This window comes from Pteronotus mesoamericanus, unplaced genomic scaffold, assembly GCF_021234165.1.
Source record: "Pteronotus mesoamericanus isolate MK-2021 breed Mesoamerican mustached bat unplaced genomic scaffold, CSHL_Meso_final scaffold_21, whole genome shotgun sequence".
NCBI classification, from domain to species: domain Eukaryota; kingdom Metazoa; phylum Chordata; class Mammalia; order Chiroptera; family Mormoopidae; genus Pteronotus; species Pteronotus mesoamericanus.
In genome coordinates this window covers 1,472,236-1,543,958 of record NW_026555310.1, presented here as the reverse complement: position 1 = coordinate 1,543,958, position 71,723 = coordinate 1,472,236, and positions in this window count along the sequence as shown.

The window sequence follows — 71,723 nt, the reverse complement described above, 5'->3', positions numbered from 1 at the left end:
TTCATGCCCTGGTGGAGCGGTCCATGGAGTCATCTCAGCCACCACTCCAAACCCCACTTGCCCTTCCCTGGAGCCACCCCACTGTCCCTGAGTCTCCCCAAAGCCAGAAGGCAGGCCAGAAGCCCATCCAGAGGCTCCCCCAGCTCTGGCAAGTATATTTTAATTTACTATTTGATGGCAAATAAAGAGACCTTAGGAAAAAAAGGGAAGGAGCAACTGCGCCTGGCGTCCTCCCCACCACCCCGCCTCTGGACATTGGTTTTCTAGATGAAACAGTGCACTGTTGTTCTTGGACAACCATTCCCCACCATCTCAGTTCGAAGGGTTGAGTTTCACCCTCCGGTCACCCCCATTAATCACCCCAGCAGCTAAACATCACCCAGCCCCCTCTGGCCCTTTCTCTTCTTCTTGCCCTTAGTATTCATGGCGGGGCATTCCTCACTGCTGCGTGCCTTACAAAGACCCCTCCTCCGAAACAAGATCCCTCCCCCTCTCCAGCTATTCAGTCCACAGTGGGCACTACTCACCATTCCCAGCCTTCTGGCTGCCACCCCTCAATCCTGGTCCCCAGCTCCCATGCCTACCACAGCCACTAACCCATCGCTGCACCCTGCCCTCTGTCAGGTACTTCGTCTCATTCCCGAGCTGCCTCTCCAGTGTCTCCTACCCAGCACCTCTCTTCCCTGTATGCCCCATCCACGAGTAGCCCCTTTCTACACTCCTTGATTCTCTTTCCCTTCCCCTCCCCAAGACAAACCCTAGTCCCTTCAAATACTGGCTTTGAAGCCCTTTCCTTCCAGCCTTGAGAAACGGAGAGGCAGGGTAGCACAATGGTTAAGAGCATGAATTTTGGGTTCAAAATCCCAGATCTGCCACTTACTAATTGTACAACCTTAGGCAAATTACTTAACCTCTCTGAGTCATCGATAAAATGGACATGCCCACTGACCTTACAGAGTTGTTGTGTAGATGAGATTAAATTTTATTTGCATAGATCCAAGCATTCAGCAGGGGCTTGATAAATGGTAGTTATTAATATCAGAAGCTTCTTGTGAGGAGTGAAAAGTACACTCTTCTGATTCCAATAAAAGGGAAGACATTGCCTCCTCCAGCACCTGAAAAGGAGGGATATTTGCTCTGGCCGATGTGGCTCAGTTGGTTGGAGCATCATCTGATACACCAGGTTGTGGGTTCAGTCCCCAGTTGGAGCACATATGGGAGGCAACCAATAGATATTTCTTTCTCTCTTGCTCTCTCTTTCCCCATTCCTCTCTTTCTAAAATCAATAAACATATTTTTTTTAAAGCTTTAAAAAATTGCACCGTCCTGTGGATGAGCAGGGCCCCTTTATCAGGCAGCCATATCTTTCTGTTAACCCTAGAGGTTCTCATCTTTTGCTGCACATTAGATCCCCCTGGGCAGGTTTAAAAAATATTGATATCTGGCTCCAGCTCCTAATTTGGTTGGTCCAAAGTAGTGCCCAGGCATCTGCATTTTTAAAAACTTCTCAGGTGATGCTAATATGCAGCAAGGCGCTGAGATATGGATCCTAGGAGGTGACGTAAGAGGTGAGAGGAGGGCTACCACTTCGCCCTTGTCCTGCGTTTAAGCAAAGAGCGGGGAGGGCAGGAGACCCAGTTGAGGGATTCTTCTCCATATGGGGCACCCCCTCAGCAGTTGCATTGCCTTGGTGGGAAGGGTGTCACTTAGAATATGCTCCTCTTGAGATCCCAGAATTTCTGAGATTCATCCTTTCATCTCCTACAATTTTTAGGTTTTAGAAAGGGGCCACCCCAAGAAGAAACAGGGGAATGGACAAATTGACTTCTCAGAGACCCCTCTCTCATCAGAAAAGCAGATGGCCCCCAGACCACCAGTGACAGAGGGAGAGGCAGCTAGTGGGAAAATTTGTAGTTACATAGTAAATGGAGTTTATACCTGGTTGTTACAATAATAGGCCAAGCAATTAGGATACAAGTTTCCAGAATCTTTTCCTATATTTCCAAAAAGATAAATCACCCCCAGGAACAGAATCTGCATATTGTAATTAACTGATAAATATTTCATGCCTGGTTCAAACTTTCTCCTCTTCTATTTAATGGCCACAAACTTGAGCACAGAGGAAACAGAGGAGTGAAGAAGGGGGGAGAAGCTCCACATTGGCTTTGGGGGAAGGAGAAATTGCCATAGTTGCTTTTTTATTTACTCTCCTTCTGTTCCTTTAAGGAAACATTTCTCACCTGGAAAAACCCAGATCCCAGGTGGAAGATGGTGTGACTTGGGCTTCTTGGCCTCAGCCCTGACCTCCCCCTGGATCGGCCAGTGTCTGGTGACTCTGGAAGTGTCGGGAGCAGCAGGCTTTGGAGGCCAGGGGCCCAGTGTTTGAATATAAGCTCTGTTCTGCCATTTATTAACTGGTTGGCTTTAGGCAATTTACACTTCATTTATCTGAAACTCAGTTTCTTTATCTGTAAAACAGGCAAGGCAATCTTTTCCTTGTATGATTGCCTGTGCCCAGTAGACTCTCCAAAACACAACTATGATTATCAGAAGCCACAATTTCTAATTAATAGTCACCCATTGCATTGCATGCACCCCTTCCCTTGCTCAACTCTACCCCAATATTTAGGGCACTTAACTGAATGCTTACTGTGAGTAGGGTGAATGCCTTATCTCATTTAATTAATACAACAACCCTAAGAAGGGATCATATTATCTCTATTATCTATGTTATGCCAATGAAGGACCTGTGTCACTTTAACATGTTGCCCAGGGTCACACAGCGAAGTGGTTAAAAGCGCAGGCTCTGTAGTTTGACTGTAATTTCAAAGATGGGTCCTGCCATTTAATCAATAGCTGTAAGGTGTGACATAAGCTACGGCCTCCTTAAACTCAACCTCCTTAAGTCTCAGTTTTTTCATCTGTCATTTGGGAATATAATGGTCCCTACCTGGAAGGTAATTGTGAGAATTAAGTGAGAAATGCATGGGCAGTGCCTAGCTCAGTACTGGCACACAGGTGGTCCCCAATAAATATTAGTTGTTATCATTATCATCACCATAATCATTACCGTTATACCAGCAGCAGCAATCAGGGCCCTGGTGTCTCCTGCTCTTTGGTGTTGTTTGGAGGTTGTTTGTGAGGGTTCTCGCACAAAGCTGCTCTCATTAACCACACACACACACACACACACACACACACACACTTTAGTACCCAGGACTTGGGAAAAAGGACACTAAACAGATTATGACTCCATTTCGGGAATTAAATCAAAACTCAAGACTAACTCAATTTGGCTTCTGATGAGAGGGAAAGGTTAAAAGGGATTGAGGATGCGCCTGGGTGTGCTCTCAGAATTGTAATTGGCTCTGGATCCTTGCCCCCAGTCCCTCAGCAAGGCCCAGGCCCAAGGGGAATCCCCTGAGGTGGGGGAGTGGAAAACCCTTAGAACTCTGTGTCACCTGGAAGTGGGTGAGGGGTTAGAAAGTCCTCCGGGAACATTTCCCTAGGAGGGATTCTCTCCTCACAGCTGTTAGTCAGCCTAGCTCTGAATTGAAGGGGATCCCAAGGCTGGGTGGGGAATGGGGCTTAGTCTGCAGGGGTGGCGGGTAGGGGGGTGGGTGTTCTCACTGGACTGAAGAAAGATCCTGCTTGAGACAGTCACCTCCTTGAAGAAATACCTGCACTGATGTGCTTTTCTTTAATGACATCTAAACAATACTGATATTGACACCTCTTATGTTCAGATTCATCTATTAGACAGCACAAACATATGACGTGTGTATAAACATATATTCTATGTGTGAATATCCACTCAGCTCATTCAGCTTCATACATTAGCCTAGATTATTCTGAGTACTGTGAACTAAAAGTAAAAATCGATTCCTACTTAAGGGAGAGTGGCATTTTTCCTCAGTATTTTCTCCTTTACAGCTCACACTCTCCATCCATGCTTAGAAAGACTATTATTTCCCATTGTACAGAGGGCGAAACTGAGCCCAGTAGCTTGCTTAGAATCACAGACGCAGTGTAAGATCCTAGGACGATTCCTAAACAGAAACTATTGTCTTGCGGGGGAGAGGGCAGGGAAAGTCCCCACCTCTGCCCTAACGTTAGGCTTCCGGCCTTCCCAAAGCTGAGTAGGTTGGGGACAGGGCCTGAGAAGGAGGCGCTGTGGAGGGAGGGACTCCCAGGCTTGCCAAACAGCGGGGCCTCTGGCGAAAGCGTCGCCAGCGCGTCCTCATTCTGCGATTACTGTCAGGGGACCATCCATCAGCGCCGCCCAGGACGCTCGGCCCAGACTGCCCGCCGCCCGCCCTGGTCTCTCCAGATCGCATTAGCGTGGGGCGAGGGCGCACTGCGGCACCGGCTGCGGGGAGAGGGGCGGGTCGGCCACGCTGGGGGTGGCATGGTAGAAGGAGGGAACTCGGGGCACCGCGATGGGGCCGCGACAGGAGCCAGACAGAGTCTGCCTTAGGATTTCTCCGCGTCTTCCAGTCCCCCAGTTCTGCCATCTGAAGTCGATGAAGGGGGCGCTAGACCGGGGAGGCAGCGCGGAGCGGGGGTTGCGGTGGACAGACACAGAAGGCTGCAGGGAGCCAGGGTAGTGCCTGGAGGAGTCACCAGGAACAGAAAAGAAGACCCCCTTTTCCCGTAAAAAGGAAAACAGGAGGAAGTTGGCAGGGGGAGTCGGGGGAGACTGCAATGGGAAGGGCAGAGAATGTGGGTGAAGCGCGACATAAGGATTTAAAGGTGCAGAATTGGAGAGGAACAGTGAGAGAACAGGAAACCTGGGGTAAAAAAAGAAAAAAGGCTTAGAGATAAACTAGTGCAACCCGCTTCTTTTACAGATGGAGAAACTGAGGCCCAGGGAGGGATCTCTTATACAAAGACCCACTCCAGCTGCTGGAGGAGTCAGCTCTTGGCCCCACGACTCATTTATTCATTCAGCTCATAGGTGTTGAGCATCTGTTCTGTGCTGGGCACCGGGCTGCCAACATGAGGCAGGCTCAGTTCCTGCCTTCCAGAAGCTACAGTCTTTCCTTTGCGATGTGGAAGGCTGAGTATCCAGAAAAGTTTCTTCATCCCAGCCATTCAGCCACCCCCCCCACCCCACCCTCTACTGTTCTGCTTGTATCCTCATGGCTTGTCGGAGGTTCCAAGAAAGAACCCCCCTTCTTCACTCTCCACAGAACTCCCCAGAAGCTGAGTCAGGTGCTTGAGATTTAGCCAACTTGTTCTGCTCCCAGAGAAAGGAAGCTACACCTGAAAGCTAGGGCCTTATTCCCTTCTCAGTTTGTCCTCTGGGGCTAGGCAAACCCCACACATTGCAGAGAGATCAAAGCAAATTTTGGTAAGCAGGACTGAAGCTGGACTCAAAGAAGTACTTCCACGCGCCATAGTCAGGAACCATTTTTTGTTGGGGCTCTAAAGCAACTGTCCTTCTCTAGGGTGGAGGTGGCACCATATTTCAGGGAAAGAATTGTCCTCTTTGGTCAGATTCTCTAGTCTGTCCTGTGTAAAGCATTGTGTTGCAGTTTGGGGGTTCCCAAGAACCTGGTTCCTATCTATGGGTTTTGTGCTCTAGACATGAATGAACTAATATCTCCACAGTTTCTTCCCCAGTCCCTGCCAGTCCTGCAGCATCATGAAATCCCTGGACCCTTTGCAACCCCCAGATCATCTCATCCTCCCCCCTGGCTTTGGAAGAACTGTGTCTAAGTGGTCCCATCTAACTCTCCATAAATTCTCTCATTAAACCCATCCCCTGACCATTGAGAAATACCTCCTTATGTCTAAACTGGATCCCATCTTCCCCGCGGTCCATCATCATCACTTGGACTTGACTTGGGATCTTGTCATGACCAGGGCTGAAGCAGCACATCTTTCCCACAAACACCCCTCCCTCCCAGTGATACTCACCCAGTCCTCAGTGACCAGGCAGGGAGTGGGGACAACGTCCTTCCAAGAGCTCCGGAAGCTTCTTTTACCTCACCTGAAGCAAGTTCCTGTGTGTTCTGAGGTTGTGGTAGTTGTTTTAAAGAAGGGGTCATCTTACCTCCACAGCCCAGTTTATATTTAAAGGGAGGCAAGTGTGAGAGACTTTCCTATCCCAGATTCTTAGCCTCTGTGCCACCCCTGGGGCTTAGGAAAGGAGAGACATGAGCAGAGCAGGCGTGCGGGTACTCAGGGGTGGGGCCCTCAGAGTGCAAGAGAGTTGGACACTCCGGATCCAGACGGCAGGCCCACAGGTGAATTTCAGTGTGAATTCCTTCTTGCAGGAAGAGCAATGCCCTTGGGATCCAGTCAGTGGAAAAGCCTGAGAAAGAGGCTATTTCTGCAGCTCCTGACACTTTATCCAGTAGAGGATGTCACTCTGACTCCAAGAGCAGTACTGGAAACTGAGAGGTTGGGAGTAAACTAAAGCAATTCTTCCAAGGGCCAGCTAGATTTTCATGCCCAGCCCAGAAAAGCAGTCAAGGAAGGTGGCCTTGGCAATAACTCTGTCTCCGTACTAACTACATACATTAGCTTGTGTGATCCTCAATTCCGGATTCAGCGCCTGCCGCAGAATACATGCTTGTTGTACAAATGGATGAATGAAGAGCCATGTGAGGAAGAACATGATCCTCGATTATAGATGAAGAAACAGAGACACAGGAAGGTTAAATGACTTGCTCAAGGCCACATGTCTCATCAGGGGCAGGGCCTCGTTGCAATGGAGAGCCACTTTGATGGTCAAGGATGGTGGAGAGGAAGAAGGCAGGAAGGGAGGGAAAAACCTGACACCACATTGGGGGACCGAGAAAAGCTCCATAGAGAGATAACTCCCTGAGAAAGATGACGTTTAAGTCATGCACATTCAAAAATATCTATTTGAAGGTTGATTGTAGCATTTACACAGTCCTGCAAACAATATGGAGAGGTCAAGGGGGAAGTCAGGCCACTGAAGACCAGGAGAAAGAGCCAACATTAAGTGTCTGGAAAACTAATCCCCAGAAATTTGTTAGCCCCTAAAAGCTGTGTGACATCAGCCTAGCCACACCCCTCTCTGAACCTGTAGAGAATGGAGATACCAGATGAAAGGAGGAGGGTGGCTGTAGGCCAGGAGGGCCAGGTCATTGTCCTCAGGGTAGCAATTGTAGGCATCAAAATCCAACCTCCCTAGAGCTATTCTTTGCTGTAATCATTAGTGTTGTTTCTGTCTGATTTTAATTATTTTATTTTTTTCAAAAAGGAAATACATGTATGTGATTGAACATTCAAAGGTACCAAAAGTTGTACAGTGACAAGTAAGTCTCTTTTCTATCTTCAGGACTACCAGGCCACCTGGGTCCTCTTTCCATTATAACCGATGGAACCACTGTCTTATATAAACCTCCAAAGATATTACACTTTTCTACTTCTCCTGGCTTATACCCTGATGTCACCACAAAGTTGAGTTGAACACAGAGATTTCAGGGAGAGGTGGTAAAGGAATGCATCAAACACTCTCAGTTTCCCCATTCATGCTGGTAAGATAGCTGTGCACTTCAGTTGCTCAGGAACCTTGCAGGTGAGAGGGAGGCCAGGGCTGGGGGCCCAGCAGTGGCAGAAACCTTCTCCAGGGCTCTAGTCCCCACACTGCCATCCCAGGGTCTTGCAGACCCACAGGGCCCTCAGTGTCAGCCCGACCATGGTGTTACCATTGGGTCCTGCTCATGTTCTCCAGACTACAAGGCTCCACACCGTCCCTCTACCACCTGTTGCATTGTTGGGAAGTTTTTCTTGATATCTAATTCCAATTCTTTCTATTTTACGATAGCCCATGGCCTTTCATTCTGCCCTCAGTGGAGGTGGAACATCCTCTTTGAAATGATGGCCTGTTTCTCTCCTGTTACTTACATACACAATCTTCCTTCAGACCCATAATACCACTTTGATCTTCTTTTCTAGACTTAGAGGACACATGCCTGCCTTGCTGTTTCTCTGCCACCCTCCCCCTGACCTTGACGGCCTCTGACTTCCCAGTCCACCCTTCATTTCCAATCACTTCATTCTTTCCTGGCACATCCCTTTCATATCATTATCTCAAAGTACAGTTTGGTCATGGAGTTGAAGAAATCTCAACCTAAAGTGAAGTTTTGTACCAGACTCAAGGGGTAAATTCAGGCTAGTCTCTCTTCCAAATGAGTCTCCCCTTTTGGGTGATGTCCTAGCCCCACTCTTGCACTTGTGCCCATAGTGAGATAAGGCACAACTTAACCCCAGGCCTGGGATGGCCTCCCCCTGCCCTCCCCTCCAAGTTCTCCCCGGCTGACCTCACTGATCCTTTGCATTTGCTCACTAAACAATTATTACAGAGCACTATTGCAGGTTGTCGGGATACATCAGTGAACAAAACACAGAAAGGTCCCTGTCTACATGGAGTTTACATATTGGCAGAAAGAGACAGTAATAAACAATACATGTATGAAATAAGTAAATCGTACTGTATATTAAGGATGGCAGGAAAATATAGATCAGGGAAAGAAGGGTTAGGATGGAGGAGAAATCTGCAATTTTAAATATAGTAGCCAAGAAGATCTCATTGACAATATAGTACTTGAACCAAAACTTAGGGGTGAAGGAGTAAATAAGCCCCAAGGATATCTTGGGAAAGAGAATTCCAAGCAGTGGGAACAGCTGGTGCAAAGGCCCTGGGGCAGGCACATGCCTGGCAAGTTTGTGGGTCCTAGAGACTAGTGTGGCTGGAGTAGAGTTAGCAAGGAAAAGAATGGGATTTGTAGCATCAAAAAGCTAATGAGAAAGATGCTGTAGGGCCTTGTAAGCTGTCTTAATGACTTTGATCTTTATTCCAAGTGAAACAAGGAGGAAAGACATTATTGGACTTAATATTTAACTAGTCCTTCTGTCTTCTGTGTTGAGAATAGATTGCAAGGAGGCAAGGGAAGATGTGGGAAAAACTTGTCGAAAGGTTATTGTACTAATCCAAGTGAAAGGTGAGTGGCTTGAACCAGTGTGGCAGCAGTGGACATGGAGAGAAAGGCCCAGATTCTGGATTTGGTGACAGCTTTCTCTTTCTTGGTTTCCACCCTTTTGCTCTCTTCACTCTCTGTCTTCTTTTCTAGGTTGTGTGTTTTCTCTTTTCTTGAAGATTGAGAGCTCTCGGAGGGTGGGACTTAAGTCCTGTCCCCAGGATCTGCCCCAGCATCCAGGGCACGGCATGTGCAAAGGGCAAAAAGCCCCAGTGCTGCCTACGAACAGACTGACAAACAGGGCAGCCTAGCAGCCCTCCCCAGTCCCGGGCTGTCTGAGCAGAGGGGAAGAGACTGCTGTCTCTAAAGACACTGTGATGGACAGTTATTGAAGACGCTCAGCTGGGGGCTCCACTCCAGTCTTAATCTGAGCCGCCCTCAAGGAAATCATAACCAGCTCTTAAAAACATGTTAAGACCAAAGCTGGTGAGTGTGTTTGAGCAGAGATTCAGACAGCTACTTAACACCAGGGGCCTCTGGGCCTTAGATTCCTCTACTCCTCACCCTGCCCTCTCCCCCCATCTGGCTGGTGTTTATCGGCCAAGACGTTGTTTAAATCACACTCGTTTCCTATAAACATTTCACTTGAAATGCCACCCGCTGCTCCAGAAATTCATCTATTACCAGCTCAGGGGTGTACTTGAGAGCCTCGGGTGATGGCTCCCCATCTCTCTCTCCTGTCCCCCGTCATCCCCCCTCCCCTGACCCATATTCTCAGGTTTCAGGCCTTAAGAACAACTTCCCCTCAGTGGAACAGGACACTTACTGCCAGGATTATTTATAATAGTAGAGATGGCAACAGGCTATGGAGAACAGCCCAACCATGGACACTTTCTCTTGTAAAGCTCAATAAAAGGACTTGGAACACTGCTCACCACCAGATGTGTTGGCCTCTTCTGTGTTGCCTGCTGGCTTCGGGGAACATGGTGGGGGTGAGGGAGCAGGGGTCTGGACCAGGTCAAAGCTGTCCTCAGTCTAAGGTGCTTATAAACTAGACCCCAGATAAAGTGACCCCCTCACTGTATCTCTATTCCCTGCCTCTCAGCCTCTCATTTCTGGCCAGGCACTTCCCTGCCTCAGGCAAGCTCTCATCTTAGAAATGAGCTGCTGTTGGTACTTGCTCTCTAGCAGGGAGCCAGCTGCCTCCCCAGGAGAGCTGGCATCATTCTCCCACCACAGTGGCGGGCCCAGAACTCAAGCTGAGGAAGGTGTCTGATCTGGATTGGAATTGGGGATGCAGGAGATTCGGGGGGAAGCAGTTCTTCCAAGGAGAGGTTTGAACGGACTCAAGCAAGAGCAGAAGCAGAGAGATGGATGAAGTCACTTTCTGAGGACTGAAAGATTTCTGAGCATCCTCCTCCTCCCCAGCAATAGCCATTCACTAGTTGTCCTAATCTGAAGGTTCTGCTATGTTTGGGGCTAGGGGGTAGCAGCCCATTTAATGGCTCCTCTTCTGATCTCCTTTATTTGGCTAGAGTCACATGCAAAGGCATCATCAGACCTTCCCAAAGGCCTGATCCAACCCCTCCCTAGACACTGGAGACCCTGCATCTCCTTTCTCCCACACCTGTGCCCACATGCCATACTGGGAGAGCTCCTAGGTGAGTTCCAGAGAAAGGTCAGGTGAGAAACTTCTGGAATGTAGGGAGGTATCAGGGTCAAAGCCAAGGTGGGGCAGGCAGGAGGGCAGCCCTGGTCTTTGGGGGTTATGTAATGCCCCCTATACAAGCCAAATGAAGAAAAAAAGTTCTAAGGGGAACATATGACTCCATAAAATAAAGGGACATAATTGGGAGCGATATCTAATTTATCTATTGAATGCCTCCTACGTACTCTTTTATCACTTAGATGGACAGAATATAATTGGTGTGCTGAACGCCATCAATCTCAGGGCCTGGGCTTCCTGTGCTGGCTACACCTATTACTGTCAGATTATGACACTGTAATACCAAGATCAATGACATTTTAAATGTGCTCCAGTTATGGGCAATTGCTGACAATAAAAACAGTGACAAATTGATGAAACTTGGGCAGCGATGATCTGGTGTCAAAAATAAACCATAAATAATCTGCTTTCCAAACTGGAAGAGGTATCTGAGACACCAGCCTAGGGGGGAAAGGCCCAGGGAGAGGAGAATTCATCCTGCCCACAGCATCTTGGTCAGTCAGGAGGCCCCACCTGCTTTGGAAAACTCATTCCAGGATGGACTGCAAGGACCCAACAGGGAGATAGAGAGGCAGCCTTGGATTAAGACCTGAAGTTTCTTCAGAGAGAAACCCCATCACTGAAGCTTTGGGAAGAGGCTGTGTGTGGCTGCGAAGGCAGAGGGGTGGTCTTTCAGGGTCCTGCCCACACTGAGGAATGATGGCTGACTGATTGAGGCACAGAGTTGGACTGAGCCAAAGTTAAACCTGGGAGAGACCTTGAGAATCTGTCTTGTTGGAGGGTCTGGCTTTGTCCTCCAAACTGGCTGACAGAGAGACCTGGATCCTTCCCACCCTGCCTCAAACTCCCTAGGCATCCTTTCTTTAGGGCACCCCTCTGTCCCTTTCCAGGAAGTGTTTGCTGTGTCTTCCTCTGGGAAGGACTTAACACAGAAGCATCCTGGGTGCTGGGATGCACCAGTGGGGGTGGGGATGGGTTGGAGGAGTGTTCATTCTGGGATCATGGAGAAGAGATGCAGAAGAGAACATTATAGAAAAAAAGAAGGACATGAGCTATGGCCCCTTCTCTGTTTTTAACTTATGTTAGAGGTTCCTCAACAAAAAGGAACCCAAGGTATTCAACCAGCAGAGAAATTAGGGGGTTCATTAAGGTAGACCCTTCCCCAGTTCCTTATTTTTAAGAGATTGCCATACTTTGTAGTTTTGTTCTCACACATTTCCTTCATTTTAGTAATTACAATTTCTTAATATGGGCACTACCAATGATGCTATTACAAGGTTAACTACTATTGGGAAGCATTTATTTAGCAACTACTACATACCAAACTCTGTTCCAGGTGTTTTAAACATATTATTTTTAATCCCTATGGGAGCCCAGTGAAGTGGGTATTATTTTACACATTTCAGAAGGGAGGAAACAGAAGCTAAGAGAGTTGGTGGCTTACCTAATATGACACAACCAGATAGCAGCAGAGCAAGAAAGGAACCTAAGATGTTTTACTCTAGGCCTATCTTGTTTTCCACTGTCCCTTCCATAAACCTTATTTATCCATTTTATAGATGAGGACCCAGAGACTAAGGGGCTCCCTCAAGAATATACAGCTAGTCAGGGATAGACCTGTACCTAAGCCTAGCTCTTCTGACTCTTCCTGTATTGTATTGTATTATATTATATTATATTATATTATATTATATTATATTATATTATAATATTATATTATATTGATACTCTTTCTAGATGTACCACAAGAGTCTCTTTCCTCAGAAGGCTGCTATTCACTCAGCCGGGTGCTCCAGCCCTGGGCCCTGAGAGGTGGCAGGGGCCTCCAGTCTGCTTGGAATATATTTAAATCCTCACTCTGCCACTAGGCAACTGTGTGACCTTAGATAAGCCACTTCACCTCTCTGAGTTTCAGGTGGTTGTAAGAATTTAAAGAACATAATGCATATAAAATGTTTGGGACCAGAGCTTGGAACATGGAAAGTGTTCACTAACAACTTCCAGTCAAGATGGAAGCATAGGAAAACAAGGCTCACCTCCTCACACAACCACAACAAAAATTACGACTAAACTACAAAACAACTACCACCAAGAATCGTCAGAAAATCAAGCTGTACGGAAGTCCAACAACCAAGGAATTAAAGAAGTCACATTCATCCAGTCAGATAAGAGGGGTGGAGACATGGAGAGGTCCGGAGACACAGAATGGGTAGTTCCACACCCACACATGGTGGATAAAAATCAGGAGGGATACCTCAGAAGCAAGATATCCCAGTTCCACACCAGACCACCCAGCCCAGGGTTCCAGTGCCAGAAAGATAGGTCCACATAACTTCTGACTGTAAAAACCAGTGGAGATTGGGGCTGCAGAAAAAACTGCAGGATTCTCAGGCTCCTCCTATTAAAGGGCCCACATTAGATGTAGGACTTATGCAGACTCACTCCCTCTGGGCTCTGGGACAGCAGCTGGAAGGGCACCATTGGTATATAGGAAGGAACTGAAGTGGGTGGCATAAGGCTAAGTGCTGGGGTCCAGCTTCTTCCCAGACAAAACTCCAGAGACCAGACAGCAGTATTGTCTCCTTCCTCAGCCCTCCCATACACAGAACGACAGAGCAGCAACACAGTATCAGAGACTTCATCACCCTGGTTCATTACCTGCCCTAGCGATTACCTAAGGCTCTGCCCCATCCAACTCACTGGTGGGTTTTTCTACAATAGCTACGCTACTGAGACAGGGAGTCAAAGCAGCTCTACTTAACACATAGAAAAAAACACAGGGAGGCTGCCAAAATTAGGAGACAAAATTAGGAGACAAAAATTAGGAGATATGGCCCAAATGAAAGAACAAAACAAAACTCCAGAAAAATAACTACACAAAATGAAGGTAAGCAATCTATCAGATGGAAAGTTCAAAACACCAGTTATTAGGATGCTCAAGGAACTCATTGTGTACTTAAACAGCATAAAAAAGAACCAGCCAGAAACAAAAGTTACATTAAATGAAATAAAGAAAAATTTACAGGGAACCAACAGTGGAGTAGATGAAACCAAGAATCAAGTCAATTATTTGGAATATAAGGAAAAAACAAAACACATTCAATCAGAATAACAAGAAGAAAAAAGAATCCAAAAAAATAAGGATAGGCTAAGGAGCCTCTAGGACAACTTCAAACGTACCAACATTCAAATTGTAGGAGTGCCGGAAGGAGAAGAGAAATAGCAAGAACTTGAAAACCTGTTTGGAAAAATAATGAAAGAAAACTTTCTGAATTTGGTGAAGGAAATAGATATACAAGTCCAGGAAGCACAGAGAGTCCCAAATGAGATGGACACAAAGAAGACACATCAAGACACATTATAATTAAAATGCTAAAGATTAAAGATAAAAAGAGAATCTTTTTTTAAAAAGATTTTATTTGTTTATTTTTAGAGAGAGGGAAAGGGAGGGAGAAGGAGAGAAACATTAATATGTGGTTGCTTCTTCCGCGCGCCGCATTGGGGACTTGGCCCACAACCCAGGCATGTGCCCTGAATGGGAATCAACCAGGTGATACTTTGGTTCACAGGCCAACGCCCAATCCACTGAGCCACACCAGCCAGGGCTAAAAAGAGAATCTTAAAAGCAGCAAGAGAAAAGCAAATAGTTACCTAAAAAGGCATTCCCATAAGACTGTCAGATGATTTCTCAAAAGAAACTTTGCAGGCTAGAAGGGACTGGCAAGTATTCAAAGTGATGAAAAGCAAGAACCTACAACCTAGATTAGTCTATCCAGCAAAGCTATCATTTCGAATGGAAGGGCAGATAAAGCGCTAAAGGGCAGACAAGGTAAAGCTAAAGAAGTTCGTCATCACCAAGCCCTTATTACATGTAATGTTAAAGGGACTCATTTAAGGAAAATGCAGGTCAAAACTATGAACATTAAAATGGCAAATTCACAACTACCAACAATTGAATCTAAAAAGCAAACTAAACAACCAAGGAGAATAGAAACAGAATCATAGATATGCAGATCATTTGGAGGGTTATCAGATGGGAGGGGGAAGGAGAAGATGAGGGGAAATGTGCAAGGATTAAAAAGTACAAATTGGTAGGTACAGAATAGACAAGGCGGTGTTAAAAACAGTATAGGAAATGGAATAGTCAAAGAACTTACATGAGTGACCCATGGACATGAACTAAGTGGGGGATTGCCAGAGGGAATAGGGGGTCCTGGGTGGAGGGGGAAAGGGGGAAAATTGGGACAACTGTAATAGTATAATCAATAAAATGTATTTTAAAAAAAGAAAGTGTTCACTAAATGGTTGTCATTAGAGATATAACCTGGGACAGTCGCAAGGAAGTTTGACAAGTTAAAAAATCAGCCCTGGCTGGTGTGGCTCAGTGGATTGAGTACCAGCCTGCAAACCAAAAGGTCGCCAGTTTGATTCCCAGTCAGGGCGCATGCCTGTGTTTTAGGCCAAGTCCCCAGTTTGGGGGTGTGCAGGAGGCAGCTGATCCATGTGTGTCTCTCACCCATCGATGTTTCTCTCCCTCTCTTTTCTCCCTCCCTTCTCCTCTCTCTAAAAATAAATAAATAAAATATTAAAAATATATGAAACAGGAAAGGAACTTACTTGTGGTGGGGGGACAACCCATTGAAACACTTCTCATCTGGGGTACAGGTGCCCAAGGACCACAGTACAGTGGCCACGTGGTGGAAATATCACAGGATACGTAAGAAGCCTCTCTGAAGACCACAGAGGTTTTCTGATGGCAAATAGTTTAAAACATCATTTTCATATGAAAACACACAAAACATAATATGTAATAAAATGCCAAGTTTGCATAATTTTCAAACTAAAACCTAAGGCCTCAAAAGAATTTGGTCCTTATGAGGGCCCTCCAAACTGATCCCTCAGGACACTGAGGTCCAAATCACTCTTCTCCCTTTAATAGGAAAGGGACTTTGGCAGAATAGGTTCAGAATACTTTTGTTGGAGACAGAGCCTGGGCTAAGAGCCAGGATTTCTGACTTTGTCACTCTTTATAAGAGCAAAACAAACAACAAGACTGTTTCCACCTTCCCACTGTTTAACCTTCAAGTGTAGCATTAAGAACATGAAGTATTTGATTTAAGTTTATGACAACTTATTTCTGATTCCTCCCTGTATAATAATTACTAGCCAAACCACTAATCATCTATAGGGTGAACAGTCATACTTTATAGATGGCTGCAAAGCATAACACTTAAAATTGGTTGGATTCTCCAGGAAAGACCCAAAGGCTGACTGTCACTTAGATATTTGAAGTTTTCTGTGGATAGAATTTGCCTATCTGGGTCTTGTTAACCCTTTTCTCTCTTTAGGCCCCACTCTAGTCCTCCGCGGGTGCCCTCTGTTGGCCCAACCTCGGAGCTGCCCAGGCTTCTGCCCAGGGCTCAAGGCTTCTGTGTTCTCACAGGGCCCTGGAGTGGCCCTTGACTCATTAGAACACACACCTGACTAGATTTCCATGACTAATTCAGCAGCGGCCACCACCATAGCCCTCTACACCTACACTCCTAATTCCTGGCTTTTCTAAAGTTTTACTTTCTTCTTAATAGTACAAGTAATATATATTGGTTGTAGAGAAAGTTAACTGTCCAGACAGATGAAAAGGAGGAGAAAAAAAGACCCAGTAGTTTTTCCACTGAGGCAGAATCTTGGTCAGCTGGATAAGTCATGTGACTTGGGACACCATTTTGTGTCTCCACCTGTTTAAGGTGGAAATCTATGTAGTGTGACTGCTCAGCATTGGGGTTCAGGAAAGTGGAATTCTGCAGGATGTATTGCTCTGATAAAAATCAGAAGCCTGCTCAAGTTCAAGGTGGGAGGGGACTGGGCCCAGACTGATTTGAGGATCATTAGGTTGGTCCTTGGTGACTCTACAGGTTGGATCCAGAGGACAGGGGACCTTTCCAATAGATCTCACCATCCCTTCAAATAGAAGACTCTTGGAAAACTGAGATGATCAGAACTTGGACAGCCCTTCCAAGATTTTCCCCTATACCTACTTTATTAATTCACAATATATAAAATTCCCAGAATAAAGAACAAGTCTAAATTGCAAGTACTCCTAGAAAAGAGAGTTAAATTACTTAGGTCCATCAGAGCTCCATCTCTGAGAGAAGGAAATGCCTTACTCTGCCAGATCAAACAAAACTAAAGTGACCCTCTGGTCCCCCCAAGAGAGGTGCACTAGGGGAGGTAAAAGCATTCCTGTCCCAGAAGCCAGGGACAATGTAGGAAATGCCACTTAACCATTCCCAGGGCCCCAAGGACTCTGAGGCCAAGCTATCAAAGGTTCAAGTAAGGGGTTGGAAAGAGGGACAAAGACAGATGAGGATGGAACTGGGAGCTGTCAGACTCAGTTCAGAAAATCAGTGATGGGGGCCAGAGGGAGGGTGGGGCAGGAAGGCTTCCAGGGGAGGGGAGTGTGTCAGAGAAGGAGAAGAACAAGACAAACACGGGACTGTTTAAAGGTGAATTGGCAGCAGAGGGTGAGTGATGGTTGGGCCTGGAGCAGGAGGTGACAGGGTGAGGAAGGGAGGGGGTGGCAATGGATTTGAGGGAGCCTTCTGCAGAGGGCAGCCTTTCGAGGTGATGGCCAGAACTCTGGGTCTTAAGAGCAGGAATGCAGGTTATATTTCACATCTTTCCCTGAATAGAGAGATTAGATTTGGTCAAGAATAAGTCCCTAGAAAGCAATTGTGAGCACCCCGCCCGTCCATCTTGTTGATGAATATGGAATGGGAGCAAAGTTGGGAGTGTGGGCGTCTGACAAGGTCTTTATGATTCCAGAATCACTTATTATACCTTCTTCCTCCTCCTCTGCTTTGGCTAATGGGCTGCGGGTACCTGCCCACAAAGGACAATAAGACGCTGTTGCGGGGACTGCAGAAACTGGGCCCAGCCCTCTGGCCTTCTGAGAAAACTGGTTTTTTAATTTGGTTTGTTTTCCAACTAACCTTTGCGTCCAGAAGGACTGAGCCTTTCTCCCCTTCAATCTCTGGATCCTTTCAAATCCTTCATAGCCTTCAGTCCTGAGAAGTGGAAGTCTGGTCTGCTCACTAATACTGACACCTCCTGTGCAACACAGCCTCACTTCCTCTCACGCAGAAAGACAGCTTCCGGATTCATCTTTCCCTGTAATAAGGCTTCTCTTCCTGGGACCTTTATCTTGGAGACAGTCACGTTGGGCTGGGAATCTGGGAGTCATCCTGGATTCCTCAGCCCCTGTCAACCCCTCTCGGTCAACAAATACTCATTGAGCATCTTCCATAAGCCAGGCCCTGTTCATGGTGCTGAAGAACAGCATGTATAGAGCAAATCCCTGCCCTCATGAGCTTGCCATCAGTGACCTATGGGGTGGATTTGACCTTCTAAACATCTATTACCCTCTTTCCCACTGTCACCGTCCTTGATCCTTCCCTGTCACCTGGAATCCCCTGCTTGGTATCCAAGTGATCTTACAAACCCAGACCTACCCTTGTCGGTGCTTTGTCAAAAATCTCAAACGAAGACTTTTTTAAAATGCAGAGTGAAGAAAATCAAGTTGTAAATTCTATTTTAATGGTCAGACAACTTTTTAAAAAGTACTGAAGCAATATTATGTGTTATTCATGGACATATATGTGGTAAAAATAGAAAAATATGGACTAGAAGAACCACCCCAAATTCATGATGTTGATGCTTCTGGGAGGGAGGAGAATGGTACTAGGGATGGGGAAAGGGTGGCTTCAGTTTTATCTGTAATGACCTGTTCACTTGAAAAAAAAGAAAAAGAAAGACAGAGCAGAGTTGACAAAATGTTAATAGGAGGTAAATAAAGCTTTAAATCTGGATAGTGAGCACAGAAGTGTGACATTATTTTGTTTTCTGTATTATAGAAAAACTTGTCAAAATTTAAACCATAAAACCCTCAGGGGTCCCTCACTGTTCTCACCTGCTCAGCCCAATTGATGTATTAAACCTTTATGAGCTTGTGCCAACATCCTTTCTAGTTCCCCAAAGATGCCAGCGGTGCACTTGTCTCTAGGCCTTACCCTGACCGGATGCCTTTCCCTTTTTACTCCTTCACTCCTCCTCAACGACTGGTGTAGGGAGCTGGTTAAGTTTGGGAAGAGAGAAATGTTCTGGGGAGGACAGTTCTTTCTTGTCCTGGTTTGTATTCAGCTGAAGTTAGAGAGGCATAGCACCTGTTTCTTTTTATTTAAAATCTGGTTTGTTTCAAAACTGGTATCAGTGAGGGGGAGGTGGAAAGAGCGAGGCCCTCCGCAGAACCGTTCTCCCCACTCCCACCCAACCTTGTCAAATAGCCTAGCCCTGAGGCAGAGGCTTCCCAGCAGAATAAGGAAAACTGATAACTACATTCCCTGGTCTGGCTCTGTTAGGACGATCATTGGCTTTCCCCACTGCTGTTAGAAGAGGCGTTTTGGGCAGGCAGGTGCCATCCTGTGCCCAGAGGGAGGAACCCTGGCCCAGACCTGATTTGACCACAGTGCCTGGTGGGATGCTAAACAGGCACACAAATCCTGGACACCCTCCCACACCACTCTGCCCCTGACTTTTCTGCATCCTTTGCCTCTTCCACATCATCCTTGCTTCCTCTTTCACAAACTAGGGTAGGCGTCCCTCATATGTATGACCCCCCAGGGCAACTATCATCTCCCCTTCACAGCACACATCACCCTGAATTCTAGCTATCTGGTATGTAACTTTCTTCTGCACCAGACAGTGCTCTTCGAGAGGGCAGGGATCAAGTCTGTCTCATTTGCAGTTGCGTCGTTAGCTCCTGTGACTCCCTGGCTCATAGTAAGTGCTCAATACATTTTTTGAATGAGTGTATTATCTCCCCCACTAGACTGTGAGCACCTTGCTGATAAGAAATATGCCATGATCATCTCTGGATTCTCAGTGCTTTGTATAGAGTGCGTGGCACATAGTAGGTGCTCAATGAATGCTTGTTGCTTTGAGTGACTGGACCTCGGATTCTCCCCTTGCAATCTAGGTAGAAGATGAGAACCTTTGCTTCTCTCTTCCTCCTCCCCAGACTGTTAGGGCTGCTGAATGAAGCTGTGGGGCTCTTCCTGCCTTTGAAGACTATACATTCAAATCTTTTAATGGTACCAAAGAAAGTGGTGGCTGAGTCCAGGTATCCCTCCCATAGCCTAACCCAAGTATGGGACGACTCCTTTGGAGATGGGCTGTTTCAGGGCCCCTTTTCATTCCCTTTGATCTCCAACATTATAGAAGATCTCATTTACCCTGAATTCTTCCTTCTACCACACAAGTCTTGTCTCATCTTACTCTGTTCTCAGAGAAGATGTGTTTTAGCCAAGTGTATGTGTTCCTCAACCCAAAATAAAATAGAGAAAATCTGTCCTATTTCAGGACCAGTGTTTCCCCATCTGGAACTTACTTTTCAAGTTTATATTCTACTTCTAGATCCAGTCTCTTCCAGGAAGTCTTCCTTGATTAAATAAGGATGCTTTAATTTTCATCCCCTTCTCCCAATACTCTATATCCCAGCAGCACTTGCCCTTTGTACTTGTTCCCTGTACTGTTCATCTGAGTTCTGCCTTCCTAACCATACGGCATAAGTATGTGCTATTTTAAGCAGGCTTGATAAATGACTATTTATATCTTCCTATCAAATTGACAAGAAAAAAACACACACACCAAAAAGAAAGTAGAGGAGGGTTTCTTTTTTTCCCTTTATTGCTTTAACACAGAATTTGTTGTCTTGGTGCTTGCAAGCTCCTTAGCACCATGAGAAGAGAATTTGATTTTTGTGAAACATTTGAGGACACATAAAGTATGTATAAATACCCAGGAATAAAGACCATGCCTTTTATTTGTATGTTATTTCTCTAATTCCTTCACTCTATAGGATTTGCTTAAAGTCCTTGGTTTAAACCCTGAGTATTAATTGGTTGACTAAGCTTTGGCTTGTGGTTCACTGAGATCCCTGGATTCGTTTAAGCCAAAGAGTTATGCCAGTCATGTGGATGTAGGTAGGAGAAGAACATTTAGGTGTCACCCATGAGAGGAGGTGGTTCTCCTGGGCCTCGGTCTCCAATCTGTGTGTCTTGTGGGGGGCAGGGGGAGCAAGGGTTGGATGAGGAGAGTAGAGACAGGCCTATATACAAAGCCTGCAGTTGCGGGAAGGGTTGGGGGAGTGGGGAAAGGGGAAGAAAGGAATCTGGGCCAAGGCCAGAGGTGGCCCCCAGGGGAGTTCTCAAAGCAGGCAGCCGGCCGTCACTCCATCCTTCCCGCCTGACGGATGGGTCTGTTGCTCAGGCACAAGCTGTCAGGCCAGGCCGCTTCCAAGTCAGAACAGTGGCGCTTCTGTGCGCGCTGCCCTGTGCGCCTGGAGAATGGGGCCCGCCCCGAGGCCGAGGGAATGATGGAGAAAGCAGACGTCTCGGAGAAGGAGCCATGATGGGCGGGGAGTCGCAGGAAGCGTGTCTGCCTCCCCAAAACAAGGGCCAGAGAATGCTGGCAGAGGGGGGTTGTTGGAGAACCCTCAGGTGTGTGTGGGTGGGGGTGGGGAATGGACTGGGATCAGCGTTTGGGAGTGTTTGGGGGTTGCTTCTGGCGGGAAGAAGCTGAAGGGGGGTTGGTGTAAAGAGCCCAGTCCGTTGGCCAAAAGCCTCCTTCCATTTGATAACAAGAGCCATGTGTCTTCAGTTACACGATGTTTGTTTCCTGGTCAGACACTCAGAAACCTGCCAGCCTCCCATCCCCCCACACCCGTCCGCGTCTCCGCCATCTCTGCTGGCATCTTCCGCAACCTCACTAGGCCCTCGGCGCTCCCAGTTCCACAGGCTGGGCGGGCGGGATCCCTGTGGCTCACGCTCGGGATCGGGGATCCACGAGGCTCCGCGTTCCGCCTCTGGCCGAGCTCCGACCCCGCCCGGCAGCCGCCTCCCCCTCAGCGTTAATTAAAACTTGCGAGATGAAGAGGCTGGCGCGGGCGGCTCCGTTTTATTTGCAGCATCTTTCATGCTGCTGACGATCGTAAAGGGCTTTAATATTGAAATATGGGCCATTTTCCCAGCTCCAGCCCTCGCCGCACGCTCCCCACACCCCCACACCCAGCCACACCGCGCTTGATGAAAGAGCCCCTGCAAAACCATTAAGAAGAGATAATTGAAAACTCCGGGGTAATATTTAAGGCCGCGCGCCGACGCCGGGCGGAGGGCTCGACTGCGCCCGCCGTGCCCAGCGCTGCCGTGCGCTCCTGTTCCCTGCGCTCGAGGGCCGCAGAGGCCCGTCGCCTTCTCCGGGCCTTCTCGCTGTACAAGCCTCGCGCCCAGCTCTCAGACGGCCTGCTCTGAGCTTCCTTGGCTCTGCGGAAGACGTGCCTCGAGAGATTCCTAGTTCCGTAACGAGTGACAAGTCACAAAGGGGCCAGTGTGCACAGGGAACGCAACACCTTGCCCCACTGGTATGGCTTGGACTTGGTGCTCCTGAGCACTGCGTTCCCTGTGCCTGCAATGTCTCTCCAGCCCTTGTCTGCACCCCCCACCCCGAACTGCCGTTCCTCCATCAAAACCAGCCCAGCTCCTTCCAAATTAATGGTGCAGTGTGGAATGGGTGGGGGCACCTGGCGATGAGGGCACAAGGGTTTACTACGCTGTTCTATTTGTGTATGTTTTCAATCTTTCACAAAACATTTTTCAGAAAGCAGCTCAAGTATTTTCCTTTTACACCTTCCTCTGCCATAAAAATGGACTACCTGTTGTCATGCACATTACTGTCCCTTACCACATTGTGTTGTCATTTCTGTTTAAAGGCTGTCCCCCTATTAGGCTATGACATTTTGAGGACAAGGATCAGGTCTAATATTCCTCTTTAGCCCTTTCTCCTGGCTCAGTGCCAGGCACATAACATGTGCTCAGTAAATGTCATTGAATTGACTACTGTCTGAGTCCCTAGTGGCCTCCAGGGCTTGTTAGGATGCTAGCATGTCGGGTGCAGAGAGGGGGTGGAGCAGAGCCCAGAAGAGGGGCAGACTGTGTGAGGCTGAGGGCTGGGGGGAGGCTGTTGTCCTTTCCCACAGTGACTGGCTATACGAAGTTCTCAGAATGGGGCTAACAGGTGGAGGAAGGGCTGAAGACCCTATTCTGCACTGTGGTACAGGAATCCTTAGATCTCTTTTTACCTGGATCTTTTGATGGGGGTGGGGGCAGGGATGGTTTCTCTCCTCCACTTGGCTTACTCTCCTAATCAGGTCAGACTTGAGTTCTGCTGTGAGTGCGTGTGGAGAGCACCCATATGTGTGTTGGGTGAGGAGAGAGGACAGAAGAGGAGGGGAGGAGGTATTTGAAGGCCTAGTTGTGCAAAAGGCATGAGTGACTCAGGCATTTCCATCAATACCCAGTTGGCCCCTACCCCTCTGCAGGGCCTTTCCTGATCACCCCTCTTACCTCAGACTTCTCCACACAGTACCCAGCGCCCTGCTGGGGGTCATACTCACAGGAAGGCATCACTGAGGGGGTGCTTTTCTGACTCAGTTCCCACCCCCATGTTGTCCCTAAGGCCACAGTTAAAGGGACACCCTCTGTATGGCCAGGATGAGGCCCATGACCTTCCGGCTCTCCATTTCCAACTCAAGGGTTCCTTGTTAGAGTCATAAAGCATCTGAGCTGGAAGGGGTCAATAAAACATTGGATCTTGCCCCCTCTTAACATCTATGGGGGAAACTGAGGTCCAGAAAGGGTATATATGTGAGACCATTGGCGACAGAGCCAGTGCTCTGTCCCAGCAAGTGAGTGGCAGAGTTGGAATTTGAATCCTAATCTCTTGACTTAATACACACAATTAGTATTTGAAATGTCTTTTGCAAACTTTATCTCATTTAATTCTCTCAAACCTATGGGATTTATTATACAATTCCATCTACAGATGAGGAAACGAGGCTCAGAGAGATCAGTGACTTGTCCATTCACACACTGGTAAATAACAGATTCGGGATTTGAACCCCAGCTTGACTGCCTCCAATTTCAGTGCTCACTTCTCCAATGTTCACTGCCCCAACCCCAACACCCAGACACACAGCCAAGCAGGGCCAGTCTCCCAGATACTCACCCTTCATCCCTGGGGCATCTGTAGCCAGAGGTCTTTCTCTCCTCAGCCCACTTCCCCCTCCCCAGGGCAGTGCTTTTGCCCCAAGTGCAGGCGGTGGGGTCCCCCACTATGGTCCATGAATTAAAGCGACACAGAGCTTGGTCTTTACGCACAGCGTAGCTCCTGTCTGTGGCCACCAAGGCCTTGTCCATAAATCCCCAGGTCTCAGCTCATAACCATTAGCAAGCGATTGGGCTCATCAGGACGCATTTATGAGACTTAGGTCAGATAAATGGATTGCCAGAGGTCAGGAACAAGGGATCTGTTCACCTCGCCTTGCTTCGGAGGTGTCCCCAACCATCCAGAGGCTGGCAGATTCCATGTGACTTGCAGCTGAAAGTAGAAGTAGGGGTGTTATCACAGGGGGGCAAAGATGTATCCCCAAGTAATCACTCTCATGGAAGGAAAACAGCCTGGAGAGGTAAAGCCATGATCGTAAGGGCTAGAGATACGTGCGCGTGCGCACATGCACACCCAGCACGTAAACAAATGCATGCACGCACACTCTGACACCCCATCTCTGATTCAAATCCAAACTCTTCAGCAACTACTCCCCGCAACCCTGCCCACCTCATGATGTCCTCATACTGTCCCACCTTTGAGGTGTTACCTAGATTGTGCTTCTCAAATATCACTGTACATACAAATGACCGGGGAGCTTGTTAAAATGAAGATTTCAATCCAGGGTCTAGAGTGTACCCTGAGATTGTTTTCCTAACCAGCTCCCAGCTGAGGCTGAAACTGCTTCTCCAAAGATTTTAAACAATGGGCCTGCCATATAGAATGAATAGGAGTTTTCAGAATGTGGAGGACTGGGTATGGGCAGTGTGGAAAAGCACCCCCCAACCCTGAAGATTCTGCTATGCACACCCAGGTGACGAAGCACCTTCTAGAAAGCTGTTTCCTCACTCTTTACAGGCCTCCGTCTTGCCCTTCAAACTTCAGCACAAATGCCACGTCCTCCAGGAAAACTTCTCTAAACACCCAATCTAATGGCTCCCCATACCATCTACCTGTGATTATCTTAGCTCTCTTCATAGCAGATATCACAACTTCCATTTATATATTTGTTTACTTACTTCTTTTGTCTGCCTCAGCCCCTGAAATATAGGGTCTCTGAGCTCATGGATCATGTCTCCCCTGTTCATTCATGAATTCTCAGCACCCAGGGCCTAGCATGCAATAGATACTCAGTAAATATTGCTGATGAATGAATGAATGAAGCACTTCCATACTAAGAAGTGTTGGGGAAAAGAGTATTTAAATCAGGAGCTGAGGCTGTAGGCAATTAGAGAAAGCTTCTTGGAGGTAGGAAAATGGGAGAAAAAGAATATTGCATGGAGACTGAGGAGAGATGATGCAAGGAAAGTGGGGAGGAAGCACATCCGGGTAACAGATTGTCCCCATTGGTCCCAGCTGACATGGAAAGACCTTGAAGGAGAGATCCTAAGTGGAGGGACTGGTGCCGCAAGAGTTTTAAAAACTATAGCAGGCCATGGAAAAGCACATGATCCTTCCCTGACCTCCTGGGCAAGTACCTTCATTTATTTATTCTTTTTTATACCTGACAAGTCCTTACTGAGCCTCTATTATGTGCCAGGCACTGTGCTGGGTACTGCATATGCAATGATGAACACTGCAGATCTGGCTCCTGCCCTCATGGAGTTTATAGTCCACCAGGAGAAACTGACATTAAACAAATTAAATCGTTACAGTTGAACTAAGTCTACAAAGGAGAAGTGGGTGATGAGGATGATGATGGATGGTGAAGAAGCTTCCCTAGGGAATGACAATCACCCAGAGTCCTGAGGAGTGGGGCTTTTCTTTGCCAGCCCCGTGACTGCCTCAGCGTGTTCATTCTGGATTTTTCTGCATTCCTCAGCCCTGTCCCTTTAAGAGGTGCAACTCTTCCCTGAGCAAAGGAGGTTCCGGGCACACAGCCCAGCCTGCCAAGGTTGTAGGCTATAAATCAACACTGGCACTCCCTTGGCAATGGGCTGTCCTCTGAGCTGCCCAGATGGCGGGCAGGCCTGGGGCTCCAGGGGCAGCCAGGCACACAGGCAGGGGGAGGTGGGCAAGAGAGCTGGGCCCAGGGTCCTAATGACAGCTGCCCACCTCTGTCTAAGAGCCTTGAGCCAGAGAAAATGCCAAGGCCCTTCTATGCCTGTCACAAGGACCGTCTGACTCCAGAGTCACAGGCTGGCATAGGCCTTTGGGATCACTGCCCTCCCCCCTGCCAGTGACCCAGGCCTCATATACATGCTCTGAGACCCAATGCCATGGGTTTCCCTTTTCAATGAACTCTCAGGGGGGTCACAGTCTGCTCTAGCACCCAACCTGGAAGTTCTGCCTGTGGTCTAACCCTCTTCCCTCTTGTTGTAGCCAAGGTGTGGTTTTTTTACACTCTCTGAAGGACAGCACCTTCCCATTTGGTGGGGACTTTGGGGCTGTGATTGTGTGCCCCTTTGCCTTCACTTTAAGCCTTCCTGAAAGACAGGATAAGGAGGTTTCTCAAGGTCATCTGGAGAGGGTGGAACTCCATCCTCTTGGGGGTTGTCCCTCAGCCACCCTCACAGGTGCTATAACAGAGGGAACATATGTCGCTCCCACCCCAGAGGACAGTAACAACATCTCAGCAGCCACAGCCCCACAGAGTTGGGCTCAGCAGGCCTGGACAAAACTGGAAAGGGAGCCTCTCTTCTGGGCCTGGGCCTGGGTCTGGGTGGGAGAAAAGTCGGGAGACCTCTCTCACAAAAGAATAGCCAGACTTAATTGCTCTCCCTCACCTGCCCCCTCAAATAGTCAACAATGTTTCTAAAACAGTGGAAAATTCCTGGGTTATAGAACAATAGAGATTTCCTGGGATGTTCTTGTCCTTGAAGTCTCCTGTGAAAAATCAGAGGTCACAGGGGCTTAGAGATATTCTTACACATTCATTGTTCCGATGAGGAATCTAAGACCCACAGAAGGAAACCCAGGTATTTTAGCATTCAGGTTATTTCCACTATACCATATCTGCCTCCTGAATAGAAAATCCCTGAGCTACTACTAGGCAGAATGTGTTATGTCCCAACTATAATAGAGTAGATGGAGGTCAGATAACAAGTAGAACTTTCTCAAAATAGTGGATTACAGAAAAGGATGAGAAACAAAGTAAAGAAATTGAGTTCTCCAAAACAGTGGGGTGGGGGCAGGGAGGGATGGAATCAGGAATCAGGTTGGAATATTGTAAAAAATATGGAGAATGGCTGAGAAGGGGGCTGGCATGGACACCCAGACCGGAGCAGCTGGGGCGTGGGCCTTCTGGGGTGCTTCGTTGAGGACCTCCAGCCTTTACCTCTTCCAGGCTTCTGGGTATCTGCAATAGTTTAAATTCAGGCCTTACCTCAGCTGATTCTCTTGGCTTGTGCTCTGCTCTCCTGGGATGGCTTATGTGGCTGCCAGAGTCATTTGCCGTCTCTAATTTGTGTTTAAATTAAAGTTCCCACAAACAGGGGCTTAATGTGCTATTACCAAAAGCTCTCAAGCCCCCTGCAGCTCCGGGCAGTCGAGGGGCTGGGAGAAAGAGGACATCTTGCAGGCACCAAGGCAGAGCCCACTGGACGTAGGGACCAGGTGTGGACCATCCAACTGGGAGTCTCTAGTGCTTGTACTCTCTCCCTAAATGGTGGTGCCTGGGGGCAAGACAGGGTAAGTCCTGCTCACAAAGGACTTGGAAATCAACAGACTTAACAAGGTACTGCCAGGTGGTTGTTCATCCTTTTTTCAGGACTTTGGGAAGAAGGCAGGGGAGGGGCGCAATAAGAAAAGAGTAGGGGGTAGAAATAAGAAGACAACAGGTAGTGTCCCCAGCATACCGGCAGTGTCCCTAAGGACCTTCTAACTATAAACTCATTGAACTGTCTCCATACCCCTATGAGGAAGGTGTTGTTACTTATTTCAGCCCCATTTTTATAGATGGGGAAACTGAGGCCCAGAGAGGTCAAGTAACGTGCCCAAGATCACACATCTATCAAGAGGTGGATCCAGGATTCACAGCCATACAGTCTGGCTCCAGATTCCCAGTGCTATGCTGCCACTTAAGCCAAGATTTTTCTGTCACCCTCTCAATCCCTTGATCTCAAAGTAGGGCTTCTCCTAGATTGCCTGAGTGGCTGAGACAGATGAAGCTCCTGTCCAGCTCCGTCCTTCCCTTTCTGAGCCACAATCCTCTCACGTGTAAAATGAGGAAAAGGTACTTGGAAGAACTAAGGGGCTAGGAAGGCGGCCGTCGGAGTGGCCAGCACAGGGTAGGCCCTCAGCGGTAGTCAGTTTCCCTCCCTTTGGCCCAATCACAATTCTTTCTGTGGCACTTGCCCCCACTACCTCTTGGTTCTGTTTTCCAGGGAGCTGGAGCCAGTGGTTCCTCATCTGTCAATGAAAACCCTCAGTAGAGAGTTGTCGATCATTCACTGGCGCAAACCCTCTCTTTTCCTTTGGGAGCCCCTGGAGCTGGAGAAGAGGGGTCATAAAGCTACCCATGAGCCCTAACTCCTCTGTATCCCCCTCCTCTGCACTCAGGTGAGCCAGTCAGGGTTCCAACAGGAAACACATGTCACATTCAAAAGGGCTTCACTGATGAGAGTTCAATGACATGACAGGCTTTCAAGCCACGGATGGAATTAAGGGAAACATTAAGGGCTAATGGGGCTCTGAGAGGCCCGAAAGGGGCAAGAGATGAAACAGTGCCACCAAAGCCTGCCTGAAGAGCTGGGGTCAGGGGAGAGGGACCACCAGCAAAGCTTTGGTCATTGGGAAACCACCACCCCTGCCAGGGGTGGAGGTAGGCAAGGAGGGGGCTAGACAACAAATAAACTGGGTCCTCTCTCCCTTCCCTGCCAGGACCTCTGCTGGCCAAAGCCAGCTGGATATAAGATGTGAGGAGCTCCGGCAATGCGAGCTGCACGGGGCAGTCTCAGGGCTTAGGAAACATAAGAGAACGGGAAATACCCCTGGTCCCGGAGCCTTATCTCCACTGCTTCATGCCACGTTTGTTGCTGCCTGCAGCCAAGCAGTGACTACTAAGAAAGAAGGAGATTTGAGACTTCTTCTTTGACAAAAATGGGCCAGCTCACAAGGAAGGTGGGATCCAGGCAGAAAGAAGCTTGAGGGAAGGGGGCTGCTCCTGAAATGTGTGACGTGCACCCAAGCATGTGGAAAGGCTAAAGGAAGGACAGCGCTGGGGTTAGCGATGCCAAATGGCGGTGCTAAATGACTCTTCCACTGAATGTTGCTCCTACCTCCCCTCTTTAGACTGAGCCCTGTGGGCCAGGAATGTTATCTTGCCCATCCTTGACACCTAGCTCAGTGTGACTCAGGTGCAATCAGAATTTACTGAATAAATAAGTGGATAATAAGTAAAGGAATGAGCAAATGTAGTCAAGCTCAGGTGCACACCCCTGGGCCCACATCAGGGAGCACTGCTGAATGAATAACATAAAACTCTCCTACAGAAGTTTTATTTCAATCATCCACCACCTCAGATTTTCCACACAGCCATTCAGTCACTGGACAGACACATGAGCCTTCATATGTCTCCAAACTGGCCAGAGGCTGAGCTTTGATAGCACCCGTGCAAATGTGCAGTGACTTCATTGGGCTCCTCCTGATGAGGGAAGAGGGGAAACCGCGAGTTCCTTCATTTCCCACAGCAGACATCCTACGAGCTCTTTCTCCAAGAGAAATCTTGATCCACAGCAAACTATCTGTGGTATTCCCGGCTGGAGCCCTTGGCAAGAGATGGGAGACGGGAATGACAGTGCCAAGGAGGCAGCTGAAGGATCATCACCCTGGGAGCCACAGCTCTGGCTTGCCTGTTCCAGTGGACCACAAAGACTGAAGGAGGCGGGGGAAGGGGAGGGGGTCACCAGAAGAACAAACTGGAGTTCCCAAATGTAGTCGCTGCGCCAAGCCCACCTGGTGCAGTGATTGTGCACAGACTCTGGGGCCAGGAGACTGGCTTCATAGTCCCTGCTCTGTCACTTGCCAGCTGTATGACCTTGGACAAGACACTTCATTACTATGCCTCAGTTTCATCATCTTTTTAAAAATGTGGATAATACTAATACCAATTTCATGTGGTGGTGAAGAAAAGCAGATGAGTTAACAGTTGTGAAATATTTAGCCGAGGACATGGTCCATGGTAAGCCCTTCATAAATTCCATTAGATAAAATTGAGCAGGACACTTGGGTTCTAGCCCCACAAACTTTCTTTTTCTGTAATAATCCCAGCTTTGGATACCTCTTGTTCCTGTGAGAGGTGAACTAATGCATGTGAAAATTATAATGTGTTTAAAGTGTGTTATTTGTCATCAAGATCATGTAAGAGGCCTGATTTAGCAGGGGGTGGGGGATGCTAACGGGCTGTCAATTGTCAGCTTCTGATTATCTGCCTTGTTGAGGTCCCCTTCTTGTCAACATCATCACTCTTTGGCTTGTTCAATCAAGTCTTTGGTTGACAACATTCAGGCCTCTCATGGTCTCTCCCACACAGCAAGGACTGGAAGGAGAAGGATTTTGAAAGCAAAACTAGTCCTTCCCTTCCTCCCCAGAAAGCAGGTGTGAGGGAAGAGCTGGCACTTCCCCCTCAGCCCTCTTTGCCTTTGGGCAGAAGGAAAGGGACCTAGCAGAGACAGGACAGGGAAGGGTGGCCAGCTCCCTTTGCGCCGGGGCCTCAGAAGGAAATGTATTCATCATGCAGAGCTGGGATTGAAAACAAATCTACACCCCAGAGTCCAGTACCAACGTGCTGCCACTTACTGCTGCCTGTGTGATTTCAAATAGTTATTAATTCCTTTAGGTCTCAGCTTTTCTCATCCTCAAAATGGGGATAAGTATACCTAATTCAAAGGGTGAAAACCAACCCTGGATGGTGTGGCTCAGTGGACTGAGTGTCAGCCTGTGAACTGAGAGGCTGCTGGTTCAATTCTCGGTCAGGGCACGTGCCTGGGTTGCAGGCCACATTGCAGCTGGGGGTATGTGAGAGGCAACCGATGGATGTATCTCCTGCACATCAATAGTTTCTCTGCCTCTCTTTCTTCCTTCCCTCCCTTCTCTCTAAAATAAATAAAAAGGGGTGAAAATCAGTGAGATATCTAAGTCCCTTGGTACATCTCTAGTGTAATGAGTGGTAGCTATTAGCTAATATTTTGCATTATCTGCACACCACATTCCCTCTGGAGGATGGAGAAGTGCAAGCTAACACCCTGACTAGAAAAGGTGCTGGCCACAGAATGGGATTTATTCATTTGTTCATTCATTCATTCATTCATTCAACAAATATTTACAGATCTCATTGTTTTGCTTACTTGTATTTATCTTACCCTCACTACTAGAACTGCAAGGTTCATGAGGGCAGGGTCGGTGTCTGTTGGGTCCTCCGGATGCTTAATGAATGCCTGCTGAGTGAGTAAATGGATGGAGCTCAAAGCATGTCCCCAAGGCTGAAATGTGCTGGCCAAGGAAGTAGGAGCAGAAGGCCTGCATCCTGGGCTTAGTCATGCCTCCAAGGACAAAACTTTCCCTTGACCCTGGAGCCTCCACAGACCTCCCTTCAGCTGTGAGATACTGGAGGATCGCTGGAGACCAAATTCAGGGAACCCCTTCTCTAGTGGGAGACATCTATTCATCCACTTGGGTTTGTCTAAAACTCCTGGAGAAGGCTTTGAGTCCTCCAGTCTGAAGAATCTAGCATGTGACCAAAATAACAACAAGGATAAAAAGAGAGAATTTATATAGCTGTCTCCTCAGTAACTTAGCAGAGGAAGGAATATTACAGCTCAGTGCCTGCCATTAACACAAAAGGAGACATGACCCAAGACCCTGCTCTCATGGATATTGAGTGCTCCCACATATAAGACACACACTCTTGCCCACAGACCTCATTCTATATATGATCCAGGCTGTGTAGGGGCAGAAGAGTCAGAAGAGTAAAAAGAAAATCATAACATCGAAAAGGTAGAAACAACCCAAATGTTTATCAACTGACAAATGGGTAAACAAAATGAGACATATCCATACAATGAAAAATAATTCAGCTATAAAAAGCACTGATCATGCTACAACGTGGACGAATCTTGAAGACATTATGCTAAATGAAAGAAGTCAGAAAAGACCACATAGTATATGATTCCCTTCATAGCAAAGTCTAGAATAGAAAAATATATAGGGACAGAAAGCTTAGGGTTTACTTAGGGCTGGAAGGGGTTTGGGGAATAAGGCATAATAAAGGGTAGGAGGTTTCTTTCTGAGGTGATTAGAATGTTCTAAAATTATCATGATGATAGTTGCACGTATCTAGGAATATACTAAAATCAGTGAATTGTATATTTTAATGATGAATTGTATGGTATGTGAATTATAGCTCACAAAACTTGTTTTAAAAAAGAGAGCGGGGCGGGGGGGGGGGGAGCACTTGCGATGGAGCAGGAAGGCAGTGATCAGAAACAAAGCCCAGACATTTTGTTAGTCCTGGCTGCCCCCCAAGCCAAAGCCTGCGGGTCACACGGGCAGTGTTATGGCAGCCTCTAGGGCACAACTGGGGAAGATGAATGGTCCCCAGGCGGTATGGAGTTGGGTCCCTTCTCCCCTGACAGCTCCCTCTCTGTGTTTTTTCTGGCACAAGAAACATTCTGTCTTCTTGTATAAATAGGGGAAATTTATGAGAGCGTTCCCCCTTCTCCCTGGTGGGCTACTAGGAAGGGAGGACAGTGATGTGGAAAGACTAGACGGAGTCCGAAGGATCTGGGCCCGCCTCGGCTGTGGCTCTGGCTTTCCTTTGAATGTTTGACCATCCAGATGAGCAGGCAGCTGGGGAAAAGGTGCCACCCATTCATTTCCCCAGGCCCAGGGAGGTGGGCCTCGGAGGCAGATATCCAACAGGAGGGCCACAGGGGAAATGAGGGGATCATGACTTGGCTCTCATAGGAGACGGAGGCCCCCTGCCTGTTTTAGATTATTTTTGTTCTTGTGGGTTGTTCAGGCAGCTGATATGGTGCGAAGAAAACTTGTCTTGGGTTCAGAAAATTGACAGAAAAATTAAGTGTGTGACCTTAAGAAGTCACTTCCTCTCTCTTAGCTTCATCTATAATTTAAAAATGGGAGAGGATTGAACTTATCAGAGGTTTTCAAACTGGTTCGAGCTGTGTGGTCCTTTCTTCAAATAAGACCTATGTAGCAACCCAATATCTAACACAGGTGTCTAGGAGAAGCCAAAGAACTTACAAGTACAACTCATGGACATAAACTAAGGCCGGGGGGGAATGCTGGTGGAAGGGGGGTGAAGGGTAGAGAGAAATAAAGGGGAGAAAAAGGGGACAACTATAATCGCATAATCAACAAAATATATATATTAAAAAAAAGAATGTCAAAAAAAATTTAAAAATAACACAGGTGTCCAGCCAAACTTCTTGGGTTGAAGTGAGAATGGGAGACGCATGGGCCCGTACGGTGCCTGTGGAAGAGCTTGGCCAAGCACAGCATGGTCTCCACAGTCCCTTCCGCCTCTGTCCTCAAGAAGGGATTGGCCCCGCGGTGGAGAGTTTAAGGTTTGCACACTCTGTGGGTTGGAATCCCAGATCTATCACTTAATATGTGTCCATTGACACATCACTCATCTCCTTTGGGCCTCAGTTTTCTCATCTGTAAGTTGAAATAATAGTGATGCCTATGTGAGAAGATTCTCATGAGAATAATAACATTAAATAATGTGCATAATCTCTGGCACTCAACAAATGTTGTTATAATTATTCCATAATCTGATGTAATCCTGCCGGCGCATTTGAACTGACAAATCTGGCATGGTCAGGTACAGTAGGAAGGATGATATAAAAACTTCTATAACAAAAAAAGGGTCCAGAACACAGTCACATATAGAAAACAAGTTTATTTCTCACGTAACAGTCTGGAAGGGAGCAGTCCTTGAGGGCAGGCAGCCCTGCTCCACCTGGTCAATTAGGAACTGGGGTTCCTATTGTATTGTTGCTTTGCCCTCTCTCAGGGATTTCTCCTCAACTGCAGTCAAAGCTCAGTCTCAGGTGCATCTGGTCCAGGTCATAAAAAGGAAAATTTACCCAACATCTTAAGGCTCTGTAAATATTATTTGGCTCACATTCCTCTCTGGTCACATCTTGCATAAAGAGCTGCTGGGAAGTGGAGTGTCCAGTTGGGAGGCTGTCTGTCCTTATGCAACAAGGAGAGAAGGGAATTTAGTGGACAAGTGGCAGTCTTAATCCAGGGCTCAACTCACCCCTGAGCTGCCCTCTTCCTCTTTCCCTCCCAGAGTCCACAGCCCAGAAAACAATGTGATTCCCAATGAGATCCCGCCATCCATCCAAGATCAGCAGTCCCGGGAAAGTGATTTGGAGGCGTTGCTCCACCCTTCTGTACATTTTCCTCATGAGGATGTGAGAAAGATTTCTTTCCCTACTGCCTGCTAGCCATACCACTCAGTTTCATCCCACTCTCCAACCCCTGTTCCTGTCACTACATGGGACTACATATGTGGGGATGCACGATGACTTGAACTTGGAATGGAAGGCAAGATATGCTTTGTAGGTGGTCCAGGCATGGGTTTTTGTGCCAGGCAAACTCAGCTACCAAATGGGTGACCTGAAGTGGGGATTGAGGTCTCTGGGCCTCAACTGACTCTTTTGGACACAGGAATAAGAAACGTACTTCTCAGGGTTGTTGTGAGTGTTAAATGGGATAATGCAGACAGCTGGCACAGAGTGGGCCCTCAGTACATGGTAACTGATTTTACCTGGTGGCGGCAAGACAAACCCCCGGCGAATCAGATTCATGTCCCTCGGCCTCACTCAACCTTTGGATAGCCCTTTCTTCCTCTCCCTCTTTGCTAATGCACCACTCCCTGCCTCTTCTTTACGTAGTATCCCCATTCCCTTCCCATCTGAACTGATCTATATTTTCCTCCTCCAGGAAGTCTTCCCAGACTGAAACATTCCCATTTGGCCTCTTCCCAGCCCCACTTCTCCCACCCCCACCTTCCATGTTCCAGCTGCCCTATGGTCCTGGCTTCATCCTGGTCCCAACATTACATGTGTCCCACCTCCCCCTTCAGGAGGTGTGTGGCAATGGAAGAAAGTTAGGATTTGTCATCAGGCAGATCAGAGTTCAGATGCCAATTCTGCCGCTTTCTTAGCTTTATGTCTTTGGCAAAGTAGTGTACCTCTTTAGCCCTCTGTTTTCCCCACCCTCTCAAGTGAGATCATGTATGTGTGGGCTGGTCCATAGTTAGTGTGTATTTAGTGAATATCAGTCTCTACCCAGTCACCCCCTACCCACACTCCAGAGGTGATTCTACCAAAGGGAGCTATTAGACCAAGAAAGTAATTACCCCATCACAGCCCTCCAGGGGAAAAAGCAGTGACTTCCCCTGAAGTTGGTGGGAACTGACAGGGGACCACCAACCCAAGAGCCAGAACAGAAGCCAGGGAAGCACTCAGGCATCCCGGCTCCCAGGGCCTGGTCTCACTCTTCCTGTGCTCCCCACAGGCACCCCAGTTGTTAGACCAGATTTAGGTATGGGGGTGAGAAGATGGATCTGATCACAGTCTCAAGAGAATCCACTCAGCTCTCAACCTCTAAGAGGTTCCATGCTCCAACCGTCCCAGGCCAGAAAAGCAACATCAATGGTCAGCTGTAAGGGGAGAAAACCAACGATTTAAAAAAACTAATAATTAATGATTATATAGGGCTTCCTACATTATTGACACTCTTGTAGGTATTTCATATGTATTGATTAACTCATTTAGTCCTCACAATAGTCTATGAGCTATTCACTCCATTTTACAGACAGGAAACTAAAGTACAGAGAGGTTAAGTAACTTGCCCAAGGTCATATAGCCCGTAAGAGTCAAAACCAGGCAGTCTGGCTCCAGAACCCATGCTTTTAACTACTACACTATAATAAGAGGTAACATTTACAGGTAGCTTCTATGTGCCAACCACTGTGAAAAACACATTACATGTATGTCATCTAATCCCAAACAACCCTCTGAGACAGATACTATTATTATTATCCTTGTTTTACAGGTCAAGAAACTTAGGGCAGAGAGAAAAGTTAAGCAACTTACCTAAAGTCACACAGCTTTATAGCTTCAGGACCCCCCAGATGCTTCGCCTCAAAACCCCACCCTCACCCCACCCAGCTCTTCCTTCTCTAGGAGGTTTTTTCAACAATCAGCACCTTCCTTTACAAATGTGCTTTACCCCCACAGCCCACAATCCTTGTCCTCCAAGTATCCTGGCCCATATCTGTCCCTTTCCTCCCAACCCCTCCTCTCCCTCACAATGTCTCCCATACCTTTCTGTCCCCCTCCCTTTGCTCCCCTCTCCCCTCCCCCCAGCTCCAGCTGAATCAGATGAATTTCACCAAAGAGATCATCAGAGTTCCCCACTGTGCCTTGATCCCCCACCCCTGGGGGGAGGCGCCACAGTGGCTAAGCTGGAGAGTGAGAAATAAAATCCTCATTCGACAACTCCCCCCCACTTCCCATCACTCATCTGGGATTCCAGAGCGAAGAAGGGAGCTAAAGTGCAGAGTGTTCATTTAATATTAACAAATTGAAATGAATTCTTTTAATGCCAATTAACTTGGAGCAGCCCCTTATTAATAGTAATTTAGATTCATACTTGGGAGAAGCTGGGACGGGGGCTGGGCTGAATGTGCCTGGAATGCCAATGTGGCAACCGAGCTGGAGCACCCAGAGAGAAGGAGCGGTGGCAATTCTACTTCTGCCCAGTTGGGCTCTGTTTCCCTCAGAGGAACAGACAAAGTCGCCAGAGGCAGATCTTTGAAAAACAGGTTACTCTTGTAATTTGATTTTTGTGCCTGCAATGAATCTGAAGAGGCTGAAACCAATGGTTTATTTTACTAAAAACAGTGTCCTCAGAGCTGGGATGTACCCCAAACTCTCCTAAGCCAGACTTCACTAACTAGAAGGGATCAGCCCTTTCTCCTTCTTTGTGTCTGTTCAAAGTCAGACCTTGCCACCTCCACCTTAATCACAAGTAAAAGGGAGGGGGGCGCTGAACATCGTGTCTCTCTCCTGGGAATGTTCTTCCAGGAGGTAAGAGCCCCAACAGGCTGACGCCCATTCCCCCCCCCCGCCCCGCACCCACCAGGTAACAGCTAATACAGGAGACAAAATATGTGCTTGTACTTTTCTTAGCATTTAGGGAAAAGATGAGAATTAAAATTTTAACTTTATCTACCAAAGAGCTGCCCAAAGCAGAGTCAAGGAGAAAGAGCTTAGTCCCAGACTAAAAAAAGTCGAACAGAAATTCTGTTCCCCCTGATTTTGCTGGCTTGAAAGGGTCAGACTAGCGGTGCCCAGAACTAGAACCCGGAGTACAGGCTCTGACCCAGGTAACATTTTCTTCTTCCCAGGTATCCGTCCTCAGCTTGGAGGGTGAGTCGAATTTGAAGCTGGAAATTATGGAAGTTGGCAGTGGGGGTCCTGAGGTGGAGGAGGCTAGAGAGCAAAGAGGGGTGAGGAAGGGCAAGACAATGTACAAAATGGTGTAGTGTATAAAATAAAAACTTTTAGAATGGTTTGACATTTAACGGATTAAAGGGCAGATCGGGTTTTAAAAGGAGATAAAATACAGGACATCAAAATTGAGACACAATAAACAAAAACGAGAACAATGTACAAAACACTTCAAGTAAATTGTTCTTCAAAAGAGGAGGCATTGGAATTAATCAAAAGAGACCTTGTTCACACCCCCATAGAGTTTCCCAAACACTAAATTCATTTACAAAACGGAAAAGAGGAATCAACACAAAACTAACTCTCCGTCGGCCCATGGAGGGAAAAAAAAAAAAAAATCAAAGAGATTCATTAACAGCTGAAAAACTAATGAGGGAGGAGAAAAAACAAACGAATAAACTTGAAATCTGTTGAGTGATTATTTGTAAACATTGAAACTGGAAGATGGGTTGGAGAAAGGAGTGCACTTGGTATCATCAGAGAAATTAAACTTGAAACTTATGTTTATGCAAAACATAAGGTGCAACTTATCCCCAAAGAAAAGTAAACTCTCCGTCAGTAGAATGTCCCTCTCCAAAGAAGGGAATATGAAATTTGTCCAAAGAGTGCCACTACCCCCTGAAAAGTATATTAACCTGAACTTAATTTTTCCCCAAATCTGAAATAGATTATACAAAATAATAATAATAATAATAGTGTTTTTTTTAAACTAAGAGAAAAACAAAATCGGATTTAAATTATCTAATGGAGCAGAAAGGGGGAGGTTGTTTGCAGGTGACAGAAAGGATGGGGGAGGGGTGTTTGAGAGGTGGAGAACCCGCTTACCTTGCTCTGGAGCCGCCACCAGACAGAAGTGGGCGAGGGACCCTGCCAGTGCCTGCGTGTCGGGGGAAGGGAGGACTAGGGAATCCGGGTGCCCGTGGACGAATGAGGAGAGTGAAGGACTGGGGGTGCCCACCTCCCCACCTCCGCCCGCCTCCCTCCGGTACCCGGGCCCAGAGAGCTACTGAAAGTTACAAATTGCTTCCATTATTAGCTCATCCCGGGCGTCCTGGTCATTGGCCAGCTCCGGACCACGTGGTCCCTCGTACCAATCGATCGAATTTCTAGTTGCAATTCTCTGTCCCTCGACTCTGGGCAGAGAAGTGGGGGGGAGTGGTGGCGCGGGGACTGGGGAGGGGATTTGGGGGGGGCCTCTTCGTCCCCTACCCCTGTCTTGTCCGGGCCCTGAGTGCCGTCCCACAAGGGGTCGAGGGAATGTTGTGGGCTGGGACACAGCCGGCAGCACACAAACTGGAGAAGCGAGAAACGTCACCGAGGACCCAGGGCCCTCTACCTCCAGTTCCCCGGTCGGGCCGGCCCGGCTGGACACTCCCTCCGTAGCGCCCACGCAGTCCCGCGCAGTCCCCAGGCTTGCAGGCTGACCCCTTGTCCTGGACGCTTGAATGTCCCCTCTTCGGATCGCGGCTTCGGCCCCCACTTTGGGGAACGTGCCCCGGACTCCCAATTCCCTGGGGCGTGCTCTGGAGGAGGCGTCTGCGCCCTCGGGGGCGCCCGTCTCACCCCGACAGCCGAATTTGCGGCCCGCCTAGGACCGTTTGAGAGGACAAACTTTCGCGTGGATAAAAATCAAGAGGAGCCCGCCTGGAGCAGGTGAGTTGGGCCCGGGAGGGCTTCGCTTTAGCCGGAAAATAATGTCTGTCCCTGTGTGTGTGTGCCTCTCCTCCTTACTCCATCCCGGTTCCCTGCAGGCAGATGCTAATCTGCCCACCTCGGAGGAATTAGTGCTGGGGTTGGGCGCCTGTCACACGCGTGGGGCCAGAGCAGCTCTCCTCTGAGTTTGGGGACTCCGGTGGCAGCTGGCAGAGAGACAAGAGAAGGGTTGCTTCTGACACTGGGGAGGATGGGAGGAATTGGGGCCTGAGAGACCCAAAGAGTCTGATTACTTGTGTCTCCAAGCGCAACTTGAGGGAACTTCAGAAAAGTTTTTTGAAGGGATACTCCGTAGGGAGCAGAGTTGGGGTTTGAGGTTTAAAGTGGGAGGGAGGGGCGATCTGCTTCCTCTGTGGGAGGAAGGATGCGTTTGCTGGTTTCCCAACCAGGGCTGATTCCGATGTAGGAAAACCCAGGGGGTCCCGAACCTGCGCACCCCAGCAAGCTGTTCGCTGCGCTTAGAGATCCTCAGAGGGGTCTCGGCAGAAGGCAGAGAAACGCTAGCTGAGAACGGCCATGGCCGACTCGGCCGGCCCAAAGCCTCTCTGCCCAGGACAGCCTCGACCCCTGCTGCCCCCGGAGCTTTCGCTGATTTTAAATTAGGAGTGGCACAAGAGAGAAAACCACTCCCAAGTATCTTCTTCTTCTTTTAAGTACAATTTGACTCAGAACTCATGCCCCTAAGATGGAGTCAGGGGAGTGCCCCACCCCGCCTCTCGTTCCCGGCATAACCATCCTACTTTCTTCAGCTCGCGGAGGGCAGGGAGAGCCCCCGGCCCTTCCCGGAGCTGAGATTGCACACTCCCCCCGCCCCCCGCCCCCCAACCCAAGAAAACTCACGGGAGAAATAGATAGAAGAGGCTCTGCGAAAGAGTCAAGGGCAGAGGATGTGCTCAGAGGGCGCAGCTGAGCTGGGGGGAGCCCCCGGGACCAGAGTGAGGGGTGTAGGCAGGCCAGAGCGGTGCCGGGCCAGCCTGGGGAGTGATGTGGAAAAGCCGAGGCAGCTGCAGGTGCCTCGGCTGGGGAACCCCGGAGGCCCGGCTTGGGCGGAGAGTCTCCGCGGCGCCCGAGGTCTGCGGCGCGGCCCTGCGGAACCTGACAGGCGGGGAGGCGGCGCGTTTGGACCGCTTTTTGGAAAGGCCAAGGGAGGCTGTGGGTCCCAGGAAACAATTCCCACGTCGACAACGTGACTCTCTGGCCCCTACTCAGCCCGCAGTTTCACCTCCACAGGCCACTTGGCCCTGCTCTGTCGGGAGCGGCAAAATCCCCAAGCCTTTGTTTTCGCTGCACCCGATGTTTTTCTGCTAGTGACCCAGCGGCTACCCTCGCACCTGCTCCTATGGGAGCCCCGGAATTGGGCCTGTCTAGCTGAGAGGCTTAGGAGGCCCCAGCCGGCCCTGCCTAAAACGTGGTCTCCAAAACACTGGGCCTTGAGAAGGACGCGACCAGGGGCAGACGGGAAGGCGACTGATAGAACAAATCTAAGCCCTTTTCTTTCCTCGCACCTTGGGACCCTGCGCACCTCGGGACCCTGCGCACCTCTTCAGCCCCAGGAGTTGGCAGGAAGATCTCATCCCTCCCCAGTCCTAAAATCAACACGCAGCCGCCTGAGCTGCTTTTGCCAGCTGCGGGGCTCTGGCTGCGCTAGGAGAAGGCACCAGGCTCTGGGGTTCGCCCCCTCCCTCTTTGATGAAGCCAGTCCTTTTCACCCCTGCCTACTCCACACTCCCCCAACCCCTCGCCCCACAATCTGCAGGATTGTCTCTCTTTTACCCTTTCCTTTCTTCTCTCTCTCTCTTTTTTATTAGGATTCACAGAATGACAGTTTGGCAAGGCTCCCCCTAGGCCTGGGGAGCTGTGGACCCAGCCCTGACTTTTCAACTGCAGGGAACAGCCCGGGTCCTGGGCCCTTGAGACTGACCCCTGAAAGAAGGGAAGATGAGAGAGAATGGCGTGAAGGATGGCTGAGCTGACACAGGACAGAGCCCTGACTTGGGGAGGGGGCTGTTTTATGTCATATGCCTGTTGCAGAGAGAGGAGTTAGAAACAAAGGAAGATAGAGAGTCAGGGACATAGCACAAAGGACTGGAAGACTGAGAAAGCCCTAATGTTGGGGCAAGAAAGGGACCCCGGGAGACTGGCTGGGAGGGAGAGGAATATTGGCGAAGGACAGAATGAAGAACCGGGATCAGTAAGTTTTATGATGAAAAAAAGAAAAAATAAAGCCAAGAGAAAGAAAGAAGGAAAGAAAAAAAACATTAATAAAAGGAGGGAGCTAGAAAGTAAAAGAAAAAGGAAGGAAAAGAAGGAAGAAAAAGTAAAATAAAGAAATGGAAGGGAGAGTTAGACAAGAAAGACAGGAGAAAGGGCAAAGGGAAGGAAAGGTCATGGAAGGAAAGACTAGAGAGAAAGGAGAAGGTAGGTAAGAAAGAAAGCAAAAGAAGGATCGATGAAAAACAAAGTTACAGAGAGAGAAAGAGGAATGAAAAGAAAAGAGAGAGAACAGAATCCAGTTAACAGAAAGGGGATCCTGTCTGGGAGGAGCACAGTCAGGGGAGGCACAGGGTAGAGGGTGGGCAGGGGTAGGTCCAGGGAGGATAAGGCAGGGTCTTCCAGGTACCGGATTGCCCCACTGTGCGGTACCGGTGCCGCAGGCAGCTGTGGCCCGACCTACCAGCCCCAGTGCCCGCCCCAGCTTCTCCTGCGACCAGCTTCTCCGTGGAAACAGCTGACCACGTTGGAGAAGGAGTTCCTCCTGCAGCAGCACCCGCCTCGGAAAGGCTAGCCTTGAGGCTCAGCAGGTGAAGATCTAGTTCCAAAACCAGCACGTGAAGCAGAAGAGGCAGTTGAGAGAGAGGCAGGTGACAGACCCCTCCCCTAGGCTCAGTCCCCTCTCTGGCGGCCCCTAATGCCTCCACTCTGACCTTGCTGGCAGAGGCTGGCTGGAGACTGGGCTGCTTTGTTCTTTGAGACCTTGGGCCTCATTTTGGTCACATGTCAAATGAGCTTTTTGCGCTGGACGGTCCTTCTGTAATCCGGTGAGCCTGCCTGTATATATGCAGATGAGAGAGGGGTGAAGAAAAGGCCTCGTTCTCTCTGGGACCGGTATATTCATTTTCTTCCTTGGTGAAGAAAAATCTTCCTCCTTTGCCGTCCTTATCTCCATCCCTGCTCCAGAAAACTACTTTCCAGGCCAAAGGGTTTCTCCCTACCAGAAGGGCTTGGATTAGTCTGTAGAGAGCTTGACGTGAGTTCTGCCAAGTGCTGGAGGAGCCAGAGAAAAAATCTCACTCTTGAAGGAGAATGAGGACATTTCCTACTAGGGCAAGTGGACTCTAGGTTTGCAGTACTTCACTGAACTCATGCACACAAAGAGATTAATTGGCAAAGTGGAGGAGCTTAACTTGGAGTGGCTGTGTGTCTATGTGCTGGGCCTGCACTTCCACAGCCGGTTCAAGGGCTAGGGGGGCAACTGCCCAGTTGGAGCCATTAGGTAACCCCTTTGTTTCCTGAAAGTGGGATGGGGCAGGTCACTGAGGTCAGTCACGTTATCCGAGGGCAGAGCAAGCCTGAAGGATGGACTGAGACCCTCAAACGAGCTGGAAAGCCATGTCCACAGTAACCCTGGCAATTCCGCCCTTAAGGGGCCTCAGTCCTGTACTTCCCAGCATTGATCTTTCAGCTATCCTCTGAGTTTCTTGAGCTTCTTTCCTTCCTTTATCTCTCACCCACCTTGTCTCTCTCTCTCCCTCTATCTAGTCCCAGCTGGGTTCGTGTACTATCTTTGTATCCCAGAGGCTTTGTTCTGAGACCAACATGGCAAGCTAACACGAGTCCTGCCCTCCCGAGTTCATTATGTAGATGCAAATATTGGGATTGGAAATAAGGGGAAAATGGGGAGTAAGATTTGCTGATCGGGTATGGAATGAACCAACTGGTTTTCTGTGTCAGTCATGATTATTACCATCACATCCCCGGAGCTCATTCCAGAAAGTCCTTCCTCACCTCCAGCCATCTGCTGGCCTGCCCCTGCCCTTGGGGGTGGAGTTGCTGGTGCCTCTAAGGCCTTTGCTCTCCCAGGGTCAGTGAGGGTCTATAGGAGCTCATTTGGTGAAGGAAGGTGAGGTTAGTGATGCAAAGTCAGTGCCTCAAACTACTAAGTAAAGTCTATTTCCTTATTCCTGGTGCATTTCGGGGTTCTCTTGCCTTTGAATGGAAAGACTGGTTGATTCTGGCTCTTGGCAACCTCTCCAAGGAGCGGCCCTGACTAGCCGGGCCCACGGCCATCCATATCTGCTCGGCAAAGAAGCGAGGTTGCTCACTCCAGGCCCTAGTGGAGCAGATGCAGACTGTCTGCCCAGAGCTGCCCCCTTGCCCCTCCCTGCCTGGCCTGGCTGGGAAGAAGGAAACCCAATTCACTTTGTAGGGCCTGGAATCTCAGCATAGAGCCAGCAGCTGCAGCTGCCTCCTGGAGCCTGACATGGGAAGCAGCTTCTGCCTTTGGGTTCTCCTCGATGCCTCGGCCTTTTCTTCTCTGTTCAGATTGCTATTGTGTTTTTCTCCCTCATTTGGGGGTGGTGGGGAACAGGGAAATGAAATATTTCTCCCCGTGCCCCTACTCTTTCCCCATGGCCACACCAAACCTTAACTGCTGATGGTACCAGCCCTGCTCATTAGCTGCTCAAAACAAATTCAAATTCTCTTTTGGGCAAGGAGGAAGGGCAGGTGCTCCTTCCTCAGGCCTCCCTTGCTCATTGATCCATTTTGAGGGCATCTGGAGGTCAAAACTGAGACCAGATTGTTTCAGTTGATATAAAATTAGCATTTTGTATCACCCCAAAGGCCCAGATTTCTCGTATCAGGGAATAGGTCTTCTTCACCCAGAACTGCGCCTCTTTCCTGGCCTCTCAAACCAGTGGTGATGTAAAGGTTTGGTGAGGTAGAGGACTAGAGGGAGAACAAGCAAGAAATCAGTAGCTTCAGCTGTTCATGCCACCAATATTTATTTAGTTTGTACTATGTGCAAAGCGTTGCCTCTACCTCAGTTTGTCATGACTGTCAAAAAAAATTCTTGCCAGTGTGAGTCTTCGATAATGTGAACAGATATATAAATAAACCGATGGAAAAGAAAGTTTGGATTCAGCTGATTTTGATTGCAGCCTTCCACGTGCCGGGTTTTGGAGACCCCGTCTCCCCAGCCCCAGCTGCCCGTCGCTTGAAAAACAGGACTGCCCTGGGGCTCATGTGTTTTCCCCACTAGAGCAAAAGACATGCACCAGGATCAGCAGACAGGGAAGCCTTGAAGTAAAGGGTTTGGGATAGTAGGCACAGGGGCCCTCCGAAGGTACCTCCCCCTCTTTGAGGTGCGCATTGTCTTTGAGCTGGGGGGTAGTGGTGCTAGGCTTCTCTGGGTTTCTGAGCCGCCTGTGGGTTTACCTTAGTGTAATCTGTGCCTCAAGGTGACAGCAAGAGTGTGTGTGTGCAAGTGAGCTGAACGGGGGTGGACAAGTGTTCCTGCCCCGGACTTGCGTGCACTGGGCCCAGACGCCTGCACAGGCGCAGGTGCATGTGTGTGTTGGGGGGATGCATGCAGATCTGAACATATGTCTGCATCCATGACTTTTCACATATGCAAGAGTGCGTGTACCCGCTGAATTATTATAAAATTACACTGACCCTTACAGAAAATCCATACTGGCCTCAGCCTTTCTCCCCCGACCTCTCGACCTCTGGGGGGCCTGAGGAGAGAGCTGACCCGGTCACTGCCTCCCCCTAGTCAATGAGTCTCTCTCCATTAGCATAAAACATGAATCTGCTGGCAGCTTGACAAATTATAACTAGCAGCCAGAGTTTTGCCAACTGGCTGGCTTGGGCGCTGTCTATTTATCATTGAAAATGGTAAATCATAAGAATCCAGATGACTTAATTATTCAAATCCACCCAGGACCCAGAGAAGCTGCAGTCCTGTCAATCTCAGCCCTGGGCTCAGACAGAGGGCAGGGGGAGAATGCTGTTAGCACGGGAGCCAGGAGAAGCAGTTTCCATCACCACCCTTCTCCTCTGCAAGGAGCAAGCAGGGGCTTTCTCTGCAGCCTGTTTCCCTCCGTGCCTCCCTGCCCACCTTCCCAGGCAGAAGCCTGGCCAATTGTTTTGTTTGCTGGCCCTCCTGAGGCTCTCCCTTCCCCACTCCCGCTGCCTGCCACCGTTCCCCAGGCTCACACGGTGTTCCTCGGCCCTCTTTGTGCGGATCTGTTAGCTTGCTCTCTATTTCTGTTTCAGTGCCTTCATTTTTATTTCTTCTCTTTCTCCTATTTTTACCATTTCTTCTTCTCTCTGCTCTTCCTACAGATGGACACTGACCCCTCCCCCCAAAACAGATGACCTCTCTGAAGGAGGTTTGCCTGCGCTTCTGGCCCCTTTGTTCCCATTGTCCCAAAGGTGCCCTGCACAGAATCCCCCACACACATGCTACACCCCTTCACACAGTGCTCCGGGTCCAGAAGGTCTGAATTCTCCCCACCTTGAAGCCACATGAAAGCACAAATGTCAATGGATAACCTTGGGTTTGCTCTGCCTTCACACCCCCCGTACATAAAACCTTCCTGTCCCTTTCTTCTGTGGATTTCCAAATACCATTGTGAACAACTTGGGAGGTAGCAGACTGGCTGTCAGAGATGTCCCTCAGCAGGAGGCAGGACTATGTCCCAAGAAGGCCCATCCTGGGGTTGTCACCTTGCACCTAGCTCGGAACCACATTGAGCCCTCCTAGCAGAGGGGTCTCACTCAGTGTGGGTTTCCTCAGAAAAAAAGAAGAAAGTCTGTTTACAGAACAAACCCTAGATTCAAAGGTCTACACATTGAGCTTCTGGGGTACTTTGATCCCTGGGTCCTTTTATCTTTGTGTCCCTCAGAATCCAGTTTAAATCTGTGCTACTGTTTCTTTCAGTTCTGAGCCCGAAGAGAAATGTATGCTCTTCTCAGACCTCCAGGGAGGGCGGGGCAGGTGGGTCCACACATTCTCCAATGCTGTGTTGCACTCACTCTAGAGGAGAAAATGGGCAGCAAGGAGGGTCGCCAGAGCCCCTCCCTTTGAATGATAACCTGGCTTACTCCTTTGAGGGTTTGTTCAGCCTGCGAGGGTCCCAGAGCCCTGTCCCCCAGATGCTGCTCAAAGCCCACTTCTGTGCCTGCAGGTGGCTGTCAGTTTGGTTCTAAGTAGCTATGTCACTCTGTGTGTGTGTGTGTGTGTGTGTGTGTGTGTGTGTGTGTGTGTGTCTGAACACTTTCAGGTATCCTCATGCTGGAACAACAAGTGACAATGTCCCCACCAACAGGACACCTGAGGAAACAGTTCTCTCACTCCCCGTAATTCCAAGGCCTCTACGTAATGAGCAACGTTGCTCTCAATAAAATGCTGGTCTTGTCATGTCATAAAATCTCTAAAGAAGGAGCTACTTGTTTCTGCTGCTGAAAGTAAGTTCTTCTTAGAGTCTAGCCTTCCCTCCCTTTCAGGCTGGAGTATTGGGTGGCCAGGAATCTTGGAAGGGGACACCCCCCTCCTCCAAGGGAACACATATGACATTATATGGGACTCCTCCACATCTGGGCTCATCCCCACTGCTAAACACTGCATCCTTCCCCTCATCTCCCTTCCTCTCCAACTTTCTGAACCAGGTTGATATTTGACAACAAGGGCAGTGGCCAGGGGTGAAGCAGGAGCTGAGAGGATCAAGATTCAAAAGCAGGCCAGCAGCTGGGCGGCAGGGAGATCAATAAGCGAGATAGATTGGAGACAGGTTTCTCCAGACTTCTTTTTTTTTTTTCTTTCTGCTGGCTCAGCGCCCCCGGCCCAGCTCCTAAAAGCAGGTGGGGGACAGAACCCAGCCCTGGCCTCTCTCTGCCCTTCTAACTCAAACAGGTTCCTAATCCCTGGGTAGAGGGTAAACAGCCTCCAAGCACGCCAGGATTAACCGCAGAAATGCTGCTAATGTATTTCGGGCACTTTCCCTGCCCCCACTTCCACACCGTGTTACTAATTAGCCCAACAGCCTGGGAGAAGCTTGGAGGGGAAGCTAAGAAAGCCTTTGTGCAGGCCCTGCAAGCCCAGGTCTGAGCTCTGGATAGTGTCTGTGGTGCTAAACCAGCTGAGGGTGGCAGAGCACTTCCCTCCCCCCTCCCCACTCCCTGACGCCTGAATCAGCTCAAAGGCAGACAGCATTTTTTTTCTTCTGCACCCTCCCTGAATCCCCGGTCTTCCCCTGGCTGTTCACAGCTGGGGGCCAGGTGGGAGACAAGAGGGAGAGTGAAATTGGCTCCGGAAATCAAACGACCCAATAAAAAATTAATTGTCTAATTAAAACCATGAGGAAGCCCCTTGCCAGAGTTTGGCTCAGAGTCGTCAGGGCTATAAAGGGTGGGAAAATGAGTCTCAGCTCCTAATAAATTCCTGATTTGCAGCTTGGTCTATCGGTGAAGAAGCACTAAGCGTTCTGCCTGGCTAGGCCTCCTGGAGGTCATACCATCCCTCCTTTGCCCCCCAGCTCAGGTGATCACACCTACCTCTCCCACCCTCCACCACACACATGGAACTCAAGTGCAGAGACAGGAGTCTCCAAACTAGACAGAGAAGTCACCGCTCAAGACAGGCAAGTATTCCTGAGACTGGCCCTCAGTCTCCCTGACCTGGTGCTCACCCTTCTCTTCCTGGTCTTCCCTCAGGAAAGGAAACGTCAGGAAACTTCTTCTACTGGATGATTCTTCATTTAGGTTAACTAATAATTGTTGGAAACAGGTTTGCTGTGTAGGTTCCTTTTGACCTCACCTCCTCCATTTTTGTGAAAAATACCTTTTAACATAATTGACGAGCCAGCATGTTCGTTTTTAGACCTTAGTGATGATTTCTGCAGGTGAATGACAGGAAGCGAGGATAAGACATGAATCTTCCCCTAAAAAAGGACTGTGTACACACTGTCCAGTTGACCAAATCCTCTTGAAGAATGAACACAGAGCTTGTCCAGGGAGAAATGCAGAGTTAGTCAACTCCCAAGTGTAAATGGAGATGTAAACTTTCACCATGGACAATTGTACCATTTCTTCACTTGGGTCTGCCCCATGCCTCTATTCTCTCCCTTCCTTAGCAAAAGCAAGCGCATTCTACATTGTCAGAAGCATTAATTCATAATAGCAGCAGGAAGAAGAAGAAATTGTTAGCATATAGCCGTCAACATCATAATGTTATTTTATTATATAGAATACAATATGGGCTATATATCTGTGGTGAGCTTCTTTAAACAAAAATGAGAGAGGAAACCAGGATTGTCCTTCAAAATAATATGTCATGTTAGGAGGACATACACTTATCCCCTATTTAACTCTATTGACTAAAACGTTTCCACAAAGTCTCCCTTAAAAATGGACTCGATATCCATTTTACAAAATAGTCAAGATACCCATTGTTAACTATGAATTATTTGTTTGACTGATTCACAAAAAGCAAAGGATGAAGATTTGTCACCAACAAGGACATTTAAAAACTGAGTCATAGACTCTGAAGACTATTCCAAAAGAGGAGCTACAAAACTTGTGTCATTGCAGGCTTGTGGAATAGGGGATCCCCCCCCAGGTGACTATGCAGAGGTAGTAGTGCTCGTTCAGATGCAGTGCTCTGAGGCCACATCTGGAGTGTATTATTTATCATTCCTGATGATCCTTCTTTCATTCATCTGGTTGTTATTTTTCATCCTAAACAGTGAACTGAGCTTTCCCTAAGAAGGAGAAAAAGGGAAGGAAACAAATTCCTGACCCCCCCCCCATTCTGGGTCAGGCTTCTATTTCAGATTTCAGCAAATTCTCATGCCTTTCTGCCTCCAAGAACCCCAAATCTAGAGACTGGAATGTAGAAACTGATTCTCATTTCCTCAGGTTAACTGCAAACCTACTAAGTGCCAGCTCTCCTGGGTGCCCAATCTGAGGATTTAAGGCAGAGTTCCTTCCCTGACAGATGGAATATGTCCTTTCTTTTTCCTGCTACCTAGTCTAAGTCTGCATACTGCTCCCTTGTCCTGTGGTTCCAGGACAACCCCACCTCTCATGAGGACTTGACTTTGGAGATCATTTTGTCCATCGCTCTGTCTCTGAGCACAGCCCCACTCGAATATTCCTGGTTCTCAGGTTGACCAGGTTGGGCTGATAAACAGAACCTGGCCCGAAAAAGGCTTGATGACAACCCACTGTCACACAACCTGTGGTGGGTGGGGGTGGGGGCTGCCACGCACACTGGATTCTATGTGAATGGCACCACCTAGAGTTGTGCTCTAGGTGTGCAGTGAATAGCCGTTCCCAGAACTGAGTGTTGCTGCCACCCTGCAGCCCAGAGATGCCTGGTGGTTTAGTCAGCCTCACACAGCATTCAAGGGTGAAAAAGCTAAGTTTTGACAACTAAAGCATCAACACTTCAGCACCCGAAAAAGGGCTCAAAGTGCATATCCTCCCCGCCTCCTCGTTGATGGCTGGGAGATCTAGGATCAGCGCACAGCTCACCAATCTTCTCTCCAACAACTTCAAAGGCAGCTCCCGCCCCAGGGAGGACCTTGGGGATGTGGAGCAAAGCTGATCTGACCTGAGCTTGGTGTCAGGTGATGTTGCTGGAGCGCAGGTCAGGCTAGGCCTAGAAATCGCAGTGAGACCTATGATCCCATCTGGCCTAGAGTATCGGGGGAGATGGGAGTGGGTAAGGGTGGGGTGGGCACAATCCTCAAAGTACAGGGTGGATGTTCACCATTGCCAGGACCCCTCCTGGACGCAAGGCTTGCCAGGCTCACACCTGGGCCCTCACCTGAGGGCAAAGTGACTGTAGCCTCCTCACCCTCTGCCAAGACTGCCAAGTCTATCCCAGCTGGATATTGTCCTTCATCCTCTGCCCAACCCTTTCCTTCTCTCCTTTCACTCTCTTTCATACTTCCCCCTCCCAAAGAGTCTTTCTGAATAAAACTCACTGGCCTCTGCCATTTCCACATCATCCCCCTCAAGACTTCTCTCGGCCTGTAGAGTCACTCATGCCTCCTGCGTCCTCTCCTCACCAAGACAGGGGCTCTTTCTTGGGCCTTATCCACCTCATCATGCCAGGACATCCCCAACTCAGCAGCTCCTGGATGCTCAGTCATCAGGGCCCCAGGCAAACCACAATCCATGACATCAAAGAGTGGCGCACCAGCTCTCAGGGGAGAGGGTCAGCCAGTCAGCAGCCCTGTTGAACTCCTTGACTGAACTCTTTCTTTGTGCTGCGGCCATGGGAAGGGTAGGGGTCAAAGAGTCTGGTCCCAAAGATCATACGTAGGGTCTCAGGTGACCAAAATAAATCCATCCCAAATTTTAAAACTAATAATAAACCTGACCATGAAGGTGAACCCTCTGGACAATACACTTTAGAGGTGGGAGAAAGTGCTGTCAACCACTGTCCTCCCAAAAGACTCCCAGATAAGGTCAGCTAGGAGTTGCCCTTGCAACCCCTCAGAGGCCTGCAGGCTGCTGAGAAATCATCATGTGGGTTGTCCTTTGTTCCCCGTGAAACGTTGGCCATGGGAGAATAAGCGCCAGCTGGGACGTGGAGCGGGGAGCATGGCTGAGCACCTACTCTCTACCAGGCACTGCGCCAGCACTAGGAACACAGGAAGAGTAAGGGAGTCCATGCCTTCAAAACGCTGGCAGTCTAGACAGGGGAAGAACCCATGAATAGATCTTTATAAAGCAGTGTAGGATGGACCAACACTGGAGATACACCCAGGCATCACAGAGCACCATGCACACCACAAACCTCTCTGGGGAAAGGGGAGAGAAGAGGGACAGGAAGGCATCCTAAAACGGCGATGGGGGTGGGGCTAACATAAACCGCAGTGAGTAAATGGTACCTCTTCTTCTCCCCATACATCTCCCAACTGAAGACCACCTTCCATCTCAAAAATGAACCACTGGCTTCTTAAACCAAGCTCACAGTGGGGTGTCAATATGCCAGCACTCTCTCTCACCCATTCCCCAGGTAGATTACTCAAATCTAAACTGGGATTCCAGCTGGCTCTGGGCACCTCCCGAACCCATCCAACACGCAGCCCATGCTGCCTGCTAGCACAATGGCCCATGGCTGTGCTTTCTGATTCCTAGACCTAGAAGAAGCCTAGGAAGCAGGGAGGGAAGAGTCTCCTAGAATTACATGCTATGTGGCCTTCCTCCTGCCTTTGGGGGAAGACACCCCTGCTTCCCCCTCATTCTCCATCCAGATAAGGCTCCTACCTCCCATTGCTGCAGCTGCTCCCTCCTCCCCACCTTGGAAGAACGTGCCCCTCCTTTCAGCTCGTCCTCCTCAGGGGTAAAATGGGAGGGAGGCAGCATATGGCCCCATTTTCCTTAGCCTAGGCAGGCTATTTTGGAAATGAGAAACCCCCTTTGCCCTTTCCTCCCCTCTGGGGAGCACCCGCCCTCCCCTCTCCACATTCCCCAGAAGTTCTCAGACTGAGATCCATCCTACGTGCAGTTATGTGGTGAAATCACTGCTTTCCTGCCCTGAGGCGCCAATGCTGGGAAGGGAGTCTACTCAAACCTTTGATGTAGGCACGTTTTAAAAGGCCCACCTGTCCCAGCTCTCCCCAGCCCCCAGCCTGAACTGCTGGAGCCCCTCATCACAGCTTTAAATCCCAGGCTAGCCCCCAACACAGCCAGGATCCAGTCACACACACCCTCTCCCGCTGGGGGTAATCAAAGCCAACCGGCTCACTCGGGGACATCTGTCTCTGTGAATAAGGAGCAATCCCAAACTTGAGGGGTTCAGTGACACTTAAAAGCTTCAAGCAGGAAGATCTGCAATTTCTCTTGGAGCAAGGCCTGTGGGGAGGGTTGCTCGGAAAGCCTCGTTTGATGTTGGGCTTTCATGGCTGTGGTTTGATCCAGATGTTCCCCACTTGTGAGATTTTCTCCTTGAGAGGAAGGGGCCCTTGGTTGTGAAGACATTTCCATCTGTGCACATTTGGATCTGGCCAGGAGGGAGGGGGTCCTTTTCTAGCTGATACCATACTCTGCTCTTGCCAACCCCGCCCTTTCCCCCAGGATCACATTCTTTCCTTCACATTCAAAGAAGAGAAGAGGGCAGTCCCAGCACCTGGTAGCTTTGCTGCATCACCATCCAGAAATGGCTCTTACTCTGTTTTCCTGACACCATCACATGGAGCCGGAGTCGGTTCCCCAAGATAGTTCCCAGATCATGAGAAGAATAGGAGAGGGAGTTCAAGAAACAGATTTCTGGCCAAAGAACAATCACCTGAGAAAGTGTGAATGGGACACAATGAGAGTGAATGAGTCAGGGCTCTTAAAAGAGAAAGTGGCTCTCCCTCTTCTGGGTCAGTCCTGCAAAGGTCAAAGTCAACCTTTCCAGACTGACCCCCTCTGAGCCCTCAGAGGTGGAAAGGTCAAGGTCACCCCTCCTCAAATGTTTCACTGAAACCTGGAAATCTTTCCTTCAACCTTAAGAGCCTTCAGAAGTTCCTACTGTCCAGCCTCAGGCACTGCTTGCTGTAGCAAGAGGTGGCTTCCCCAGGGGAAATACACCAGCCACACTCAGTGGTCCTCTAAGGCCCCTCGGCACCCTTCAATACACTTCTGCCTCAGGAAATCAGGAGAAGGGCCGTCAACTTTACCAAAATTCAGGTTGCTCGTGGAGATGCGCCGGTGACCATAAAAAAACCCTTGGACTCTTGCCTGCGTTGTGGAGGTCACGGCCAAATTTGGACACATGGATATATTGAGTGATACAGGACAGACAGACAAAATAAACTTCAAACGTGCTGGACAAAGGTGCCAACCCACAAGTAGATCCTAAAGGACTTGTATCAGCCACAAGTTTGGGTAAGTGGACTTTTTTTTTTTTTTTTTTAATTTGGGGGCAGGGCTGTGTAAGAAGAGAAGTCTGGGAGGCTTCTTGCAGGAAGAGGAGTTTCAAAGGGGACAAAATAGGGTAGGAGCCACTGAGTGCAGTAGGCTGGGGAAAACCATGAGGTACAGACCAATGGGAGAAGAGAGCACTGGTTCCCCATTGGACTAGAGAGCGGGGAGGGGTGGAGTGAGAGGAAGCAGGGAGATGCGAAAAGCTCCACCAGCTGTCCCACCTGGAGCATTTGAGCAGCTGTGCCCCCCGCTTCCCTCGCTCTATGCAACATTGGAAAAAATGCACGTTTTGGGGATCAGCTTTTCCTCTGGAGATCCTGAGGGTCAGTTCTCAGGACTCTTCTTCCTCTTAGACTGTGATCCAGTCAAGCACAGATGGGTAGTCACCATAGTGATGGGGGCAGGTGGCAGTGGATCTCCCTGGCTTGCATTTTTTCTTATTTCCCCATGCCCTCTCTCTCTTAGGCAATAATTTCTAATTTTGCTTGGCCTTATATACCCCTATGTGTCTAGCTCAGAGAGCCAAGAAGCACTCCATCACTCTTAAACTGGGCTATGCCACCTGTGGGTCCCTTCCCTCCCACAGGTATATTCATGCAACTGGGACAGGTGGTTAGCTTGCCCATGCCCCCCCTCCAGCCCGTCCCCTTCACCCTACCCTTCTCATCTTTCAGACTAGAATTAGAGACTTCACTCCAACATGGGGGCGGGAGGAGCATGGTCAAGGATCCTCCCAGCTGGATGGCAGCTGGAAGAGCCCAGCCTGTTCTGTGCACTCACAGTGGCTCCCTGGAGGGGACCAATGTCAAAAAGGAAAAGGTGCTGGGAAATCATGTGGGAAGTGGGGACACTGAGGGGAGGGCCGGGACTCACACAGTGGGACTCTCTACCTGGTCTTGTCTGTTCTGGAGGGCGGGCCTTGGGGAGGGACTGGCAGTTGTAGGGTACCACCTCCCTCTCCTCTGCACCTCCCCCCCCCCCCCCGCTTGCCATTACTATGGAATCCAAGTGAGGACATGCCTGCCACAACATGCTGCCCTCATCCCTCCCTGTGACTCCACTTCCACCACCCTAAACCCTTAAACTCATGCCCAAATCATCCCTTTGCAGGATAACTACCATCCAGCCCAAACTCTGCTCCAAAGACAAACTTGTTCCGCAACTAGCGCTGTGGATGGAGGAACTGAGATGGGACGAGAAACTGCCCCTGCCTCCTCTCCTGAGGGGCTAGCAGAGTCCCAGCTTTTTCCCAGAATGACTACTCCCAAGCTGACATGAAAACATGAGAGGGAAAGAGACATCATGCATAAAGCTGGGGCTGGGGCCGGGGCCGCAATGCCCCCACCCTACTTATGAGTGCATGAGAGCTTCCCCAGATGTAATGGTTCTGCTTCGGTGCCATGGAAGACCCTCCCAGCACCTCCTCCTCGTCCTCCTCCTCCTCGTCCTCCTCCTCAACCCCATTATTGCTAAGACACGGTCGTTTGGGAAAGTTCAACCCCCAGGTCTGTGTTAAGAAGTTTGGGTGAGAGAGCAGAAGTGAGAAACTCTCCTTAGTGTTTCCTGCAAGCTTGCCAGGCCAGAGGTGCCATGATCTGAGTCCTGCGTCAGACCCACTGCACCATCCCACTGAAAACTTCCCTGGGAGGTATGAGAGGTTACTGGGCTCATTGGAACTGATAAATAAGATCATAGCCAGCAAGCTATCAACATGGAGCACCCATGATGTACTAGTCTGGACTCTGTTGAGGGAGACCTAAAGAAGGGCCGTTTTACTGGTCTTGACCTCCATACACCACACTAACCCTTAGAGGAACATATTACAAATCCTGGAGACTCTTGTGCCTGCACAGAACCCCATAATCCTACCCTCTTCTACGTCCAGACACGTGATCATATGTGAATCTCAGCACCAGCTAGACAGAAGAAAGAACTTCCCTGAGTGTGGGTTGTCAATGATGTACAGAGAAATCACCAGAAGGCCTCTTTTCTGGGAAAGCAGAGAACCAGAAGAGTTCCCATCTTGCTGTGCCAGGGGCGAGGTAAGACTCCTGTCTGCAGGCCGATGGGTGGCAGAGATAACCCCTCAAGATCCTTCCCAAAATAAGGCAGAGCACTGGAGGTTATAGTAGAGGGGCATGAGAAGGAGAGGACACTCAGAGGGACTGACAGACTGATGGAGGTGGTGGAGGACCAGGGTGGGGGGGAGCAGGGGAGGAGAGATGAATGGTCCCAGCTGGACTGATGGACGATGCCGGGATGGATGGATGGCGGTTGAGGTTTGTTTACTGGCAGCCCCCAGCCCGCCACCGCCAAGGGAGAGGAATGGCGGCTGGCACATCAGAGGGCTCTTAGGGAGGCTCATGGAGATGATTTAGATGGGAATGAATCAGCTCCATATGGATTAAGTGTCCCTGCAAATCCCAGGATCTTACAGATGAGGGGACGGGGCAAGGGCACTGAAGGGAGGGGTGGGCGGGGAGCAGTGTAGGGCTGGCGCAGAGAGACAGGCCTGCGGCCAGTCAGAGGGCATGGGTGCCCCAGCCTGGCATGGGCACCACCCAAACCCTGGGCCCGTTCAGAGCACTGTCTCTTTGGCTTGACACCAGGTTTTAGGAAAACATCCTGTTGGAGCGTCTTTTCTAGGTGGGTTTCTGTCTGTCTCCCCCTGCTCCTGTCTCTCTTTTCTGAGTCTTCCTGTGTCTTTCCATCTTCATTTTTCTGCCCCTCTCCTCCTGTCTCCACTGCTGCTGTCTCTCCCCTCCCGCCTCTCTGTCCCCCTGCTGCTCTGTCTCTCTCACTAGAGATACGAAGTTCCTGCTCCCTCCAGCCCTTAGCACTGCCCTCCCTCTGGCTGCATGCACAGTGCCTGTTCTCTACCATGCCCTCAGGTTTGCCGTTGTTTGGAGAACCAGGAAGATGGTCTAAAAAGTGATTTTTTTTTGGCTACAGAAAGTTTTCTCTCTGTCTCTCCTCCCACCCTGCCTGCAGCCCTCCTTTCACCTGAGCTCTGCCGACTAGGGCAGGTTGAGGAGACCACGCATTCCCAGGCCACCTGCTGGCTGTGGGGCTATTGGAGGCACTATCTCCCCACCACCCCCCCATGCCCTGTGTCGGGGGCCCTGGAGCTGACTGTGGTTATGAAGCCGGCTGCCATGTGGATGACCTGGATCAGAGCACGGGGTAGTCATATATGACAATCGGCTGAAATATCACAGCCGCTCTCTCCCCCCCACCCCCACTGGTGATCTATGGGCTTCGTGCCCTGTAAAAATTATTTATCGGGGCCTCAGAGTGTCCTGATTTAGTGCTGCTGCCTCTGGGGCCGTGGGGCCTGCCTGTCCGCTGGAGCCTAAGCGTTAAACGACGCTAAAAAGTTAAACGGCCAACGTTGGGGGCTCACTCAAGGAGGCACCATAAAGCTGTCGGAGACGCTTAAATCAGGAGCGAGGATTCCCCAGGACATCTTCTCACCATATGCCACAAGCCAAGAAGGCTCTCCTCACCCCTCTGCACCCACCAAACCCAGCAGCCCACAGGGGCCAGGGGCCAGGCGGGCTGGGGTCTGAGACAGAGAGGCAGAAGAAAGCAAGCATGACCTCCTCTGCACAGCTCCATCGCTGGGGAGGACCCAAGAGTGTAAGAGGCCACGCTGTCTAGCCCTCTGCCTCTGGCCAGCGGTTTCCTCATTTGGATCGTTTTTAAAAACTTCCAGCAGAAGGCAATGTGGCAGTCTCCTCCAGCAGCCCGTGTGGGGCAGTGCTTTCCTGGTGTCTCACTTCAATCCATGTTTCTGTGGATCCAATCCACTGGAACAGTGTCTTCCTGCTCAGGTTTGCAGAGGGTTTCCTCTCCAAGCCAGCCCGTGACTTCTTGTCTCCTCCCCACCCACATGCATAGCTCTCTGAAGAACAGAGTCCACCCTTGGATCATTATCCTCTGCCAGGGCACCTCTGGATGGCAGCATGACACTCAAGCTTCACACACTTTCCCCAGCTGAACGCCAGTCCATGCTGCCACCGCCCGGCCATGTGCAAGAGGGAGGTGGGCTCCACAGGCTGTCCATCACGCCTTCTTTCAGCAGCAGTAAAACTCGCCTCTTAAAACCTCCGCTTGGGTCCCTAATATTTGCCTGGCTATATATCTCCGTTGATATATGGACAGAAATTGCTCGTAAACGGCTATAAAACCTCTTAGTTGGGCTGGGGAGGAGGCGCGTGAGGATGGGCATGGCCCAGGCTGCAGGAGGATAAGAAGCAGAGCCACTCCACTGAGCACCCCAAACTCAACCCAGACCCCAGGGGCAGGGAGCGGGGTGTGGGACCCTGGGGGAAGGATGGAGGAAGGAGAACCAGGGGAAGGTCTTCGAGCCCTTCACGTGGTATTATGGGGCTATTTCACCTGGCTGCCCCAGTGATGTGCTGTGTGGTCTTGGGCAAGTCACTCAGGAGCTCTGCACCATGGTTCCCATCACTAGTGAAAATAATGACACCTACCCAGTCTCCCTCATTAAGCTATCATGAGGATCAAAGGAGGAAAGGCAGAGAGAATTAATCAGTGTTTTGTAAATGAAAGAAGTTGCACATATTGGGCACTGCCTCCAGATGGGCATGGCATCTTTTACCTAATCGTCTCTAATTCTGACAACATGTAGATATTACTATCATGTACATATTACTGTCTCCATGCTACAGACACAAAACCTAAGGTTCAGAGCAGTGCACATGGGTGTCAGTGCCAAGGACTGATTCCAGAGCTGGTGCCTTTCCACACGTCAAAATGAAATCCTGCAACAAGAGGGATAACAGGTAAGATCCTAGGGGAACTTCCATCGAAGATGTGGAGGATGCTAGGACAGATGGCTTCTGTCCTGGATCCCTCCCTTGCCCCAGAGCACAGGCCTTTCCCCCTTGGATACTTCTGTTTCAGCTCTTAAATGGCCCGAGAGTCAAGGGGTTCCCTCAGCATATTCCCAGTATATTCCCAGTCATTATATCCAATTACCCAGAGAAATAGCTCCCAAAGTGGAAGGGGGAAACCTGGGGATTCGTGGGAAATCAGTCCCTCCATCCAGTAGACCGGGAGACAACAGATCTTAGGTGGGCCAGGGGAGGAGTGGCCTTTTCAGGGACAGGTCAGCAGGTATAGGCTAAAACAGCCACAGTCCCTGGGTCCCTGGTGCAACCCTGCCACAGGCCCCAGCCCCTGGCTATCCCTCTGGTTACCCCCTCCTTCTAGCCCCTGGATGCCTCTTCCCACCATGACCCCCAGCCCTCCTCTTCTCCCCACCCTGTGTCCACTCTGGTTACTCCATACTCTCCCTCTCCTCCAATCTCCCCCTGGACCCCCTCCCAATTATTCCACTCTTTCCTCCCCTACAATGTCTCTCCAGTTCCTGGCAGGCCTTCCCTCCACCATGAATCCTAGTTCTCTTCTTCCTCTCTCCCCAAGTCGCTCCAACCTTTGGTCCCCTTTGGTTGCCCACCCTTTCCTTTGCCCCTGGTGTCTGGACACCACTTCCTTCCACGATCCCCCAGCCCCTACATTTCCCCTAGTGTCCCTCTAGTCTCTTCTAACCTGCCATCCAATACCCTTAGCCTCTGTCCTGCCTTTTGTCCCCTTCTCGTGACAAACCAGGACAAACAGTAGGAAGACCACCCTTAGGCCCCACACCTCCCCTTCTCTGGTGGTTCCCACCCCCAACCCCACTTTTCTTTAAGTTTCCAAATCAACCTTCCTCCAATAATAATGATAAAGCAGGAAGCCGGGCCGGAGGACAGTGCAGATTTTTCTTCTTGACACGGAGTTTCCGATTAAAGGCAAAGGGACATAAATCCTCCCACGTAATTGCTGTGCTCCAGCTTGGAGCCACTCGAGAGGGAGGCTCCCACCTCCTCTGCCCCTGCCCCTGGGAACCCCACCCCCAGCGTGAGCAGAGCTGGGTCCCCAGAGCCTGGGCTGGGCTGGAAAGGGGGAGGGCACGGCTGTGGGGAGCAGATGGCATCACCCTGAGCTGGGCTGCCTGCATCTGCCTTGGCGGAGATCCCAGCGCTGATGGACTGTAACCCATGGTCCACCTCAAAGCACCTTTCCCCGGCCCCAGGAAACCCCTCAACCCCTCATGTTGAGAGCATGCTTTAGAAGCTTTGGCAAAGCTTCTCAGCATTCATTGTCTCATTTGATTCTTTTAAGGAGATTGAAATGTATTAAACAAATACCAGATGAAGGATGCAGCTCTGAGTGATCAGCCAATGCAACTCCCCTTGTTTTACAGATAGGGAAACTGAGGCCTGTAGAAAGGATTGGCTAGAAGCAGACCTGGGGCTGAAATGCTGTCTAAGCCCCATCAGAACTTTCCTTCTCACAAACCAGGGAGAGACAGATACTGTTTTCTTTACTCTATTAAATCATGGGCCCAAATAGCCTCCCCCCAAGTGGTTTTCTCACCTGTTAGAAAAAGTTTTTGAAAAATCAAAAATGCTTGATCACCCGTCCCCTAAGATTAAAAGAAGACAACTAGAAGCGTGTGTGAATTGCTCAAGGTCGAGGGTTGAGGGCAGAGCCTGGAGTCCCTTTGCTTCCTGACTCCACATTTCATTCTCCTTACAATTTTACACCAGAGAGTCTAACTTCTGGTGACTGCAGGTTGAACTCAGAGCCCTTGTCCCCTGTAGAGCGCATCTCAGGCGAGGGGGCCTCCAGCTGGGGTGAGTAGAAGTGAAGTCACATGCTTATTCTGCTTACCCATCTCTGAATAAAACAGGACCCAACTGATTCAGGGAGGGTCTTCCAAGGTCTAACCTCTACGTTTCCTGTTGGATTGAGCTCCTCAGACATCCTGACAAAGTGGCAGGTAACTGGGTCCCTCTACTGGACCTGGACGGACATCCTCCATGCTTCCACCAACCCGTATCCAGCCCTGTGCACCCGCCTTTACCTTGATCACAGTGAAACTAAGTGAGGAGCAAGGCCAGGGAGGGTTTTGAAGTCTTTGATAAGAATGTCCTGTCCAGCCAAGAAAGAAAACAACATGGTGGAGGCAATAAGGCCAGCTCAGAAGGCTCTGGTGCTCCTGCAGGGAACCAGGTTGAGGTTTCTGTGCCATGTTGGGTGAAATGTAGCACTTCCTAGGCCAGGTAGTTCTGACTGTTACCACAGGGCTTGGGGTTGTAATTGTAGGTTCTGGATGCCGACATAGGGTTTGGGGATTACTGTGGAGTTGCCCTGGGGATTATGGCAGGGTGTTCTGGGCTTTATGGTAGGGTTTCTCTGGAATTTCTTTAGGGTCAGTCTAAAAGGACACAAGCCTGTGCTTCAGCTTGGACCCAGAATGGGGAGGGAACTAAGGTGTAAAAGAAAGCCAGGGTATCAGGGGAGGACAGAGGTGACCCAGGTTCCCAGAAGAGGGGAATAATCTGACGTTACAGGCCAGCAAGGCCCTGCTCCACCCCACTGTGGTGTTCAGGTCCCAAACCCTGGTTCCAGTGGCATTTACTGACAGTGAGGTGTTGGGAGTGTCAGAGGACCCTTGCTCCCCAGGGAATGACTGAAGGCCAGATACTGTGCAGGCCCCTGGCTTTCTGTAGGGAGGAAGGGCTGGGGAGAAGGGCCTAGGCAGCAGTATAGTACTCCTGGGTTCCCAAGGACAACTAGGCTCTGAGCACCCACCTCAATCTTAGAGTCCTGCCTGGGTGTTGCTGAGGCAGGGAAGAATCTGGAGAAAAAATGTATAGACCCTTCTCCTGTCATCTTCCAGGGAGGACAGACCCTCATCTTGGACCCAGGCAAACAAATGGAGGATTGTTCTTGCAGCTGAATCAGGGAACACTTTCTGAGAGATGGAAGTATGGAGCAAGGACTGGCCAAAGAGGTGGGGGGTCCCAAGCAGGAACAGGTTGAGAGCCATTTCAGAAGTGAGCATGGATGAGAGTGAATTCTAGCCCCAGAGACTTTGGGTAGGGAGAGAAAAGTCATTCACACTTGCATCCATCATTCACTCAGCAAACATTTACAAAGGCAGCAATGTATCAGGCACAGCACCAGGAGACACAGAGATGAATTAAAGAGGCAGGGACAGCAACTGAAGACGTTCCCAGAAACTTCGTTCCTCCTCCAAAATGCGCAGAGCTATCCAACTCTCCACTTGCTAAGCTTCTACCTCCATGCCTCTCCAACCCAAAGGAAGTCCATTACCTGTAACTCTAGCTTCCTTCTTCCCCACGGTTCCACCCCAGCTCCAGTCCCACCCTAGTCCCTAACACTCAAATGTGTCCTGCTCTTTCCCTCTGGGCAGACTTTGGAGCACCTTCTGGGCCACAGCCACAGCAGAAGGAATTGGGACTAGACACTCTGAGCATCTTCCCAGTATCAGGGAGGAAGAGTGCTGAAGAGTTGAGCAGAAGGCTGAGGAAGAGATGTGAGTGGATGAGTCTAGGCGAAGATCCTCAGCCTGACTTTGTATCATGCTGGGAGAGGCATCATTCATTCCCCAGGATGGAGAGGGGGCAGGGAGAGGGGAATGAAAAACTCCCACAGCCTATTAACCTACTTTTGCAACTTCATTAAAACAGTCTCCGACATGTCGCCATAAATTGTCTTCTGAGAAGGAAGCCAGATCCAACATCCAGCTCTAGCACTGAAGCCCCTAAGAGGCTGGAATAGCCAGGATGGAAGGGACAAGTATTGTGGGCTGGGCGGTGGCAGGTTCTCTGAGTGGCTTTGCAGGAGGGGCCAGTCCAGCTACTATATTACAGGAGCTCTTCCTAGGTGGGCAGCCAATGGGTGAGGAGAAAGGAGGGGATTTTATATAATATCGTACAGTTGTTCCCTAACAATCTTCAAAGCTTTCTGAAGCCTCTCAAGGTGTGCCTTGAGCAATATGCCTCACAGCCCCAAGTACCACAGACTCCAGCAGCCCCCAGACAGCCTGAGGCTAGACAGGAAGCCTGGCCAGGGGGAGGAACATTGGCCCTTAGGTCAGTGGGTCTGGGGACCCAATCACCAGGTAAGTGGCCTGGATCCACTATTTATGTGAGTAGTGACTGAGGGCCCAGGCCCTGAAGAAGGCCTGCTAAGGTTCAAATTCCATCTTTGCCATTGAAGGACCTCAGCCAAGTTATTTAACTTCTCTGTGCTTTAGGGTACTCATGGGAATAATAATACCTCAAAGTTATGGAATCTTACATGGGGTGACCCATGGAAAATGCATAGGACTTAGAACCTGGCACATCCTAGGGGTCAATAGACATGGGCTATTGTCATCATTATGTTCTTATTTATCTAAGGTTTCACAGGCCCGAAAAGGATGCTGGAGTTCATGGAATCTGATCATCTAATTTTATAAATGACAAAACTGAGGCCCAGAGAGGGGAAATGACTTGGATCAAAATTGGGGCCCAGATTTCCTTCCACCCAGTCCGAGGATTTTCCCCAACACATTCCCTCTGGGCCTCAGTTTCTGCATTTGCACACTTAAAGGACTAGAGTAGGTCAGGGGTTTCCTTCTCCACCACTGCCGCCGCCGCCGCTGCCACCATCGCCACCATGATCATTGCCTTAGAACCTCTTTTCAAACCAGCCTCACTCAGAATCCTAATATACAAAGGTGGACTAGGTCCAGAGAAAACAGTGAAAGGGCAGTTGGTGGTCTGGAGCCTGAGCAACAGCCCCTCCTCCTACCGTAGCAGCAACCCCAGAGGCCCGCTCAAGAAACTGGGGGTGTCCAGACTCCAGGCCCAGACTCTGGCCAGGATGGTCCCATGGCTTCAATCACAGGCACCCTAGGAAGCTGATATCCCACAAAGAGCAAAAACTCTCCAAAATCACACTGGGAGAGAAGGCAGGCCCGAAGAAAGACTTTCTGGGACTAGCATTGTTTCCATACCCTCTCTGCACAGAAAAGGGACGGAGGAGGGAGGGATGCATTGAATGGACCAGAGGGCCCCCATTAGAGCTGCTAATCGCCGGCCCAGGTATACACCACCCTGAACGCCTCCATCCTCTGCAGCTTCCCAGCTCTGAGCTGCCCATACTCCCACTGTAACTGCAGCCCAAGAAAACATGGCCATAAAACAGACATTTGCTTTAATTTTCACTTGAAGGGGCAATTTAGCACAGGCTGTTTGCAAGCTGTTGGAATTCTTTATGAGGCTCTATCATGTTTTCCCAAAATACTCCCCCGCAAGCGAATTCCCAGGGTCAAAGTTCATACATACTACTACTTAGGGGAAACAGGGTTGGAGAGAGCATGGGAGGTTGCGGAGAGTGGAGAATATATATTTTTCAATCAGATCAAGAGTGGCTAGGAAACTAAGAGCAAGAGAAAGTCAGGATAGGACAGCCCCGGGTCAGAGGCGAGTGCTGTGTCACTTTGCCCAGCCTCCTTCCTCTCTTGGCCTCCCACAAGCAGAGGCTAGTCCCAGTCATAAAGATGAAACATTGTGACTCAGCCCCAGCCTCAAGGGCCCTCACACACTTACTCACAATGACCCGGATACTCATATTCACAGCCAAACCAATTTCGCGGAGTTCTGACTGGCATTCTCCACTCTTGGCTTTCTCTAACTCACACCTCTAGCAGCTTCACACTCCTCCTCCCCACAGACTGCGGACCCTTCTCTGTCCTTAGTTTCCTCCCCTGACCACCCCCCCCCATCTACTTGTTTTCTCCTTTTTAAATTTTTTTTATTTTATTGATTTTAGAGAGAGGAAGGGTGGGAAGCTGGCTGGGGTGGGGGGAGAGAGATTTGTTTTTCCATTTATTTATGTATTTATTGGATTGTTTCTTGTACATGCCCTGACCAGGGATTGAACCCACAACCCTGGTGCTTCAGGACAATGCTCCAGCCAGCAGAGCTATCCAGCCAGGGCTCCCCTCTGCTTGTTTTCTAGGATCCTTCTTCCCTAGAAGAAAGTACTAGACTGTGTTAGATCCTCCCAGCTGCTTCAAGGAGTGGAAAACTCACCAACACGCCTCCTTCCAAAGTTGGCCTTGGTTCCTTTCCCTTGATTTTCCCACAGTCCAGCCCCTCTTCCCTCAAAAGCCCTGGGCTGAGAGGCGTCAGTGGGATAAAACTCCCACGCCATAAACAAAGCAACTGCTCCCCAGTCTGTATGTACAGAGGTCCATGGAGATTACAGACTGAGGAGGGGCTAACGAAGGCTGACCCTAGGTCCCCTGAACATGTTCCAGGTCCCCTTCAGCTCCCTACAAAGGAAGTTTCCTGCCTCTGAAGTCTTATGGAGGCTGGAAGGGTTTGGGGTGCACTCTGGGGCCTTGATCCAACCCCCTCCCAGGGGTGAAGTGGGAAGTAAAGGGGAGACAGAGGCCATAATGTAGGATGGGGACTCCCCTTACTGAAGACCCTCTCCCTTCCTTACTTTCTGAGGAATTTTCCTGACCTCTGTTGACAATCCCAGCCTCAGTGTTCCAAGGGAAGCATGATGAGGCAAAGGGGACATGTCTCAGGCTGGGAGAGGTCAGGGTCAGATGGGGGGCAGGATGTCCTCGAGGCAGGGGAGTTGCAACTATGGGAAATTCCCTGATCGCTGCAGAGCAGCATTTGCAGAGGGGACTCCAGCAGAGGAACTAACTGGAAACTCACTGAGGCTTTCTGCAGCCCAGACCCTCCTAGCAGGCTGCAGATCAGGAACCCCACTAAGGTCTGAGGTCACCTTCCTGGGCTGATTGAAGGATGGGTTTTCCCAGGGAATAATCAAGGAGAAAAGAAGCAGAGCAGAGCCTACATGAAGGGAAAGGAGAAGGGAAGAGGACCCGGGCATAACTCCCCAAATAACTGAGTCCCTATGTGGATTATGCACATGAATTACGCTTCCACCTACTGAATCTTCTCTAATGCCCAAAGGAGCCTTCAACATTAATCCTAGTTTTTATATAAATAAGCTGAGGGCAAAAGAGGAAAAGGAAGTGGTCTAAGATCACATGGATCTATCTAGTCCTGACACCAATCTCCTGGTGTGGGCAGGGGAGGGCTCTCCAGACCCTTGAGTTTAACTATCATTGACCTAGTTACCACCCCTAGCCTCCTCACCATCTATGGTAAAAGGAATGGTATATGCATCCATATCTCCATCCTCACCAACACAAAAACACAGAATCTTAGAATAGGGGTATCTGACCTCATCATGGTACCATTGGAAAACTGATGCCCAGAGAGGGTAAGCTGCTTGCTCAGGCAGGACCACACAGCCAGGAAGAGCCAGAGCAGGAACTTGAACTAATTCAGATGGATGCTGTCCGCAGAGAGCTTCTCAGCTATTTACACATATAGGAGCAGGGCACCGTGTTGGCACCAGGAAAGTAAATAAATAAAGACCCTGCCTTGAGAGGCTCAGAAAGGGTCCTCCCAGCCAACCTCTAGGAAGATTATTTTCCAAATGTCAAGGACCAAGCTAAAGAAAAAGCTGCTGTACGATGCAGTCAAATAGGGCTCCTAGAAGAAGTGGGTCTAACCCAATAGAGATGTGAGTGGGAAAAGGGCATGCCCCCAGGTGACCCATGCAGGAAGAGGAAATGTAAGTGCATATAACACACCTTCTGAGAAAGGAACTCCTGTAGGAGGATTATAGGAGACCAGGTTGGGAAGTCAGGCTGGGACCAGAACAGATTCCCTTGATTGCGAGGCTAGGGAGTCTGAGCCTCGCCCCCGGGCACCGAGTCATGGGAGATTTTCATCTGCGGTAGAAGGAGGACCCATGCAGAGAGGTTCGTTAGGAAATTTGCCTTGGAAGTAGCTCACAGGGCAGACTGCCCAGAAGAAAATTTGAGGCACCCAGCATATCAGTTTGAGTATCCATGTGCTATCTCTAGGGACGAGTGTGTGTATTGTGTGTGGGGGGTGTGTGTGTGTGTGTGTGTGTGTGTGTGTGTGTGTGAGGGGGGACCCCAAAAAACCTTTGGAATTTGTAAAATACTGTGTATTTATTCTTACATGTTTAAACTTCAGTCACCTTCAAAGTACTCTCCATTCAAAAAAATAAAATAGAATTTTTTAAAATATCAAAGTACTCTCCGTTTGATGCAATAAACCTATCAAGACTTTTTTCCACTGCTCAGAACAGTTTTTGAGCTCTTCAATTTTGATGCCTTTTAGTGCTTACATCGTTTTCTGTTTTACCTTTTCCACATTAGCAAAACATTTCCCTTTGAGGACTTCTTTCATTGGGGAAAACAAGAAAAAGTCTCTCAGGGCAATATCAGCTGCATAGGGAGGGTGGGGCTTGGGGTCATGCCATTTTTGGTCAAAAGCTGCTGAACACTCAGCGTAGTGTGAGCAGGTGCACTTGTAAATCATTCATCATGAAAAGGGCAAACATGTTGAAAGAGTCTTCAAAAAAAAATTTCACTGCAGCCAAACGCAGCCTCTCACAACAATGCCAGCTGGTACACAGATACAGATGGGTTCCCAGATCACTCAGCTAGTACCACAAGGGGCCCACCCTCCAGAAGATAATTCCAGTTTTTGAGGGGTCCCTTCTCATATGTGTGCATGCATATGTGCATGTATGCACGCACACATAAACATGATGCTAAAATCAGGAAAGCCTGATTTTACAAAACTGCTCTGGTCTGCTCTGGGGGGAAGATGACAGATAGCCAGCATCCCGTCTGCTCTGTCTCCCTCTCATAACCTCCCTAAGTGGGTAAGAGCATTGCCACACACACCCCCACAGACATTCGGCAGGCCTGCACCCCAGCATGCACATGAAGAAACCCTCCTAGAAACCCTCCTAGAAGCAGATACACACACACACACACACACACACACACACACACACACACACACACAGAACAGAGAGAGCATCTCCTCACCTGACATGTCTCCCAATTCTCAAGACAGTGGTGAAGGACATCCAGGGCGCTGTGAAAGGTGGGGGAGGGCGGACCATCCAGCTGCAGTCCAGGAGCTCAGATACCAAGTCCAGTGGTGGGAGATAGGGGGCGCTGTTGTGAAGACTGTTCAACCAACCCAGACCCATATAAACACAGAGAGGGGGAGAAAATGCATTGGAAAGACAAGAGTTGAATCATTCAGAAAAAGGGTTGCTAGGGGCCATTAGGAACACATCTGCCCGTTGTCTCCCTCTGCCCACCACCTTCCACACTACAAGCACTGACTGAAGTAATGGGGAGACCTGCCTTACCAGAATAGCTGTAAAATTATTTTGTCCTTTGGGACCCAGGGTACCAAGGGGCTCAGGCCACCCTTTCCCTCTTTCCTCAGATAGGAGACCCCCAAAGATGGTGGCACTGTGACTAATGTATTCTGCTGGAGCTGTCTTTACTGTGACCTACAGTATCAATGAATAGTTATTAGCAATTATCACGGCCACACCATCACATCCATTGCACCAGGAAAGGGGGCTGGTGGTCAGTATTCCTGGAGCTTTTCATCAGTTTTCTGCTCATCCTGCCCTGGTTTCCATTCTTACAACCCATGGAGAACCCTAATTTGGGGATTCGTAGGATCTTGGAGCCCGAACAAATTTTGTAGCGGTCTCATTCCCGCATCACCATTTCTGCCCACCTCCAGTCTGGGCACTCACACCCCCCAGGCATCCACCACACTGGTGAATTGTTGAATGCATGTGTGTGCCTCCCAAGCCCTTGGTGCCCATGGAGAGAAGTCTGGATTTCTGCCATCTTTACAATCATGGGATCTTCCACATCCCTCTCCAAGCCAGCCTAGAGAGAGAGCCTCCCATACCGTTCTGTGACAGCCTCCTCAAATGTCCATTTCAGGGTCATCCAACCCCACCTCCCCAAGAAACCATTCCGAGTTCAACCTCACTCCCTGCTCCTCTAACGCCAGCTGACTTCTGTAGCTGTGTGCCCTGAGCCTCCACCGGGCAGTGATCTGAATCACCTGCTAAGAAATCTTCCAAACCTCTATATCCACATTTCTGGCTTTTGCTCCAGTATGTCTGCCAGGAAGTTCTCCTTGACATTTAACCTGAATTTTGCCCTGAGTGGGAAGGACTTGGAGAAAAATCATTTATTTAAAGTCCTGTCCCAGCTTCCCACGTCACTGATGTGTAGCTGTGGTGTGCTTTGTTCTCCCTATCAGCCTTCCAGAAGCACTTCCCCTCTCCACACACCAGGCCAGTGGCCCCACACCCTAGCACCCAAGGCAGCTCAGGGGATGCCTGCCTCCAGGCTTGTCTCTAGCTACTGAAGTCGGCCCCAGCCCCAGTGGAGCAAAGGGGAGCCGTTGTACAGCCCAGCCCCCAGCCCTAGCTCGAGAAGGAGGTAATTAGGAGCTGTGTGATCCCTGTCCCCTAACAGGTACAGCTGAGCAGCTGCATCCATTATCGGGGGCAGCTGCCAGAGAGGGGAACTGTCACGTGGCTCAGCAGGACCAACGGGAGGGTGGGAGGAGGCCTCAGGCTGGGGATTGGCTGGTCTTCAGCTGGAGAGTCAGGGCTGGAGGGGATAACCTGAGAATGACCTTGTGGGGACTTTAGCCTCCAGTCTCTGCTCCTCCCTAGACACCCCCCTCCACCTTCCCCCAGTTTCTAACCTACAGCCCTACCAGCCACCCTGGCCTTGGCTTTTTCTCTTCCCCTTCCATGCCACTTGTCTATGGTATAAGGGCTCCTCTTGCTCATTTTTTTTTTTAATTAAAAATAGTCTCTTGGGTGTTCAATAGGCCTGTATAAAAGCATGGAAGGTGGGTAGTTTTCTGGCCTAAATAACAATTGGTGACTCTCTGAGAAACACTTTGGTTTGTAGGGAAAAAGAAAAGGAAGGAGGGAGTGGCCCTGCTTGGATAAAGAAGTGTTGGTGCAGGTGCATTTTTCTCCAATTGTCTGCAGCGGTGCCAGGGCATGAGTGTGAAGGAGCATGTGCTGGCAGCCCTGTGCACGGTGCACTGCACGGGTGCAGCCTGGGATGTGTGTTGCATACTCGTAATGACCTAGGTGCATTGCCATGTGCTGCAGTGCATTTGGGCAAAGATGGACGTGTTGACCTTGACCTTCTATTTGTGCTTGTGCACAGGCTCACGTTCACATATGTAAACATGTCACTGGGCTTGTCTGGGCACACTGACACAATGGGCCTTCACATTGCCTGTTTCTGACCCAGAAATGGGGACCCCCTCCAACTTGCCTGCTCCTTTGACCCCTCAGCACATCTCCCAGCTGAGTGGGCAGGGACTACCCCCTCCCCCCAGAGCCACAGGTCAGGTGGCAGCTGGCAGGAGAGGAGAAAGGGAAGAGAGGAGGGGCAGCTTCTCCAACACCTGTGAAAGTTCTTCGTTATATATGCAAATATCCTCATTAGAGATGCAGAACGCTTCCCGTAGCTAATGGCTGCTGCAGCCATTTCTGTCTGGAAGTGCTGAGCAGAAGGAGACTGCGGCTGGGGGAGAGGGAGGAAGCAGGGCCTTGTCTTCCAGCTGAGCTGTGCCAGGGCTCATTCCCCAGGACCTGTCCTGGGCACTCCTGGGGGTGGGGATGAAAAGCCCATGGCAGGGGCTAAGGCCTGCTATGGGCAGGCACAGACCAATCAGCAGGGCACAGCACTGGGACTTGGCTTTGAGGCAGGCCTAAGGGGCCCCAACGCCCATCCTGGGTCAGGACCTGCCAGCTGGGCCCTTTGAGGAGTACTGCAGCCAAGCGCACAACCCCTACCACCACCTCTCTATCCACCAAGCCCAAAGCCAGGGTCCCTCTGGATCTTGAAGCAGGTGACCCTGGTACCTGCTCCATCTGGCACTAAGAGCATCCTCAGGCCCAGCCTGACACACAGACAGACTAACACACAGCCTGCTTCCTAGGCCCCATTTGCTCCTTCTACCACCTCTGCCACCAAACCCGAGAAAGTCTCATTGTAGTATTTTTCTGTCACACCAATCATAGAGAAAGGAGCCTGATTTTAGTCGCTACTGCTTCTCAGCCCCAAGTTCCTTGGGGGTGCCTTGTCCTTTTCCAACCTCACTGCCACCAGCATGGCACCAGAGACAAATACGAACACACGCACAATTCACACACGCCCTCAGAAACATGCAGTCACTCCCCTCATCACAGGGACACACACTGTCCCATTTGTATTAACTTTCCCTTAGACACATACCCACACACAGTCCTCCCAGCTTCTGCTGTCCTTGAGCGCTCATGTCACCCCATTTTGGGGACAGAGTCTATAGAGACCTCCCCTGCCCTACCCCCCACCTCTCCTTTCTTCACTTCTCCCTCCCCCTCCCACCCTCCTCCCTGGGCACCCGTTTGCCAGGGTTATTTATAGAAGCAAGCGATAAATTCAGTGTGTTTCTCGGCGCGCAAAGCTATAAATAATGGCACAGATCATTAAACCCCGAGAGCAGGCCCAGCCGCCCCGCAAACAAGATGAAGTACAAACCACCACGAGAGAGAGAGAGAGAGAGAGAGAGAGAGAGAGAGACAGGGCCTGTGGGCCCCAACCTGCACCCCTCAGCCTAGTCCCAATGAACGTGGGCATCCTAGGGGCCTGCCTAGGTGGGCACTAGGGGAGCAAAGAGAGCAGACCTGGGTTTGCAGGATGGTGAACAGGGCTCATCCCCACCTAATTTCCATACTCTTCCCCTCTCCCTCTTGCACCTTCTTTCCTGTCTCCCCATCATCTGCTTCTCTCTCCCCATCCCTCACTGTTCTTTCATCTTTTCCTATAGTTTCTTCTTGCAAATCCCTCTGCTTTACCCCCCTCCCTCTATCTCTCCATTCTCCTTCCTTTCTCCTTTACCTTCTGCTCTTCACCTCTCCCTTTCCACCCACCTGTTCTCCTCCCAGCCCTTCCTTCCCTCCACCCCAAGTCCCCAGGCCCCAGGAAGGGCCCTGAACCCACCAAGAAGCCCTCAGTGGCAGAAAGTCCACTGTCAGCAGAATGTGGTGCTGGCTGCTGATTCAGTGTCTGTAATCTCCGAGGCAGAGGCAGCCGTGGCAGGGGGGGAAGGAAGAGGGGGACAGGGAAGATGAATGAGGAGTATAAGAACAAAATGGCACAGACACCAGGGACAGGCTCCAGGCTGAGCCAGGTTCCAGGGAGTAAAACCAGAGCCCCAAGCTTCAGCTCAACCCCACCATCTCTGGCTGGTCAGTCGCAAGACAGAAGTGCCTTCTGGGCACAGAGAGCCAACACCAGGAGAAAGATAAGGTATATGGAAAGGAACAGAGGGGACTAAGCAGGGAAGACAGGGAGATGGTGTTGAAGAACTCAGAGAAAGAGGGGTCAGAGGAAGCTAAAAAAAAAAACAAGGGACACTGATAGAAGGATGACCCTACCCAGTCCCACCCGTCCCGTTTCAGTGTGGACTCTAGAGCAGCCATATTGTGCTCCTGAGTCTGGGCCATGGAGTGGAAGATTTTGGGGTCTCGGCCACAACTTTCCCTCTTCCTTTTTAGGAAATACTTCTACCCTTTGGGGGGCTCACCCAGCCTGACTCAGGCCCATGTTTTGGAGGTCTCCCTCAGCCCCTTCCCTAAGTCACCTGCATTTGGGAATCTTTCACTCCTTCCTACTGGGAAGTTCCTACCACTTCCTGCTTCAGTTTGAGTCTCTCTCAGGAGGGTAGAACTTACATCCAAAATGTGCTATAGGGGCCCTAGGAAGCCAAGCAATGCTTGACTCTTTGAAGCATAATCAAACCCAGGAATGGCAGGCAGTCAGTTCTCTCCTTCTGCAGCCATGTCAGGCAA